This window comes from Salvelinus sp. IW2-2015, linkage group LG37 (genome assembly GCF_002910315.2).
Source record: "Salvelinus sp. IW2-2015 linkage group LG37, ASM291031v2, whole genome shotgun sequence".
Classification (NCBI taxonomy): domain Eukaryota; kingdom Metazoa; phylum Chordata; class Actinopteri; order Salmoniformes; family Salmonidae; genus Salvelinus; species Salvelinus sp. IW2-2015.
Genome location: NC_036876.1, coordinates 2,129,698 through 2,201,786, shown reverse-complemented (window position 1 = coordinate 2,201,786; position 72,089 = coordinate 2,129,698). Strand labels below are relative to the sequence as shown.

The 72,089-nt window shown below is 42.5% G+C and overlaps 3 protein-coding genes across 3 annotated transcripts; all 3 read right to left on the bottom strand.

Moving 5' to 3' along the window:
• Positions 1-21,985: 21,985 nt before the first annotated feature.
• On the bottom strand, positions 21,986-22,856 carry LOC111960047 (L-selectin-like). Its single transcript, XM_023981936.2, has 2 exons — positions 22,553-22,856; positions 21,986-22,397 (listed from the first exon to the last, which is right to left on the bottom strand). Exons 1-2 carry the CDS (start codon positions 22,723-22,725, stop codon positions 22,112-22,114), a joined length of 459 nt encoding a protein of 152 aa, XP_023837704.1. The 5' UTR covers positions 22,726-22,856; the 3' UTR covers positions 21,986-22,111.
• A 1,183-nt stretch (positions 22,857-24,039) lies between these two features.
• Positions 24,040-33,357, bottom strand: LOC111960139 (fucolectin-5-like). Its single transcript, XM_023982044.2, has 4 exons — positions 33,339-33,357; positions 32,885-32,923; positions 24,409-24,688; positions 24,040-24,216 (listed from the first exon to the last, which is right to left on the bottom strand). Exons 1-4 carry the CDS (start codon positions 33,340-33,342, stop codon positions 24,057-24,059), a joined length of 483 nt encoding a protein of 160 aa, XP_023837812.1. The 5' UTR covers positions 33,343-33,357; the 3' UTR covers positions 24,040-24,056.
• A 3,728-nt stretch (positions 33,358-37,085) lies between these two features.
• On the bottom strand, positions 37,086-42,983 carry LOC111960138 (protein mono-ADP-ribosyltransferase PARP14-like). The gene is made up of 6 exons (XM_070437799.1): positions 42,978-42,983; positions 40,113-42,014; positions 39,679-39,915; positions 39,317-39,541; positions 39,075-39,129; positions 37,086-38,979 (listed from the first exon to the last, which is right to left on the bottom strand). The coding sequence occupies exons 1-6, from the start codon at positions 42,981-42,983 to the stop codon at positions 37,832-37,834; spliced, it is 3,573 nt and encodes a 1,190-aa protein (XP_070293900.1). The 3' UTR covers positions 37,086-37,831.
• Positions 42,984-72,089: the final 29,106 nt, after the last annotated feature.

Below are 72,089 nucleotides of genomic sequence, written 5' to 3'. Positions count from 1 at the left end.
TTTGAGATTGCGTCATCAATGGAYCTGTTGGGGCAGTATGCACATTGTAGTGGGTCCAGGGAGGCTGGGATAGTGGATTTAATGTGTGCCATAACCAGCCTATCAAAGCACTTCATGATTACAGAAGTGAGTGCTACAGGGCGGTARTCATTGTGGCATGAAGCCTTAGAGTTCTTAGGAACAGGAATGATTGTGGTCATCTTAAAACGTGGGGAATACACCTGTCTCTTATACACATCTAGATGTGTATAAGAGACAGGAATGATTGTGGTCATCTTAAAACATGTGGGGATTACAGACTGGGACAAGGAGAGGTTGAAAATGACATTGAATATGCCGGCCAGCTGTTGTGCACATGCTCTGAGAATGCGCTCTGGAATACAGTTGGGGACCGTGGCCTTGCGAGTGTTGACCTGATTAAAGACATTTCTCACGTCGGCTTCGGAGAGCGAGATCACCCAATCCTCTGGGTCGGTGACGGCCCTCACACCCGGCACGATATGTGACCAAATACAACAATTCTGGCCAAATGTAATACACTATAAGTGAATCTGTACAAATACTTATGACACCTTCAAATGGGGGGACTAGAAGTGCATTCAAATGAAAACGGTAAAACAGATATTTATGAACATACGCTCTGATGAAAGGTGCACATTCTGTACTGTCGCCTCATAAAAAACATTTGATCTCAAATCCAAAATGCTGGAGTATAGAGTCAATTAAAAATGTCAGCTTCACTGTCAAAATGAATATGTAGGGGAGTATGTAGCCACAGAATAGCTACATAAGCATGATGAAGACCAATGTGTCCAAATACCTTGCCAAACACCTTGTTCAGACACATGTCCAGATGTCTATGTGTCACCTGGGGTTATTGATGCCATCGTTCTCCAGTGAGTTACCGATGAGGATCTSAATGCCATTAACCCTCTCAGGAAGGGAGTCTTTGTTGGTGATTTTGGCAGCTGKCACTCTKTACACATCCAGCAGGTCCACTCTCCACCAGGGGTTGCGCTCCTTTAGAGTGTGGATGCAGGATCCTTTCCAAAAGTCTGGGTCTCTGTTCCCATCAGTGGCATTATGCGCTGCACTGGGACCAAATATAGATAACTGAGTGGCCACTCCTTTCAACGCCACATTTACTAGAGGGACATAGAAAGGAATGTTTTAATACAGTAATGACAAATTATCATCTTAAAGTGTATGAATTTAACATGTTTAAATCAAGTTGTAGATATGACAACTTGGTCTTTTCCAAGAAGATTACATTTTTTAAGTAATATAAAAAAGGTAAATCTATTAAGTATCCGTCCCTTTTTTTCAATTTGCGCCTAAAATTACATACCCAAATCTAACTGCCTGTAGCTCAGGACCTGAAGCAAGGATATGCATATTCTTGATACCATTTGAAAGGAAACAATTTGAAGTTTGTGGAAATGTTAAATTAGTGTAGGAGAATGTAACACAATAGATCTGGTAAAAGGTCATACAAAGGAAATACTCTGGACCCTGATCTCTCTTTTGACAAACATATCAAGACTGTTTCAAGGACAGCTTTTTTCCATCTACGTAACATTGCAAAAATCAGAAACTTTCTGTCGAAAAATTATGCAGAAAAATTAATCCATGCTTTTGTTACTTCATGGTTAGACTACTGCAATGCTCTACTTTCCGACTACCCGGATAAAGCACAAAATAAACTTCAGTTAGTGCTAAATACGGCTGCTAGAATCCTGACTAGAACCCCAAAAATGTATCATATTACTCCAGTGCTAGCCACCCTACACTGGCTTCCTGTTAAGGCAAGGGCTGATTTCAAGGTTTTACTGCTAACCTACAAAGCATTACATGGGCTTGCTCCTACCTATCTTTCCGATTTGGTCCTGCTGTACATACCTACACGTAACTCTACAGTCACAAGACGCCGGCCTCCTAATTGTCCCTACAATTTCTAAGCAAACAGCTGGAGGCAGGGCTTTCTCCTATAGAGCTCCATTTTTATGGAATGGTCTGCCTACCCATGTGAGAGACGCAGACATCTCTTCAGTGGGTCATATGATTGAGTGTAGTCTGGCCCAGGAGTGTGAAGGTGAACGGAAAGGCTCGGGAGCAACGAACCGCCCTTGCTGTCTCTGCCTGGCCGGTTCCCACCTCTCCACTGGGATTCTCTGCCTCTAACCCTATTACAGGAGCTGAGTCACTGGCTTACTGGTGCTCTTTCATGCCGTCCCTAGGAGKGGTGCGTCACTTGAGTGGGTTGAGTCACTGACGTGATCTTCCTGTCTGGGTTGGCACCCCCCCCTTGGGTTGTGCCGTGGCGGAGATCTTTGTGGGCTATACTCGGCCTTGTCTCAGGATGGTAAGTTGGTGGTTGAAGATATCCCTCTAGTGGTGTGGGGGCTGTGCTTTGGCAAAGTGGGTGGGGTTATATCCTTCCTGTTTGGCCCTGTCCGGGGGTATCATCGGATGGGCCACAGTGTCTCCTGACCCCTCCTGTCTCAGCCTCCAGTATTTATGCGACAGTAGTTTATGTGTCGTGGGGCTAGGGTCAGTCTGTTATATCTGGAGTACTTCTCCTGTCTTATCCGGTGTCCTGTGTGAATTTAAGTATGCTCTCTCTAATTCTCTCTTTCTCTCTTTCTCTCTCTCTCTCGGAGGACCTGAGCCCTAGGCCCATGCCTCAGGACTACCTGGCATGATGACTCCTTGCTGTCCCCAGTCCACCTGGCCGTGCTGCTGCTCCAGTTTCAACTGTTCTGCCTGCGGCTATGGAACCCTGACCTGTTCACCGGACGTGCTACCTGTCCCAGACCTGCTGTTTTCAACTCTCTAGAGACAGCAGGAGCGGTAGAGATACTCTTCATGATCGGCTATGAAAAGCCAACTGACATTTACTCCTGAGGTGCTGACTTGCTGCACCCTCGACAACTACTGTGATTATTATTATTTGACCATGCTGGTCATTTATGAACATTTGAACATCTTGGCCATGTTCTGTTATAATCTCCACCCGGCACAGCCAGAAGAGGACTGGCCACCCCTCATAGCCTGGTTCCTCTCTAGGTTTCTTCCTAGATTTTGGCCTTTCTAGGGAGTTTTTCCTAGCCACCGTGATTCTACACCTGCATTGCTTGCTGTTTGGGGTTTTAGGCTGGGTTTCTGTACAGCACTTTGAGATATCAGCTGATGTAAGAAGGGCTATATAAATACATTTGATTTGATTTGATTTTGATTATCCCAGAATCTCCAATTTGCATAACGCACCAACAGATCCACAGATGACGCAGTCTCTATTGCACTCCACACTGCCCTCTCACACYTGGACAAAAGGAACACCTATGTGAGAATGCTATTCATTGACTACAGCTCAGAGTTCAACACCATAGTGCCCTCAAAGCTCATCACTAATTTAAGGACCCTGGGACTAAACACCTCCCTCTGCAACTGGATCCTGGACTTCCTGACGGGCCGCCCCCAGGTGGTAAGGGTAAGTAACAACACATCCTCCACGCTGATCCTCAGCACGAGGGCCCCTCAGGGGTGCGTGCACATCCCCCTCCTGTACTCCCTGTTCACTCATGACTGCAAGCACGACTCCAACACCATCATTAAGTTTGCTGATGACAAATCACCAACAATGATGAGACAGCCTATAGGGAGGAGGTCAGAGACCTGACCGTGTGGCTCAAGGACAACAACCTCTCGCTCAACTTGATCAAGACAAAGGAGAAGATTGTGGACTACAGGAAAAGGAAGACTGAGCACGCCCCCATTCTCATCGACGAGGCAGTAGTGAAGCAGGTTGAGAGCTTCAAGTTCCTTGGCGTCCACCTCACCAACAAACTAACATGGTCCAAGTACACCAAGACAGTCGTGAAGAGGGCATGACAAAACCTATTCCCCCTCAGGAGACTGAAAAGATTTGGTCCTCATCCTCAAAAGGTTTTACAGCTGCACCATCGAGAGTGTCCTGACGGGTCTATCACTGCCTTGTATGAGACCGCAAGGCACTACAGAGGGTAGTGTGTACGGCCCAGTACATCACAGTGGCCAAGCTTCCTGCCATCCAGGACCTCTATACCAGGCGGTGTAAGAGGACGGCTCTAAAAATTGTCAAAGACTCCAACCACCCTTGTCATAGACTTTTCTCTCTGCTACCGCAAGCCAAGCAGTACCGGAGCACCAAGTCTCGGTCCAAGAGGCTCCTAAATAGCTTCTACCACCAAGCCATAAGACTCCTGAACAGCTAATCAAATGGCTACCAATACTTTTCTTAAAAAAGCATTGTTGGTTAAGGGCTTGTAAGTAAGCATTTGACTGTAAGGTCTACTACACCTGTTGTATTTGGAGCATGTGACAAATAACAGTTGATTTGATTTGATAGTAGTGGAGACTAAACTCAGGAATATGCCCTTTAATCCACTTTTGCAGTGGGCATTGCCTATACTCACTTCTTAATCTCTTCTGTTGCATATCAAAGCAGTGTAGTGGAGGTATACAGCGTATTAATTATGTAGTACAATAGAGAAATAATGCACAAAGTAGCCTACACAATCGCAAAGCACTTGACATATATTCACATGCATGCAGCACACACAGCCTAGTTTCAGCGGAATATCTACAAGAGCGCACCGCTCTCAACTGGTTGTCAATGGAGCAGCTCACAGAAGAATGACATCGGTAGCCGGTAGGTAGGAAAGATGTTCCATCTTATGATATCTACCAGTAAATGCTAACTAAGGCAACAATGAGTATGCAAACCAGGTATTGCAACAGTTTGGTCCTTAGTCTTGGTTAGTAGGCTATTTGCATTCATCATGCGCTGTTAACATTGACATTTCTAAAGGCTTTCCCCCCAAAATGTCCCAATTAAGTATTGACTGTAATTTATGTCTACCTGACAGGATTATTGAATTAATTGAATTAAAGGCTAACTACACACTCCAAAAATTTATTTTTAGATTTTTCCCAGACCAAATAATTTGCATAATACAAAATAAAAATCTCTCATTAAATGCGTCTCAATCCATTGACATCACGAAAATTGGTCTTCTCACTAAATCGTCTGTAGTGTCCGAACGGTTTGAGACTCTCATGATGGTGTTCTCCATTTTTCTTTATGACCCCAACAAGCTCTTGGGATCTGCCCACTTCTGTCTGTAGCGTCCGGACAGTTTGGGCTACACACTTCCCTCTGTGGAARGGTGAGTCTCCCATGAACACGTACATGTTGGTTGTTTTGCTATAGGATGCCCACAAGCCTCACAAGACTCATAACAGTTTTTTAATAAGAATGGAAGTATATATGGAGATTGTTTGTGACAAAAATACTAGCTTAAACATTTCTAAAAGCATAATTCCACTATCACATTGTGGGGTATTCTGTGTAGGCCATTTACACACAATCTCAATTTAATCCATTTAAAATTCAGGCTGTAACACAAGAACATGTGGAAAAAGTCAAGGGGTGTGAATACTTTCTGAAGGCACTGTGTGTGTAGCCCATGTCTCTGATGCTGTCTGGACAAAAATAGTATGTCATGTTTTTTTGGCCAGTAAGAATCAGATACATGGGCAACATATAGTAAGACAGGGGGGGCGCTGTTTCGTTTGGATGCTTTCACTGGTGAGAGTTTTAGCCACTTGTGAATTGAAGGAMAGTTGGCGGGTACACAATGCAATGTTCAGATGCTGGTATGACCTTAAAAACACTCAAATGTTGGCTTAGTAGTGTATGTTTGTTATCTGATATTTATGTACTGTTTATATTGTTTACACTTTGTTTTCCCTTAATYATTTCAATAAAATCCTTCAAAATGTTCAACCATTGTTTCAATAGTACAGTTCTGATTATGCAATACGCTACAGGGACAATGAACCTTGTCCCATATCAAGTGGAATTAGGATCATAATGAATAAGACTACATGGACAGGGGGGGTCTGATCCTTGATCAGTACTGCTACTCTGAGACACTTTATGAATACGGGCCCTGAAGTGAAGTCTGTCCTGCAAAGTCCTACAGTCATCAGATTTTAAATAGCATTAATCAATTATACACTAAACAAGTTCCATTAAAGGGAATTACAGAGAAACTCTCCCTATGACAAACAAAAGTTTTGACCTATGACCTATAACTCGAGCCACAATTTTTTGTTTCTTTCCTTATACAGACTTTCTATATCTGTAGATCTCCCTGACTGAATGAGTATTGACCACTGTGTATCAGTCTCTGTTTGATTCTGTGGAAAGGGGAAGAGTAGAAGCCTATTTGAATAGGAGAGGAGTGTATTGTACACTCTCAAACACCATGTTAACAAGGACAACAAAAAAATAMACCATATTTGCATAGAGGAGGAAAAAACAGTTTTGATCACATTGCTACATACTTATGTTAACTATAACTATAACCTTTGACTGCCAGGTCAGCCCACCCCTGCAGACAGCTATATGTGGCCACGCTGCCGCCGTATTGGACAGGGAGACCAAGAGGGCTGCGACTGCCGCCAGTGCTGCCTCCCCTCTTTGTGGCTCAATCACCCCTCTACGGGCTGCTCAGTCAGGGCGCCCATGACTGCAGGTGTAGGTCGAGYGGGCCATACTATGTCAGCAATTGGGGGAGGTTAGTGGTACAGTCAGCTGCAGCCTCTAATAAAGGGCAAGCTTCGGTGACCAGCTGTTCTGTGAGGCATACGACTTCCACATCTCAATGGACCAATGGAAACAAGATGCACCTGAGCTCGATTTCAAGTCTCATAKCAAAGGGTCTGAATACTTATGTAAATGTGATATTTCAGTTGTTTATGTTTTAAACATTTGCAAAAATGTCTACAAACCTGTTTTTACTTGTGGAGAAAGTCAAGGGGTCCGAATAATTTCCAAATGCACTGTATGTAATTMCACGAAGCATGAACTATACTGAACAAAAATATAAACCCAACATGTAAAGTGTTTGTCCCATATTTCATGAGCTGAAATAAAATATAAAATAAATGTACCATATGCATAAATTTGTTTACATCCCTGTTCGTGAGCATTTCCCMTTTGCCAAGATAATCAATCCACCTGACAGGTATGGCATACCAAGAAGCTGAWTAAACAGCATGATCATTACACAGGTGCAACTTGTGCTGAAGACAATAAAAGGCCACTCTAAAATGTGCAGTTTTGTCACACAACACAATGCCACAGATTTCTCAAGTTTTGAGGGAGAAAAACTCCCAGGCACACCCATGGCTGAGCCTCTGCCCAGTCATGTGAAATCCGTGGATTAGGGCCTAATAMATTTATTTCAATTGACAGATTTACTTATATTAACAGTAACACAGTAAAACCGTTGAAATTGTAGCATAKTGTGTTTATATTTTTGTTCAGTGTACAATTAAGCTACACAAAATGTCGATCCTGCATTGTTGAGTAGCAAAAATATGCTGATGTGTGCACCCCTGCAATTATAAACTTGATGCACGTACGAAGGGTCGCCRTTTTGTATAAATAATTGCGTTCTTACATTGCATACGTGCAGAAGGTAAAATTAGGTGTAAAGGAGAAAGACCACAGGATGGGCTACCCACCTACCTTACCTACAATAGACTGGGCTTGCATGTTTTTCATCATTTAGCTGAGTATCTGTCCCATGTTTGATTCTGTGGCAAGAAGAAGAGTAGAAGTCTATTTGAATAGAGTGTGGGTGTCCATTACACTCTCACTCATCCTGTTAGCAAGGAAATATTCAGAACCAGTCAAAAGTTTGGACACACCTACTCAGTCAAGGGGTTTTCTTTATTTGTACTATTTTCTACATTGTACAACTATGAAATACCATTGGAATCATGTAGTAACCAAAAAAGTGTTAAATTATGAGCCTTGTTGGTAAACCACAGAAAAAGTCAGCAAACCTTCCCACTAGCCATGATTGGCTAAGATAATGAGTGGGCTGGACATGCCTAGAGAGGATTTCGGATTAGTCTGCCAAATGTCTATTTGAGCTCAGTCTGTGTTGGTAATTCTGTCAAACACGGCTTTTTTTWAAATGTAGCTGCACAAGTGTTGCTCTCCACTTTCTAGAGGACCGAATTTTGAAATCAGTGGAATTAGAGTATGAAAGCTAAAGAGAATCCAGAAACACCTCTTTCCGGATTATGTCTTCAAACTAAGGGCATTTGTGGCATAGATCCGTGACAGGGAGAAACATCCATCATGCATTATGATTTATACGGGTAAGATGGTCTACATCTTCAGTAGGAGTTGGCCCCCAGTACCCTGTTGGTTCTGGTTCTGCTCCTACCCCTGTGATTGTTCGACAGTGTCAGTGTGTTTTACCCTCCTACAAGTGTGATATGCCCCCAGGTAGCTCTTTCAGCTATTCTCACTGTGATTGCAGTCACAAGGAGTGCTTGGTATGGCCCCTCCCAATGGGGCTGCATTCCACCTATTCTCCTCAGGGACTGGATTGAGTGAATCCCCTTCTCCTTTAATTCACCTGTAATGAATAAAATCTTGGACATACAGGTTTGGTTAACATACAATTTCTCATTTATTCTATCTGATTATCTAGAATGTCCTCCATTATTATCCTATTCCATCCCCCTTTTGATACAGGGCCCCGCCCTTGTATCAATACTGGCGCAAATCTAACAATTCTCTGTCAAGTGTCTTATCTACTTTAAAATCATATGCTTTCTGTACTAATGAAATATCTCCTTCAGGAGCCCACTGTATTTTATCTAACAATAACATGAACCTCCATAAATTGACCAATGGCGTCCTCAAGTGACTTTTCATCCTCCACCAATATCCACAATATTAATTTTGTATCACCTCAGAAGCCATCAGCCATACCACCACTTCAAAGAAGTGTTATTTATTATATTATACAAAATAAAGAACCCTTTATCTAAAAAAAAGATTACGTATTTAGAAAAACTCTAATAGTTTTCATAAATAAAATCATTTATCAAAACTTCTAATATTCCATATGCGAGTGTGTCCCTTTAAGATATTTAAACATGGAAATCCCCTCTAACCCAAATGTTTACTACAACAAAACCTAGTAATTATAACTGTCCTTTAACATGAAATCAGCTCCACCGGCATGTTAATATACCTTAATTTTCGTTAAATTTCACTGGTGTTACCTAGACATTCGAACTAAAAATCAATAAAGAGCATCACATAAACTTTTACGATTCAACTATTCTGACTTTCCTATCTTATAGCCAAATACAGCCCAGTGAGCGCCAACAATCCGTGATGGCCACCTAGCAATTTTTGTTGCTAGTTTTTAGCATCTTTTTAGACTACCCTGACGATATTAGTTTTACATTTCCTTAATGGTTATATCTAAAACCCATTCATGGTGATTCCAAGAACACAGGATGAAATGTTACTATCCTTTGTGCAAGCACTTCCAAGAGTTCATGAACAGTGAGACTGGTGAAATTTGGGGAGCGCATCGTCAGTAGTGAACCTTTGGTTCCAGGGTGTTTCGGCCTTTCACACTATACACCCTCCCCAAAGGCGGCCAGCGACAGGGTGATCAATCTACGCTTGCGTCCCATTCCCAATAGTCATAGGAGTTGCCTTGTTGTTGATAGCCAACATCCCATGGGACTATGCATGGCAGGGGCGTCTTCCTCCCTGAGTCAACATGTGTGACCGCATACCTCCTGGCCCTCTCATTTCGGGGCCCAGCTGGGTCTTTCCTCTTCATCCAGAGCCATTGACTGCTGCCTTCTGCCGCCTCTGATACAGCTTTGATTGCCGAACGCTGGCTCTGGCCCTTAATTCCCAGGTCTCTAAGCAGTCTGGTTGTAGATGTTGCCACAAAACTCTGCAGCCCACCTCCTGGTCGGACTTCTGTGTTCCAGCCATGATGCCGTGCTTCGGCAGCTAGATCGGCATAGCGCAGATGTTTTCGCTCATAAGCCTCATCTACTGAGTCCTCCCAGGGTACTGTGAGCTCAATGATGAACCTTCTTGAGCGAATGGGACCAGAGCACCATGTCAGGTCTTAGGGTGGTGGTTGCGATCTCCGGAGGAAACACAAGTTGCCGGCCAATGTCAGCTAGCATTTTCCAGTTGCGGCCAAGCGCAGCTGGTCTCGCTCTAATGGTGTAGAGCCGCTCTTCGGTGGTTTAGCCCCTTCGCGGACAAAGGTCGTCCGTAAGGGGTGTGATGCTGCTGGGGGTGGTAGGGAGTTGGTGGCAGCTCGCTTGTCCTCCAGGGCGGACGCAAGGTTTTTAAGGACTTGGTTGTGACGCCAAGTGTAGCGTCCTTGGGTGAGGCTTGTTTTACACCCTGTGAGAATGTGCCTGAGGTTGGCTGGCATGGACAGCAGGGCACAGTCCGGATCTTCACCATACATTGGTGAAGATTAACTGGTGTTGGAAGGACGTCATATGTTGCTCTGATGGAAAAGCTCAACCGCCTCGCTTCCATGGCCCACAGATCCTTCCAGCTGATCTTCTCTTCTCCACACTGTCCCATCGAGTCCACTGTCCCTGTTTGGCAAGAGAGACTGCCTTGGCCCACCTTGCAGCCTCCTCCTGATGGCGTACTTCCTGCACTACCATCTTCCGCCGCTCTGGTGCAGTGGCCTTACCAAGCAGCACGGCTAGTTAGCCCAAGCCTCCTCTCCCTTGCTGAACTGACCCACAATGTCAGCATGTTGAGGGCTGCTGTGCCTCCTGGACTGCTTTTCCTGGCCTCCATTTGCGCCCAGTTGCCAAGGTCGGCGCGTTGTTGCTCACCACTGGGTCTCGAGATCATTCAGTGTCATCTGGAGCCTGGTTTTTGCACACTTGAATTCCTCTGTTAGACTGGTGAGGGGCAGCTTGAGGACACATCTCCATAGAGGCCTATGTGGTAAGGCATCGTGGAACTCCGTGCCACTTCTTTAAGTAGCTGTGACTCCTCTTTCCATCTTCTCCACTGTTGAGTTGGAACCTCATACACTGCTAGGGCCAACACACCCGGGGTAGAGAACAAACTGCAGACACCAGGCCTTTAACTTTCCAGGTAGCTGGGTGTTGTCGATGGACTGTAGTGCTACTACTGATGTCTTTGCGCAGCTGTTGCACCTGGTCTTTGTCCTTCAGGCTTGCATCATACCCCTTCCAAGGCTTTTTACCGGCTGCTCAGACACTGTTGGGATTTGGTCATCTCCGATGAAGAATTTCAGGTCAGAGAGTACTCCCTTCACAATCGAGATGCTGCGTGCTTGGATGTTAATCTTCATACGGGCCCAGCTGATGTTCTCCTCAAGTTTTCTGAGCAGTCTCCTGGTGCATGGACAGTGGTGGTCAATGTTGTAATGTCGTCCATGTAGGCTCTGAGTGGAGGGAGGCGGAAACCAGAGTCGATCCTCGGTCCACCAGCACCCATTTTGAGGATCTGATGATAACCTCCATTGCCATTATGAATGCCAATGGAGAAATGGTACACTCCCGCCATTAACCTACATTCAGGCACTGCCATGAGGTGGTGAACTCTGAGGTGGTGAAGCAGAACTGCAGATCCTGGAAGTACGACTTCACCAGCATTGTGATGGTGTCCGGTATGTGGAAAAATCTGAAGGCAGACCACAGGAGTTCATGGGGCACAGAGCCAAATGCATTGGCGAGGTCGAGGAAGGCTACATGGAGGTCTCTTTTTCCACCTTGGCCATTTGGATCTGGTGCCAGATCATGCTGGAGTGTTCCAAGCAGCCAGAGAACCTGATATTCCTGCTTCTGTACAGATGTATCGACGTACGCATTCCTTCCACCTCTTTCCATGTCGGAGGGCTGGTCTCAATATGATGTTCGCGGGTTAATGGGTGGATATCTGATGGGATGGCCAGATGTTCATGTCGCTTTGAGTCAAAGTTTGTTGTTACAGGTGCTCTCTAGGTCTTTCTTTGTTGTTTTTAGAGCTCCACTTTTTCTTTGTGAAGAGACTTTTAAGGAACTTGAAGGGATCTTTATAGAATCGAGTTCTAGTTTGTTCTTTCTTCCTTCTGCGTTTCCGTAGGTTCTCTGCTCTACGGAGGGATGCCAACCGGGTTTAATGTCAGCCTGAAGTGCCTCTATGCCCTCCTTTTCCACTTCCGAGGCCTTCTTCCACTGTTTCTAAGCTGTCTCCTTTCTTGAACGAGGCGCTTGATTCTTTGTTGCCTCCTGGAAACTGGTGGGTTGGAACCTTTCTCCGCCTTTTGCCTCTTGCACTCCAAAGCTTTCTGCCCCGTACTCATAGATGATGTCCCCATCTCTCCAACTTCTTTTCCACTGTGCCTCGAAGTTTCTCGAGGGTCAAGGTAAGGTCAGTATTCACTGCTTCCCACAACTTCTTGTCACTGGCGCCAGGCCACTTCACATACGGTCTGTGCCCTGGTAGTCTCCTCTCGACTGCAGTCTGGAGGCTGGTGAGTTCCACTCCTGTTGTTGGTTCCACCTCAGTTGTTACTTCGGCTTGAGTTACGTCCTCCATGACAGTGGTACTGATGCACTGCAAACTATGGTTTGCGTCCAGTTGCTGTGCTTCATTCGACTGATTTGATCGCTTTCGCAGAAAGTGATCAATGCGAGCCTCTGTCTCTTCTTACCCAAACAGCCCTTCTCCCCTGGTGGATCCTCAACCCATGTGTATGTAACTTCCTCCAACACAGACACATACCTGCATCTCTTTGTGCCCGCTGTTGCAGACGGAACTTGTGACAGTTGCTGTGTGTTTCTTGCTGTGCTCTCATTACTCGTATCGTTCCGGTCCAGTCGTTACCATGTTGTCAGCCAATGAGTCATCTTCCGCCCCCGCTCTCGCAGACTCTAGGGTATTCTCGTATATTGACTTTGTAGCTAAAAGCGGTGTCCAACATACTGCGAAGCATGGGAAACTACAGAATGGGAACCTACCATGACTGTCCCAGTGGGGTCTATTCCCTCCTGTCAGCCGTCTCTCCGTGCCGCCACAAGGACTTTCCACTGTTGTCAGCTGATCTTTCTCAGCAGTCACTGGACTAGTCCAGATATTCAGATATTCAGATTCTACTTTATGAAACACTTTTACGTTAGAACTCAATGATATCACAACGTTAGTTAGCAACAACCAAACCTTTAAGTCTATCGCAAGCTTTTAAAACACCATGTACCTCGCTAAATTTATATCGCATGTCAGTCAATCCATAACAATAATAACATTAGTCTTTAAATTGAACCTAAACAAGCTATTAAAACGTTCAGTTGATATCCTAAACAGACACTAACTAACCGTATCTTTCCCTCTTGTTTCCACTCGGAACTGGATTTATATTTTTTACTTTTTAGTGAGTCTAGTATTTTTCCGGGCTCCCCGTTGACTGGGAGCCCGCTATGTGAGGCAATGCTGCCCTCCTCAGTCCATTCTCTATATATATATAAAAAAAATTCTCCTCTCTTCCTCCATTAGTTTCTAATGTTGACTTCAATGTTTTCAACACTTTTTCAATATCTTGGTGATCCATAATAGAGACTTATTTAAATAACGGGATAATGGACAAAATAGTTCAAATCAGAATAAAATTGCGTCTCTAGTTTGCGTTCAAATAGGGATATATGTTCAGAAATTAGAGCATAAATTTGTTCGCCCTCTATTAATTACACTGTCACTTTTTCTATAATTTTATCTTAATACACCTTTCCCCCAGATATAATCACTCACTACTTGTATCAGAATAAATGTTTAACTGGAAGGGTATGAAAACTAACTGAAAAACAGGGTTATTTAGCAAATACACATTTAAGTTAGTCGCAGTCACACACAATGGGGTATGTATAAATTCAGGGCCAATCTCGATACAGTTATTCTCTACTTATACTGAACTACGGTTTGCAATCAACTCAGTCACAGTAACCTGCAATGGGGAAATGTATAACTAGTATACTTTTAGAACAAATCTTTAATACAATCAATATTTAATCTATACTTCCCCAATACTCAATGATTTAACTTCTGGCACAGAYATCTCATCTGTAGGTCCCTGACCTCATTCAAACTGATACCAGCTCCTACTGAAATATAAAAATCTTCATTCACACCAGTAAGCTTCAACTTACACCATACAAACTCAGCATCTCACCTTAATATACTTCATTCACTGTCATATAAGTATTCACCCACACTCACCTAGGCTTCTCACCTAAATCATACACACTTGGCTTCTCTCCTAACTATTCATTTTCAATTGTTTTTTATTTAATGGGATTAGGGTCTCAATTATAATGTGAATTCTAATGTAAAATCTATATCAGCGTTATTACCACCCTTAATAGTTAAATGTTATAACTTCAAAAATACCCGCAGGTCATTCAAACTTTGCAGTAGYGCTCTGACTTAATACCCAAWGAACTTTAATCAGTAAACCATTCTCAGTATAACACAGGTCCGCGCCTGTACCGTTATCYGCAGATCATTCAAACCAGTATTAGTACGCCGACTAATACCTAATGTACATCACTCATATGTTCTGACAACAGTAGTTCCAGGACTTCATTCACTCTTGTTAATAGTCCCTGACTTATTAACTACAATCAAACTTGATACCCAGTATCCAGTACATTACATTCGCTGTTACACCTACGCTTACACACACACACTTGTTAATAGTCCCCGACTTATTAACTACAATCAAACTTGATACCCAGTATCTAGTACAGTACATTCGCTGTTATACCTACGTTTACTTGGCCAATCAAAATTGCATTCACCACAACATACGCTTCTTACATTCAACAAGTTTACAATTTTACAAGTTTACAAGTTTACAATTGGCTCATTCATCCCCCTCCTCTCCCCTGTAACTATTCCCCAGGTCGTTGCTGCAAATGAGAACGTGTTCTCAGTCAAATTACCTGGTAAAATAACGGATAAATAAAAAAAACCAAAAAAAAAACAGCTATTGTTATTTATATTTCAAATTTTATCATATAAGTTGGTTACTTACGTCAAACAGGTGTCTCACAACACTACATTTGGATAATGCCAATGTGCAGAACTTTAGTTTTTCCACAATAGGTTTCTGCTTACCTTTTTAGTTGACCGGTCTGGAGTTGTGAGACACACCCATCTGACGACAGCAATGGTCAATTGGCTGGCACTCCAATGTCCAGCGAGGTCCTTCACCAGATCACGTCGGGGTCACCATATAAAGGATTTGCGTCAATTCAAATCTGGTATCAGGACAAAATGTGATTCAGAGTCACCGAATATACTTTAAGTATTTTTATTAAACTCAAGCGATAAATGGTAAATGCAATTTTCGTATATACGGGTTCTCTGTATCACCTCGCAGGGCAGAACAGAGAACTGACAGGATGCAAGTAAACAGCTGTTCTTATACTGTGACAGACTAGTTCCAACCCGTCTGTTGGCTTATCACAGTAGAGGCTGAGCGTGGTTWAAACTCTGCTCAGCCTATCGCCGGCGCTCAGGCTAGTCCCAGCCTCTTTGCGCTCTTTGGTGTCCCGGCGCTGTTGCTGTGTAGATTACGCTCCCTCACCCCAGAGACTGAGGTCAGACAGCTCTGCAACATTGTCTGAGCTATTTGCATCTGCATACAAAGCACACTGTTCTCGCTCAAGGCTAACCACAGCTTCCCAGCACACTTATCTGGGGCTAACTGTTACTTCCAGCACACACACACAGACACCCAGGCGCCCAGGCTAACAGTTGCTAATATTATATCACATGTGATATAGCATTGGGTTATAGTGCAATAAACACAAATCCTAACACTACATATCTTAAGCTAAAGTGTACTGTTAGCTAGCTAACGTTAGCTGGCTGGCTCCCTAGCTAACATTGCGTGTACGGCGTTATTATTCGTATCCCTAGCTTTGCTAGTTAGAGTCTAATGTTAGCTAGCTAACATTGAACCTGGTAGGTTAGCTCCCAGAAGATTCACGCAGGGGAGTAATGACATGATTTGTCACTGTTCATTGTTGTTTAACTAGCTAACGTTAGTTAGGTGGCTGTCTTGTTAGCTAACGTGACGTGAAGTGTGTGATCTTACATGTTGTTTACCTAGCTAGGTTCATTATTTACCTAGGTAGCTAGCTACATGTCTTAATAAGCTAAAGTGTACAACACCCATTGAATATGGCCAGTGTCAGTAAATGTCGGCAAATAAGCATAATTAAATTGTCGCCAGCATAGCTGGTTAGGCTGTTTTCATGTTTCATGAGTTAAACAAATCATCGTCCAGAGCGTCAAGTGTGCGCTGCGAGAGCGAAACTAGATGGGTGGGTGTGAACGATGCTGAATGGGTGTAGACAAAGAGCTCTCTCACTGAAACACTAAAGTGACATTTTCTCAAAAGTGAGTTTACAAGTTTACCAACTTTCAAAGCAGAATTACTTTCCCATTGTTCCTCAAATGCAGTGTATGATATACCATTTTGTAGCTCTGAGTCTCTACTTTTATCCAATGTAAAAAACAGAAATTCAAATCTTGCTACGTAAGACCGAATCCAGGTGGTGAGTCACATATGGACTTGGTCTTTTACCAAATAGGGCTATCTTCTGTATACCCAACCCTACCTTGTCACAACCCAACTGATTGGCTCAAATGCATTAAGGAAAGAAATTCCACAAATGAACTTTTTAAAAAGGCACACCTGTTAATTTAAATGCATTACAGGTGACTACCTCATGAAGCTGGTTGAGAGAATGCCAGAGCGTGGAAAACTGCCAAGGCAAAGGGTGGATATTTGAAGAATCTCAAATATAACATATACTTAAATTTGTTTAACATTTGTTTCGTTACTACATGATTCCATATGTGTTATTTCATAGTTTTGATGTCTTCCCTATTATTCTACAATGTAGAAAATAGAAAAAATAAAGAACAACCCGTGAAAACTTTTGACTGGTAGTGTAAGTATTCAGACCCTTTGCAATGAGACTTTGACCTCAGGTGCATCCTGTTTCCATTGATCATCCTTGAGTTGTTTCTACAAATTGATTGTAGTCCACCTGTGGTAAATTCAATTGATTGGACATGATTTGTCACACCCTGACCTTAGAGATCCTTATTATTCTCTATGTTTGGTTAGGTCAGGGTGTGACTCGGGTGGGGAAAATCTATGTTTTCTATTTCTTTGTGTTTTGGGCTGAGTACGGTTCCCAATCAGAGACAGCTGTCTATTGTTGTCTCTGATTGGGGACCATATATAAGTTGTCATTTTCCTTTTGGGTTTTGTGGGATCTTGTTTTCTGTTTCGTGTTTTCTGCCTGACAGAACTGTGCGCTTTCGTTTTCACGTTTGTTATTTTGTTWKWKTGTTTTGAAATAAAAGAATCATGAACACTTACCACGCTGCCCCTTGGTCCACTCTTCATACCACCAACGAGAGCCGTAACATGATTTGGAAAGGCACACACCTTTTTATATAAGGTCCCACAGATGACAGTGCATGTCCGAGTAAAAACCAAGCCATGAGGTCTTAGGAATTTTCTGTAGAGCTCCAAGACAGGATTGTGTTGAGGCACAAATCTGGGGAAAAGATTATCCAAACATTTATGCAGAATTGAAGGTCCTCAAGAACACAGTGGCCTTCGTCATTCTTAAAAGGAAGAAGTTTGGAACCACCAATACTATTCCTAGAGCTTGCCATCCGGCCAAACTGAGCAATCGGGGGAGAAGGTCCTTGGTTAGGGAGGTGACCAAGAACCCGATGGTCACTCTGACAGATCTCCAGAGATCCTCTGTGTAGATGGGAGAACCTTTCAGAAGGACAGCACTCCACCAATCAGGCCTTTATGGTAGAGTGGCCAGATGGAAGCCACTCCTCAGTAAAAGGTACATGACATCTTCTTGGAGTCTCTGACCATAAGAAACAAGATTCTCTGGTCTGATGAAATCCAGATTGAGCTCTTTGGCCTGAAGGCCATGTGTCACATCTGGTGGAAACCAGGCACCATCCCTACGGTGAACCATGGTGGTGGCAGCATCATGCTGTGGGGATGTTTTTTAGCGGCAGGGACTGGGAGACTAGTCAGGATCAAGGGAAAGATGAACGGAGCAAAGTACAGAGAGATCCTTGATGAAAACCTGCTCCAGAGCGCTCAGGACCTCATACTGTGGCGAAGGTTCACCTTCCAACAGGACAATAACCCTAACCACACAGCCATGACAACGCAGGAGTGGCTTCAGGAAAAGTCTCCGAATGTCTTTGAGTGGCCCAGCCAGAGCCCGGACTTGAACCCGATCGAACATCTCTGGAGAGACCTGAAAATAGCTGTGCAGCGACACTCCCCAACCAACTTGACAGAGCTTGAGAGGATCTGCAGAGAAGAATGGGAGAAACTCCCCAAATACAGGTGTGCCAAGCTTGTAGAGTCATACCCAAGAAGACTCGAGGCTGTAATCACTGCCAAAGGTACTTCAACAAAGTACTGAGTAAAGTGTCTGAATATTATGTAAATGTGATATTGAAGTTTTTTTTATATACATTTGCAAGTTTTTCGAAAAACCTGTTATTTATTTGTCATTATGGGGTATTGTGTGTAGATTGATGAGGAGAAAAAGAACAATTGAATACATTTTAGAATATGGCTTTAACGTAACAAAATGTGGAAAAAGTCAAGGGGTCTGAATACTTTTAGAATGCACTCTCTCTATATATATTTTTTTTCAAGTAATTTTTTTTCTTCTGAAGTCGGGTTACGGACCACGGTGTCCTCATATGTAGTTATGGCCATGTTTAAGATGCCGAATTCAGAACTCAGAAAGGTGTGCGCTGCACTGACATTCGCATGAATCATTCATTAAAGTCAATGGGAGAATTAAGTACAAATTTGAGCTAAACCACAGGGTTGGCTATCCTCCATACGAAGACATCCGATTGGACTTTTTTGGATAATTTTTCATCAGAGCTTATAGAATGATCAGTGTCATTTAGCAAAGTGTCTTTCTATATCTGTTGATCTCCTTTATTGAATAAGTATCGATGTCTGAGTATCAGTCCTTGTTTTCACCCTTTGAAAGGGGAAGAGTAGAAACCTATTTTAATGGGAGAGGTGTACAATTCACTTTCACACACTGTTCCGAAGAATAAGAAAAAATACATGCCTTCATGGTCGAATTGCTGCAAAGAAACCACAGGCGTCCTTCCTAACTCAGTTGCTGGAGAGAACGGAAACTGCTCAGGGATTTCACCATGAGGCCAATAGTAATTTTAAAACAGAGCTTAATGGTTGTGATAGGAGAAAACCGACGATGGACCAACAATGTTGTAGTTATTCCACAATGCTAACCTAAATGACAGAGTGAAAAGAAGGAAGCTTGTACAGAATAAAAATATTCTAAAAACTGCATCCTGTTTGCAACAAGGCAATAAAGTAATAGTGTAAAGAATGTGTTCATTTTAAAAACTTTTTGTCCTGAATACAAAGCATTATGTTTGGGGAAAATCCAACACATCACTGAGTACCACTCTTTATATTGCGAAGTTGCTGCATCATGTTATGGGTATGCTTGTCAGTGGCAAGGACTAGGGMGATTTTTTGGAAAACCAGGTTCAGTCTGCTTTCCAACAGACACTGGAAGACAAATACACTTTTCAGCAGGACAATAACCTAAAACATAAGGCCAAATCTACACTGGAGTTGCTTATCAAGATGACATTGAACGTTCCTGAGTGGCCTAGTTACAGTCTTGACTTAAATAGGCTTGAAAATCTATGGCAATGATAAACAACCAATTTGACAGTGCTTGAAGAATTATAAAAAGAATGATGTGCAAATGTTGTACAATCCAGGTGTCCAAAGCGCTTAGAGACCTACCGAAAAAGACTCACAAGCTGTAATTTCTGCCAAAGGTGTTTCTGACATGTATTGACTCACGGGGTTGAATACTTATCTAATCAAGATATATTACTGTTTTATTTTTCATGAATTTGTACAAAAAATTAGTTTTCTTCCACATTGACATTACTGAGTAGTTTGTGTAGATCGTTGATCAAACATGACAATTCAATTATTTTTAATCCCACTTTGTAATACAACAAAATGTGGAAAAAGTCAAGGAGGTTGAATACTTTCTGAAGGCACTGTACATTTAGAATAATTGATTAGTATCTCTATGATTGCATCGTTGGGACCACTTTTTCTTTGATGGTAACCAGATCTTACAGAGTGGCTTTAACATATTCTATAGTGTTCTCTAGCATCCTCTCGTGTTCTCTCGTATTCTCTAGTCCAGTGGATAAAGGCTGTATCTTAGACCGTGATGTGTAGATGTAATATTCTAATGTAATGTAACATAAAAGACAAATAAATGTTGGATGTCATTTTTTCTATTTCCTAATTCCACCTTAAAAATAAACAGTAAAGAAACCGTTTGTAAAAACATCCTACGTCACATACAAACTGCATTACAGACCTGCTCCACATCACCACTACTGATGGTAAAAAGAACATCAACGTCATATAAAATCCTCATTTACCATCATTTACTATGACCATTTATCATCATCATGTACTATAATTTACAATCATTTACTATCATAATTTACAATCATAATCTAACTTCATAATTTAACATCAATTCAAAAATCAAACATGAAAAGTGTATCATGTACAGTATATGTGATGATAACACCAATAAAGAGTTTGAAAACAATGTCAAATGGATGTAAATATGAAATTCAAAGATAAAAAAGTATTATATATATACACTGCTCAAAAAAATAAAGGGAACACTTAAACAACACAATGTAACTCCAAGTCAATCACACTTCTGTGAAATCAAACTGTCCACTTAGGAAGCAACACTGATTGACAATAAATTTCACATGCTGTTGTGCAAATGGAATAGACAAAAGGTGGAAATTATAGGCAATTAGCCAGACACCCCCAATAAAGGAGTGATTCTGCAGGTGGTGACCACAGACCACTTCTCAGTTCCTATGCTTCCTGGCTGATGTTTTGGTCACTTTTGAATGCTGGCGGTGCTTTCACTCTAGTGGTAGCATGAGACGGAGTCTACAACCCACACAAGTGGCTCAGGTAGTGCAGCTCATCCAGGATGGCACATCAATGCGAGCTGTGGCAAGAAGGTTTGCTGTGTCTGTCAGAGTAGTGTCCAGAACATGGAGGCGCTACCAGGAGACAGGCCAGTACATCAGGAGACGTGGAGGAGGCCGTAGGAGGGCAACAACCCAGCAGCAGGACCGCTACCTCCGCCTTTGTGCAAGGAGGAGCACTGCCAGAGCCCTGCAAAATGACCTCCAGCAGGCCACAAATGTGCATGTAAATATATCTCAGTGTTAAGAGGTGTGACGACCCTTCCACACTGTCTGCAAAATTATTTTTCTTTGCTCTTGTTTTCCTTAATAGGATGTCGGTGGGGGGAGCCGGGAGGGTCGTCACCGAAATGGGACACAACTGTGCTCGGGGGTGTCCCGGGGATAAATACACCTTTCCGCCATACGTTGAGGAGACTCTCTCCACGCAGACACACGTTATTTTTGGTTGTGCCATTTTGTGGCTTGTTTGTTTTGGCACCTCTCATCACCCCTCATTATCACAATTTATGCACGCAACCACTCATGTACATTACTGACTACACACACCGTTGTTAATTAAATTGCATGTAGTTTACTTTTTAAAATAAAAATATTTTTGTTATTCCTTATTTCCACGTTGTCTCCCTCTTTGTCACAGGCTACGAGCCGGTTCGTGACACAGGGGATTGATGTGTAGGTAAATCTTTAGCATAAACTTACAGGGAGCTATTCAATATTCAAAATTATTTCACGTGACGTGTGGGGCATTCAATCGACTCTTTAAAAACACACTTTGACAGCATTGTGATTGTATAAAGGAACAATGCTCTCATAATCTATAACATTATTATTAAATCACACACAATGTTATAAAATGTAAAACAAAATTAGGTAATTTTACAACAGTAAAATATAAAGGGGATTGGATGTCAGCCTCTGGAGCTCCACAGCGCCTCACTATGGCCGTCTGCTGCTGTAGAAATCCACTCTGTTGACCCCTGCTTCAGGACCTGAGGACAGAGAGAGACAAGAGAGAGGCAACATGGTCTCTAAACCACATAGGGAGCAGTCATTGACACAGATATTAGAAAACTAGGCAGAAACAATGCTGAAAGAAACTTTATAAAGACTGACATCTACTCCAATGAAAAATAGTCTTCCACCTATATTATGAGAACAGCAGGTACCTGAGTAACAGAGGAAGTTGTAATGGTCATCACAGAGCCGCTCCACCCAGAGGAAGTTCCCTTCGTTGGCCCCGTTGGTCAACGCTCCACAGGGGTTGGAGATGTCCTTCCTAGGGGGAACGCCGTTCACCCAGTGGGTGTAGTTTATACAGTCTCCGGTCATCCAGTACCATGTGTCTCCCAGGATGTACCTGCAGGCAGAGAAAAGCTGCCTCACTTTAAAATCAAGCTGCATGAACAGTGGAGCAAACTGAAGATGTGAAGATATTCAGCAACTGTTGGTACACAACATTGGATGGCTGCTATAAAATTAATATTTGACTGTTAAAACCATTAGGTAGTGTACCTGCGCAGGCTCAGCCACAGATGGGAGGTGAGGGGGGTGATGAGGTTACTCTCCTTCACCAGTTTCTCCAGGACCCTCTGCTCTGTCTCGTTGCGAACACTGACCAGGTCCCAGTAGTGCTCTCTGCAGTAGATCAGAGCATCGGACCAGCACAGCTTCTCCCTCACCACCATCACCTTCCTCCTCAAGAAGGTGACACTGGTGGAAGGAGGAGGTGGAGTGGAAGTGGAGGGGAGAAGGGTAGAAGCACTGGTGGAGGTGGGAGATTGAGAGGAGGAGGGGGATGTTGGGGAAGAGGGGAGAAAAGTAATGGTGAGAGATTGAGTAGGTGGGAGGGGTGAGGGGGGATTATTGGAGAAAAGGGGGAGAAAGAAGGGGGGAATAGTGGTGGTGCGAGGTAGAGGTGGAGGTGGGAGGGGTGAGGGGGGATGTTGGAGAAAAAGGGGGAGAAGAAGGGGGGATAGTGGTGGTGGGAGGTGGAGTGGAGGTGGGAGGGTGAGGGGGGATGTTGGAGAAAAAGGGGGAGAAGATGGGGGGATTGTGGTGGTGGAGGTGGAGTGAGGGGAGAGGGTTTGATGTTGGGGATGTTGAGGAAGAGGTGAGAGAGATGGGGGGATAGTGGTGGTGGGAGGTGGAGTGGAGGGGAGAGGGGTTGATGTTGAGGAAGAGGTGAGAGAGATGGGGGGATATGGTGTGGTAGGTGGAGTGAGGGGGAGGGTTGATGTTGGGGATGTTGAGGAAGAGGTGAGAGAAGATGGGGGGATAATGGTGGTGGGGAGGTGGAGTGAGGGGAGAGGGGTTGATGTTGGGGAAGAGGTGAGAGAAGATGGGGGATAGTGGTGGTGGGAGGAGGAGTGGAGGGGAGAGGGGTTGATGTTGGGGAAGAGGTGAGAGAAGATGGGGGGATAGTGGTGGTGGGAGGTGGAGTGGAGGGGAGAGGGGTTGATGTTGGGGATGTTGAGGAAGAGGTGAGAGAAGATGGGGGGATAGTGGTGGTGGGAGGAGGAGTGGAGGGGAGAGGGGTTGATGTTGGGGAGAGAGGTGAGAGAAGATGGGGGGATAATGGTGGTGGGAGGTGGATGTGGAGGGGAGAGGGGTTGATGTTGGGGAAGAGGTGAGAGAAGATGGGGGGATAGTGGTGGTGGGAGGTGGAGTGGAGGGGAGAGGGGTTGATGTTGAGGAAGAGGTGAGAGAAGATGGGGGGATAGTGGTGGTGGGAGGTGGAGTGGAGGGGAGAGGGGTGATTGGGTCTGAAACAGAAGTCAAGAGTTCACAGCTCTCATTTAAGGGGACACTGACATCATATTTCAACTTTAAATGCAGGAATTCTCACCACTATATAACAATATTGACTTTACTTTGTTAGATTTGGCAGAAACTTCAACCATTCATTACACCATTCTGTTTTCTCTTTTGATTTATGACATCAGCTTTTGATTCTCCTACAGATCTGTCATAGAATATTACTTTTATGATCAAAAATAAATGTGAACAGTGAAGACAGTTATAGATGATTACCTCTAGGAGTGCCATATACTTCCACCTCACACAGAGTGAGATATTCATTCCTGTCAGGGATCACCACAACAACGTAGCGACCCTCCATCTCATTACACTGGACAGTTTTGGTCTCTCCTGCTTGGATGAGGGATATGACAACACATCTGAAAGAGAGAGAGAGAGTGAATGAATGAGGACGCTCTAGAATGTGCAGTACCATGTAGAATACCATCATCAGTCTGTTAAATATAAAGCCACAGAGTAGCAACAGAAGTATGGATGAAAACCAATGTATCCTAATAGATTCCAGAGACAAGTACAAATCTATATGTTGTTTTTATTTATTTATATGTCACCTGGGGTTGTTGATGCCATTGCTCTCCAGTGAGTTACCGATGCGGATCTCAGCACCATTAAGCCTCTCATGACAGCAGTCTCCTCTGTTGGTGATAGTGACAGCTGTCACTCTGTACACATCCAGCAGGTCCACTCTCCACCAGGGGTTGGTGTCATATGCAGTGTGGGTGCAGGATCCTTTCTGACCGTCTGATTCTCTGTTCCCATCAATGGCATTTTGAGCTATGCAATACCATTCTGTTGATGACTGGGTGGCCACTCCTTTCAACGCTACATTTACTACAGGGACAGAGAAAATACTGTTTTAATACAGAAATGACAAATTATTGCCAATGAAGTTTCACGTTGAAATGTCTTTCTTGCAAGCTCTAAACCCAACAATGCAGTAATGTAATACTAAAAATATCAGAAGTTAGAACAAAAACACACAATAAATAAAAATAAGAAATGAGAGGAACAGGAGAAAGTAATGAATATAATGGGTCAGTCAGTTCCAGTAGCATATTTACAATGTGCAGGGATACTGGAGTGATAGAGGGAGAAATGTATAGWGGTAAGGTGACTACGCATCAGGATWTATGATAAACAGAGTAMCAGCAGTRTAWATGATGAWTGTATGYGAGTTGGTGTGCGTGTGTGTAGAGTGCATATTATGTGTGTGAGAGCAAATTATGGATTGTGTGTGTGTGTGTTGGAGTATCGGTGTGTGTGAGTGTTTAGGGCCCTGTGAATAAGAATAAAGCAATTAAGMATAATCAGGGTTGGGGAGTAACGGATTACATGTAATCTGTTACATGTACGGGATTACAAAAAAAACGGTAACTGTAATCCGTTACCAGCAGAAATATTGTAATCAGATTACAGATACTTTTGAAGAACTAGATGATTACTTTGAGGATTACTTTTACATTTAGAAAGGATGTTTGAAAAAAAATATTTGACACTTCTCTGTTTTCTCAATGACATTCAAATCAGCATTGAAAAATGACGCAAGTGTATGTTTATTCCACCTGAGCAAGTCTGACACAAATCAGAGAATACAACAGGTGTAGACCTACCCGTGAAATGCTTACTTACAAGCCCTTAACCCAACAATGCAGATCAAGAAATAAAGTTGATCAAATATTTCCTAAATAAAGTAAAGTTTGAAAAAATCTAATCAATCAAAAAGGTGTTGTCGTGCCATCTTCACAACTGTCTTGGTGTGTTTGGACCATGATAAGTTTGATGGTGATGTAGACTCCAAGGAACTTGAAACTCTCGACCCGCTCCACTTCAGTCCCGCTGATGTTAAAACTTCTTATGGATCGGTGTCCCGTCTATGGGACAGTTGTTGCCCAATATGCATAATGTGACTAGAACGTTGTTGTAAAGTACAACCAATTTCCCCGTACATATAAGTGTCTTATATTGGTAGAATGCTTAAATTCTTGTTAATCTAACTGCATTGTCCAGTAGCTATTACAGTGAAAAAATACCATGCTATTGCTTGAGGAGAGTGCACAACAACAAAACACTTTTATCACGCGACAGGTTTGATAGATTCACATCCGAAGGAAAATAATTTCCTTACATTCTGAAATCTTGCTCTGATTTGTCATCCTAAGGGTCCCAGAGATAACATGTAGTGTCATTTTCTTTTATAAAAACCTTTTTTATATCCTAAAAAGATTGATATAGTATGCACGATCGATTTTGTATTTCCACTCGTTCAACTTGCAAAGAAAGAAATCTGTGAAAATCGAATGCTAAACATTGTTTAACCCAGTCAAATAAGGTTCGTATTTATTCCTCAGGCACTCTAAAAAGTAACCAGCCTTTGCTATATCATTCTGCATTCAGTATATCCTTTGGAAAGCCAATTTTAGCCAGGGAGACATGACATCATTGCACGTCGATGAGACGGGCGGGGGTTCACTTGATTGACTGTATCTTTGTCCCATGGCTACCTATCGTTTTGAAACCTAGCTAGCTAGAAAGCCAATGAGCTGTGCTTTACGTGAGTATGTGGAAACCCTTTGTGTGAAGAAAAACCTTTGTGCTAATCTCGCGCTTATGAGAGTCGAGTGGCCATTGGAAATCCATGCAAGAACACGTCGCAGCGCGTTAGGCATATCTGTTATGACTATGTATGAACTTTCCAATTTGTAAGTCGCTCTGGATAAGAGCGTCTGCTAAATGACTTAAATGTAAATGTCAATGTAAATATCATGGCTACTAATACTGGAAAAGCTAAATCAATGTCCAGGTATACAGCTTTTGGACAATATTCTAGCAGAAATCTTCCGGGAAAGTGTCACAGAATCAGTTAGTGAATATAGTTTAGACAACAGCTAAAGGAAAGGATGCGACCTTAGACTGGTAAGTGAAATACATTTAGACCTTAGACTGGTAAGTGAAATACATTTTTTTAAATATATATTCTCATGCTAATGCAGTTGTTTGAATGGTTGCATAGTTTTCATTTGATTTTTTGAAATATTTTATTTGATTGCTATATATACATATATATATATATATATATATATATATATATATATATGATTGCTATATATATATATATATATATATATATATATATATAGCAATCAAATAAAATATTTATATATATATATATAAAATCCCTGAAGAAATATATGTATGACTAGCAAACAAGATACTTGAAAGTCACAACATGTCAAAGTCAACATACAATACACATTGGGCTCCTGAGTGGCGCAGTGGTCTAACACACTGCAGTACCTGGTTCGAATCCAGGCTGCATCACAGGCTGCATCATACACCTGTGATTGGGAGTCTCATAGAGCGGCGCACCATTGGCCCAGCATCGTCCGGGTTTGACCGGGGTAGGCGTCATTGTAATTAAGAATTTGTACTGACTTGCCTAGTTAATAAAATAAAATGTGAAAAAAAATTGGTACACACATTTCAACAGTGTTCTCCCTACTCTATATAATATATGTTTGTAGATGTGTTGTTAATTTGATGTATTGCTAAAATAAAGGTTCAATAAAATGAGTAATAAACTTCAGATCTTACTGATAAAAAAAAAAAATCTTCAATAGTGGTAAAGACTGACTTCAAAGAGACCACATTCAAGTCCTCCATCCCCCACTTAGTCTGACTGCTGCTCTCTCTGGCTCCACAACAAACCCCCGCCCGGCCATCTAGAGGTGTGAAAACCCAGCCAGCCTACAAGTAGAGGATGGTATGTGCTTGACAGCAGAAAGAGACTTGGAACTTGTGCCCAGCAGCACAATATTGTGTAGAGGGTGTTCTAAATACTGTAATTGTAAATAGTGTGTACATTTTAATGTAATTTAAAAAAAACTTTGTGTGTGGTTTGTGGTGTGTTCACTTATGACATTAGATCAGTGTTGGCTGCTAACTTGGCCTTTATCTTAAATATTTCACTTCTGTGTTTGGAGACATTGGATCAGCATTCTTGTCGTGTCTCCTGTTAGTACATTTCATGTAGGAAGTTAATGACATTCCTGGGAGTGTGTAAACTTGTATTTTTTATTAGCATAGCATTTTTGTATATTTTCTATAGTTATGTTCTTGAAAATGTATCAATTTACCAATTCTGCCACTTGGGTACATTTAGGCAAATTGTGAGGGACACCTGGGTGACTTCATACTAAACGTAGCTTGCTCATTCTTAAAGTTATCAGTCTGAAACTTCACACATACACTGTTGCCCTTTTGTGGACACTATCTACATTCCCTACAGCTTCCTAGCTGAATGTGTGGCTTTTCTTTTTCATGTCAAAGATGATGCAACAAAAATGGAAATGTTTTCTTTTTTTCTTTGTATTATCTTTTACTAGATCTTTTGTGTTTTGTTCTCCTACATTCATTTCACAGTTACACAAACTTCAAAGTGTTTCCTTTCAAATGGTATCAAGAATATGCATATCCTTGCTTCAGGTCCTGAGCTACAGGCAGTCAGATTTGGGTATGTCATTTTAGGCGAAAATTGAAAAGAAGGGCCTTATCCTTAAGAGGTTTTAATGGGGGCCTGTACAATCTACCTGCAGTGAAGCCGCTCAACATTTACATTACATTCAGTCATCTAACAGACTCCCATCCAGAGTGACCAACAGGAGCAACCAGGGTCAAGAGCCCTGTCCAAGAGCACAAGGACAGATGCCCCACCCAGGCGAATAAGGGGACCCAAACCAGCCACCTCTCGGCCACCGGCCCAAGCTCCCAACCGCCAGGCGACCAACCATCCAAGATCCCCCCACAGTTCCCCTCGGGAGCTGCCCCTCAACCATCCAAGACCCCCCCCCCCCCACACACACAAATCCTTCCAAAAAACTCCCCCTCCACTCCACTCCCCACCCCAAACCCTCCCATTTCCACCCCTCCCCCAATCCACCGTCCCCCCCAACCCAACTAAAACTACCACCCACCCGATGCGCCAACAACCAACACAACAAAAACAAAAGACAAAAACAAAAGACATCAAGGCCAACTGTTTGTGTGCATATGTGCACTACTTACATGTGTGTATGTCCGTTTTGTACACGTGTGAATTTGAATGAAAGTGTGTGTATGCAAGTGTACGCGCGTACAAACGCTTGCATGGCATCAGTCTCAGGACAAAAGGCATTGGATCTAATAATGTTTGTTGACTTTGAAAAAGCTTTTCATAAAGTACGAATGGAGTTTATATATAAATGCCTAGAATATTTCAATTTTGGAGAAATCTCTTATAAAATGGGTTAAAACTTCTTGAGGGCAGGCGCAGCTTTTTTCACTTTCCGGAAAAATAGCATCCAAAATTCAACTACTTGCTACTCATCCCCAGAATATAAGATATGCATATTATTAGTAGATTTGGATGGAAAACACTCTGAAGTTTCTAAAACTGTTTGAATCATGTCTGTGAGAATAACAGAACTTATGTAGCAGGCAAAACCCTGAGGACAAACCATTCAGAATTTGTATTTTTTTGATGTCACTGTCTTTTCAATTAGGTTTTTTAGAGATACCAGATTTCTAATGGACTTGCTTGCAGTTCCTACCGCTTCCACTGGATGTCACCAGTCCCTGGAAATCGGTTGAGGTTATTCCTTTGTGTACTGAAGAAGTAGGGCTATCGTAAATGAGGGCCACATGAAGTACATTTTTGGAGAGAGTCACGTTATGAAAAAAGTTGCGTCAGTTTGGTTTCTTTTTGTATTGAACACAGATCATCCCGTCTTCAAATTGATCGATTATTAACGTTTAATAATACCTAACGTTGTATGACAAAAGTAGTTTGAAATGTTTTGGTAAATTTACATGTAACTTTTGATATATTTTGTAGTGACTTGGCGAAAGTTGGAAGCTGTGTTTTTCTGGATGAAACGGTCCAAATAAATTGACATTTTGGATATATATCGACGGAATTAATCGAACAAAAGGACCATTTGTGATGTTTATTGGACATATTGGAGTGCCAACAGAAGAATTTCGTCAAAGGTAAGGCATGATTTATATTTTATTTCTGCGTTTTGTGTCGTGCTTGCAGTGTTGAAATATGTTACTCTGTTTGTTTACTGATGTGCTATCATCAGATAATAGCATCTTATGCTTTCGCCGAAAAGCTTTTTTGAAATCTGACATGTTGGCTGGATTCACAACGAGTGTAGCTTTAATTTGGTATCTTACATGTGTGATTTAATGAAAGTTHGATTTTTATATCATGTTATTTGAATATGGCGCACTGTATTTTCCCTGGCTATTGGCCGGTGGGACGTTTGCGTCCCACCTGCCCCAGAGAAGTTAAAGTTAGGTATAGTAACCCTAGGTGTAAAATAGTAAATAATGGCTACATCTCAGAAAGTTTTAAACTATCTAGAGGAGTAAAACAAGGTTGTCCACTATCGGCATATCTATTTATTATTGCCATCGAAATGTTAGCTGTTAAGATTAGATCAAACAAAAATATTAAGGGATTAGAAATCCGTGGCTTAAAAACTAAGGTGTCATTGTACGCTGATGATTCATGTTTTCTTTTAAAACCACAATTAGAGTCTCTCCACGGCCTCATAGAGGATCTAGATACTTTTGCCATCCTCTCTGGATTAAAACCAAATTATGATAAGTGTACTATATTATGTATTGGATCACTAAAAAATGCAAATGTTACATTACCATGTAGTTTACCAATTAAATGGTCTGACGGAGATGTGGACATACTCGGTATACAAATCCCAAAAGAAAGAAATGATCTCACTCCAATAAATTTTTATAGAAAGTTAGCAAAAATAGATCTTCCTACCATGGAAAGGAAAAAAGCTGTCTATTTGTGGGAAAATCACCCTGATTAACTCTTTAGTCATATCACAGTTGACCTATTTGCTTATGGTTTTGCCTACACCTAGTGACCTGCTTTTTAAATTATATGAACAAAAAATATTCCATTTTATTTGCAACGGCAAACCAGATAACATTAAAAGGGCCTATTTATATAACGAATATGAATTCGGAGGGCAGAAATGATTAAATATTAAAGCGTTAGACCTCTCACTAAAGGCATCAGTCATACAAAAGTTATACTTAAATCCAATCTAGTAAATTGGTACGAATGTCTCATCCTATGTTCAAGAAGGGCCTTTTTCCCTTTATTCAGATTACACCTGCTCACTTTCGGTTGTTTGACAAGGAAATAATCTCCAAAATATCTTTATTTTTTAAACAAGCCTTAGAAAGTTGGTTGCAATTTCAGTTTAATCCACCTGAAAAGACAGAACAAATAATACAACAAATATTGTGGTTAAATTCAAATATACTAATTGATTAAAAAAAACGGTATTTTTCGAAGAAATTTAAAAATTAAAATTTAAAAAAAAAAAGGTATAATTTTAGTGAATGATATCATAAATAGGACTGGATGAGTTATGTCACCCAAAAATTACAACCAATTAATTGCAGCATTACCACAAAAATGGAAGAGGCAAGTAGAAGGGGAAAAAACGTGTATGTCGGCCCTGTATTAAAGAACATAAATAGTTAAAGAAAAGTGTGATAAATAAAAACATATACCAATTTCATTTAAGGTCCAAAAAACTGACAGCTGTGCCATATAAATTGCAAAATAGTTGGGAAGAGATTTTCGATGTACCCATTCCATGGCACATGGTTTATGAATTGATACGCAAAACAACGCCGGATTCAAAACGTCAATTTTTTCAATTTAAATTACTATACAAAATTCTTGCAACCAATAGAATGTTATATACAGTATATGGGGGATACAATCTTCCCAGCTCTGCAGATTCTGCTGTGAGGAGGCAGAGTCATTAGATCATTTATTTTGGTATTGTCCATATGTAGCTAGTTTTTGGTCACAGGTCCAGGAATGGCTGAAGAATTGCAACATTTGCCTAGAACTAATGCTGCAGATAGCAATACTGGCGTGATTTGAAAAGCCACAGTCAATCAATCAATAATATTATTATTATTTTAGCAAAAAAATATATTTTTAATTTATAATCTGTAGAAGCTATGAGAATAGAAAGGTTCAATTATTTTGTGAAGCATCACAGCACATCACAGCACAAATATATGGCAAATAGAAATCCGAAATGGATGATGTTGAGAGATAGATGGGAGGGGTTGAATGGAGCTGAAGGGTGGGACTAATAACAAGATAAACAATGTAAAACATATGGGATCTGTAAAATGTATATAGGTTCGGAACTTTTGTGAAATAGCACAGTTACAAATAGAAATAAAACTGGATGGACATCAGAAATAGAGGAAGGACTAAGAACAAACAAGAGAGAACTATTGTAAAGTAGACTGTGTCTGTAAAATGTGTATAAGATGTATAAATTGAAGGTAAAAGCCGAAGTGTTTATTAGTTTACTCCAATTGGGGGATCGGTGGTAGGGTTGCGGGGAATAATAATAAAGGTATATTCTTTTAAAAAGTATGTATGTCTATATAGGTATGTGTATGTATATATGTGTATATGTATGCATGAGTGTATGGATATATATATTTACCCCAAAAATATATGGGGGATTGGAAATGATGCAGACAATTACATTGATGGAAGCAACATTCTTTCTACAATATTAAGCTGATCCACCCCTTAGAATTATTTATTTTTTAATTGAAAAAAAGGTAAAAAATAAAATAATAATGTTTGTTTATTTTGACAGAATTTTTTTATTTTATCTTTGACCGTCATTCAACCCCCTGCCCAGCAACTGGATGATGGAGTTAATGATTACTGATGTGAGTGCTATAGGGTGGTAGTCATTGTGGCATGATGCCTTAGAGTTCTTGGGAACAGGGATCTTACAATTCCTCATGTTAAGATCAAGTTGTAGATATGACAACTTTGTATTTTCCAATAATCTATGTGTAAAGTAATATAAAAAAGATAAGTCAATCTATTAGGATTTAGAATATTTATTTAAAATGGTAATGTTGTATAAAACATTATGACAGTCAAAAWGTCTGTGGTCTCACCTGTTGCAGCATTGACCATCTGGGCTAGCAACACAACTCCTGTAAATAAATCAGAATTTGCATACATTAAAATCATCTTCCTTGTTTATCCATTCTGTACTTCATTTTGCCCTGTCTGTATGAGTAGTTGTAGAGGCACTACAGTGAAGCAGAGGTATGATTACCAACTATTGCTGCAGAAGTAGTGATGAAAGGTAGGAGGTAGAGAAATGTGATAAAGAAGTAAAAGGAAGCAACACTGWTTGCTGTTGTTGTGAAWAAACAACACACAAAACAACAACAACAGGAGGCATARACGTCTGCTGTCWCGCCCTGATCTGTTCCACATGTGCTTGTCACCACCCCCCTCCAGGTGTCGCCCATCTTTCCTATTAYCCAATGTTAYTTCACACAGTCTGCACTTGGTCTTACCTTGATTCCTGATAGTCTGCATACGTATGCATTAGAAACTCACCCATTAAAGGGCAGAGAGAGAGACTCCACAGCATGTTTAGTGGTTGAGGCTTCATTCAACCACCTGTCTCCTGCCTGTAATGACAAAACAAAAAAACTGGGGTTAGGTTCCCTGGGGCCCCAAATGCGTTAGTCCAGCCCTATTCAGCAAAGRTTTAAATCCAACCCACTGCCCTTCTAACTTGCACTCCCTCCTACTTTTCCCAYCTCCTCTTCCCTGTTCTATCTCAGTACAATATATTTAAATAGTAATAATATGAATAATAATAACATGAATAACACTAATAATAWGAATAATATTACTAWTRAWATKAATAATAAAACAAATTGGTGACTATGCATATTTCATTACAATTTGAATTTGCGTCACATACCGCATACTGTTGGTGATGTTATGCTTGGCTATTGTTTACGGTAAACTAAACAAGACACTCTAATAGATGGAATATCCAAATGGTAAATTCACTACAGGAGGTACACAATACACAGTAAACAAACGTGACCAATAAAATCCTTCAGGTTGTAAAATAAAAAAAATCAAGTGAACAACATTGAATGTTCTGTCATTTAACAGGCTTTTACAATTATAAAAATACAAGTTTTATAAATCAAATCATTACTAATTTTAGACATTGTACATGAAATAACTACCTACCCGCTGTTTGAAGAAGTTGAAATTTTGAAGAGTGGAAATATCTTTCTGTGTCTTTTACCCCCGTCTGCTCATCTGTCACCTTGTGTGTCCTTCTATCATTCTTTGTACACTATGGAAATCTTTGATAATATATTCATATTGTGGGCTGTGTAGCCTTCTGTACTGTACCTCAGCACACAGAGCATCCCAGTGCTCATATTGACACCATTCATCTGCTTTTAACACTTTGTTGTCCCACATTGTTTCTCCACGTTACTCCATGGAAATAATGTTTATTTTTAATATTTTTGGTAACACAATGCATGACTGTGTATTGTACACTGCTCTCCTATTAAAAATAGGCTTCTACTCATTCCAAGGGTTCAAACAAGGACTGATACACAGAGGTAGATACTCATTCAATCAGGTAGATCTACATATATTGAAATACACTTTGCTAACAGAAAGACACAATTTCATGACAAAGATCAGTGTATAAGCTCTGATAAAAAAGATTGAAGTCCAGTCTGATGTCTTGTAGGGAGCCTAGGAGGGTAGTCCACCCTGTGCCCTTCCTCCTCTCAACCTAATTTTACCTTACATACATACGCGACGCAAGAACGCAATTAGCTATGCAAAATGTCGATCCTGAGTAGTTGAGTGGAGTTTATAATTGTGGGGATGCACACGTCTGAGTATTATTGCTACATAACAACGTAGGATCAACATTTTGCGTAGCCTCGAGATTTTTTCTATCACGTTTGTTTTATGAAAGTGGTAGATTTTCTAAACTCTAAGTACAAACTCTAAACTGATAACACTTGTAAAGCCCCTGATATTATGTTCAGAACCTTTGATTATGCATTCATTGGGGTTTCACACATCTTTCACCCCTGAGTCATTCAATACATCAGATAATGAGAGGCTCACCATGTAGTCATTTTAACTACCGTGTATTCCAATAGTAAAGAATACAAGATACACATTTAAAACTGTTATTTTTKAAGKGTTGAATAGAAAGAATAGTAGATGGTAAATATAATTGTCCATACAGTATTCAACTATAACTTGACATRCACAATTGTTGTATAATTTGTATCCAATGGCAGGTTGTGAGCATGTTGAGAAATATGTGAGTCTTACAGTTTCATTATCCTGATACATTACATAAGTAGGACAAATCATCAGAAATAGAGGTATTGTAAAGGGGTTGGCTACTGTAAAAACGTAGCACGGGGCCATTTCTACCTCATGCAATATTGTACAAGATAACCATTTCAAGGTGCCCTGTCAGATGACCTGTCACCTGATACAGTATCACCTTTCTCTCTGCTTGAAATTCATCAGCTTACAGTGTATCATAAAAATGCAGATAATGACTGGAATATATTGTTATAACCCAGGTATTTCAGCAGTCCGTTGTACAAATGATGCTATAGTTCCAAATGGTACCACATAGAATGACTCTTTCCACTTTGTCCTATTGAAGCACACTGGCTGATGGAGAATGATGATGATGATAGACACATCCATATATGATTTGGTTTTACCTTCCAACATAGATTGATGTCAAATTGATATTATTGCATTACGTTCTCACGTAAGGTATACATTTGTGTAGTTTTGCATTGCGTACTGCATACAGTATAAATTAGTGTAGTTTGTGCATTGTGTACTTCCATAAGGTATACATGAGTGGTTATTGCGTTGCATGCTGCTTAAGGTAAAAATGAGTGTAGGTCTTGCGTACTGCATATGGTATAAATTAGTGTAGTTCTTACGTTGCGTACCTATGTGAGGTATAAATAGTCATATAATTATTAATACAGTTTATACAGGTTTTATACAATTGTTTTGTATAAATAGTCTCTAAAATATATGCAAACAAACCATAAATGTCTACATTTTTGTTTTCTTGGAAAGGTGTGAGTGTTAAATTATACAATATCAGTACTTTTTGCATTTACAACTTGTCTGTATAATTGTATAATTGTATAATCTGTATAATTGCTATTTTTGGGACTGGTGCTCTTCACAAAATAGATGGCATCATGAGGTAGGAAAATTATGTGGACATATTGAAGCAACTTCTCAAGACATCAGGCAGGAAGTTAAAGCTTGGTAGCAAATGGGTCTTCCAAATGGACAATGACCCCAAGCATACTTCCAAAGTTATGGCAAAATGGCTTAAGGAAAACAAAGTCATGGTATTGGAGTGGCCATCACAAAGCCCTGAACTCAGTCCTATAGAAAATGTGTTTGCAGAACATAATAAGCTTGTGCGAGCAAGGAGGCCTACAAACCTGACTCAGTTACACCAGCTCTGTCAGGAGGAAAGGGCCAAAATTCACCCAACTTATTGTGGGAAGCTTGTGGAAGGCTACCCGAAACGTTTGACCCAAGTTAAACTATTTAAAGGCAATGCTATCAAATACTAATTGAGTGTATGTAAACTTCTGACCCACTGGGAATGTGATGAAAGAAATAAAAGCTGAAATAAATCATTATTCTGACATTTCACATTCTTAAAATAAAGTGGTGATCCTAACTGACCTAAGACAGGACATTTTTACTACGATTAAATGTCAGGAATTGTGAAAAACGGAGTTTAAATGTATTTGGCTAGGGTGTATGTAAACTTCCGACTTCAACTGTATATGTTCGAGTAAATATTATTCAAATCAAATGAAATGTTATTTGTCACATGCACCGGACACAACAGGTGTAGTCCTTACAGTGAAATGCTTACTTACAAGTCCTTAATCAACAATGCAGTTTGAAGAAAAATTCCAACAAAAAATAAGAAATATAGGTAACAAATACTTAAAGAGCAGCAGTAAAATTACAATAGGGAGGTTGACATACAGGGGGTGATTACCACAAATGTTATGAACATTTAAAGAAAATCAGTATTTTTAATGTGTTTTATTTCCAAATGATTTCTTGTAATATTTCTACAAATGTGATAAGAGAATTAAGTTCTCCTGTTCATTAACCAATCCAATTTGTTTAATTACTCAGTCTGCGCTATCAGGATTTGTATGATACTGATAGAAATGAAACAGACAGAGGCCCAGTCTACCATAGTTAAACGTTTATTCACAGAACGTTCTAACGTGCACATTACAAAGACCTTCAATTTATAGTGACACACATACTTCCACACAAACCATCAAAACCCGCCAATGGAGTCCGTGAGAATAGCGTCTTCCTGTCCTCCCCTAATATAGGGAGAGACCTGGGACTGGGAAGTTCTCAGTGTCCCAGCCAAGGTAGGCCCCGAATCTGGCTCAGACAGACAGTCTGTTATCAAACTTCTAGACACATTGTCCCCAAAACATTGATTCAGACTTGGAACTACACTCCAGGATATATTATTATTCCCCTGACTAAAATCATCACACGTATTATAATAATCGAATTATTCTAACACTTACATAAATGCTTAATAATAGTCTAATGATTCAAATCAATTTCATACAATCATATGGCTAATGATGTTAAGAACATTTACTCTCTATGTTCAATGTGTGGGTCATATTTTATGGCTTTGCTGTTATAATCATTTCAATGAAGTCAAATATTAAAGAACACGTGTCCCTGCTCAACTTGTGTGAACCATAAGCCTATGGATGGTCATGGTCCAGAAAAATACGATGCAGTTTAATCATAGTAATTTGCCACAAAATCCCTTGATTTTCACTAAACTATAACAAAAATAAAATATATACTAAAGAAAAAATATATATATATGTTGGACAAGCAGCTATTCTACAGTGGTATAGAACTGACTGGTGTCCACATAGTTATTAGTCAGAAACACACGTTGCCATCACTCAATGGTTTCAGGTATATCTCATCTACTTAAAGTTACTATAACATTTCCAAAGGTGTCCTGCTTGGTCATAAAGACCCTTAGCTTCATGGTAGACAGCACTGGCTGCTTTCTCTGCTGCCTCCTGTACTGTCTCTGCCTCCTCTGCTGCAGTAGCTCCTACTATCCCTCCTCTTAATGTCCCAGCAACAACTCCTGCAGCTATGCCTACTACCCCTGCACCTATGCCTATCTCTGATCCAATGAGATCCACTGTCTCTCCTGCAATGACTGGTCCTTCAGCATTCGCCATGACTGTTGGCACTGTTTTCATTGAAGCTGCCATCTGACGTTTGACTAAATGAATCTGTGGTTTTGTAGCGAGTGTGAGTGGGATCCCTGTCACCAGTGCCACCCCAAGAAAAGCTCCTACCACAACACCTGTTGTAATCCCTGAGAGTTTGATCAGGCTTTTCTTCCACACTATTTCTTTAGCCTGTTTTCTCATCTCTTCCTGTTTCATCTTTCCCGTTGACTCCTTCCTAAGACTCTCTATCTCAGCTTGTATTAATCTCTCTGCCTCTTGGAGCATCTCACTGGTGTAGAACCCTCCTCCGTTATCTCTCACCATCTTCTCTATTGTGTTGAGTAACTCTGCTACTTGGTACTGGTTGCTGTACCGACCCTGCTGATTGGTGTTCCAGTATTTGTTGTCGATCACGTGACAGCGGCCTCCACATTTCTCCACAAGCTTGTTCAGTTCAGCATTCTGTTGGACAAACTTCTCAATGGTCAAACCATTGAGCTGGTCACCATGAGTGAAGAGGACTGTGGCATATTTGAAGGCCTCTGGTGAAAAATWWGTCTCGATTTTYRCYACGGCTTCGTTCTCGTRGACTGTGTACCGTTCCACTTTCAGTACGATGAGAAAGGCATGYGGYCCTGGAGCACACTCTGTTATACATTTRACTATTTTAGGTTTCAGCTCCTCTTCAGGGATGTCAGTGTCAAAGAATCCAGGTGTGTCAATCAGGGTGATGTTTCTCCCTTTGATGTTCTTGGTATGAGCTTCACATATCTGTGTTGCGGAGATGGAGGAACTGTCTGAGAGGAACACATCATCTTGTCTGAAGATGGTGTTTCCAGCACTGCTTTTACCTCCTCCGGTTTTCCCCAGCAACACAATCCTGATGTCTATAGGGAGGGTTCAGAATTATAACTTGAAATGGATCAATCATAAAGTAATACTGTATTGGATTTAAAGGTGGGAGTGAAGTGTTGTAACTCACCATGTGCTGGACGATTGCCCATTCTGGGCAAAGCATTCTGGGCAGTCTGAAAAGCCTGTAGATTAGAATAAACAATACAACTGTAATGAACGACTGTAATTGTAATTATTACACCAAATTTGGAATTTTGAATTTATGACACAATTTTATAAAACGGCTTCAGAGACGTGATTGGCTGAAATATATTTATGTTAATGGACATTTTGTGAAATGCTTTAAGACCTTTAAAAGTCTCTGCTCACCTTCGTAGAATCTCTGTCATTGGGATGGACAACAATGCGGACAAGGAAAGGGGTTCTGCTCGCTCGGTTCTGTTCATACCTACAGACCTCTTCTAGCAGAACCTGCGTTGCCACGTTGTGAGGGAACTGCAGAACCACACCAGTTCCAACTACAGGGAACGCAATGGAACAGAAGCCCCGGATCTCACAAGAGGTCAGGATTTTCCTCACACCYTGCCTCAGAGCCTGAGAGAGGACCAGAAGTAAAGGGTTAATGGAGGTTCAAAGGTCATAACACACACACACACACACACACACACACACACACACACACACACACACACACACACACACACACACACACACAGAACAAGGGGACACACCTGTACTGCTGGTCCTTGGGGGTTGTTGTCCCAATGTGCACAACTGAGGAAGAAGACAAAGCCAGACCTGAGACCAGAGAGTCCCTCCACCAGGACATTGTGACCGGGTGCAGTCTGTCCCCCTGATTCCCTCACAAACGCTGTCATCAGCGCCGGTCCAGCTAATGCCGATAAGACATGACCAACACGGGAGGAGAGAGGGTCACTACCAACCATGGGGGACACAAGGGCATCCACCTTCAGAGAGATAGAGAGAGACAGACAGAAAGAGAGACAGACAGGAAAATATATAAAGAAATAAAGTAAAAGGGTAAGAGAAAAAGAAAGAGAAAGTGTAAAAGAGAAAGTGAACATTGAGTCAGTATAAAGTCAACATAATTCACAGATTGTTGTTGAATAAAGGCTGTGGCCATGTCAGTGTGTCTCTCTCTCACCTGCTGTTTCTCTATGGTTCCCTGGATGATCTCCACCTGGACACAGACCTCTGGAGCGGCTGTTCCCCTGGCGGAGGCAGCAGTGGTGTCTCTCTGAGGAGCATGTGTAGTGGTAGTGGTGGTGCTGGACTCTACCTCCCACCCAGGAAACTCCCTCTTCCCCTGTAACAGCCTATCACAGGCCTCCTGCATGGCTCTCACTGCCTCTCCACTCACATCAATCAGAGTGACCTTGGTAAGGATGTGCTGTTTCCTCCCAAAGTCCCTCACAGCAGAGACTATGGCCTCAGAGCACACCTTCAAAGGAACGCCGAATAACCCCGAGCTGATGCAGGGCATGGCCAGGGTCTGGAGCTCCAGCGTCTCTGCCAGATCCAGGGCTGCCTTTACTGTCTTCTCCAACAGAGGGCGCTCATTCCCACCTACGTTGCCACCTACTGGTCCCACTGCATGCAGCAGCATCTTACAAGGCAGCTTCCCTCCTGTGGTCTCTACCACTGTACCTGTGGGTACTCTCCCTATCTGCCTAACCAGATCCCTGCTGGCCCGCTGTACCTCAGGCCCCCCCGCTCGGCTCAGAGCTGCAGCCACGCCTCCAGCGTGATCCAGATTCTCATTGGCTGCGTTCACGAGCACGTCCGCCTGTTCCTGGGTGATGTCACCTTGACGCACCACTACCTGCAGCCCCAGCTGGAGGCAATAGCTGGTGGCTGAGACCGTCTCGTCCAATCTTGATCCGGTGCACGCTTCGTTGACTACGGCATCCTGATGTCGTTGAGGGTGTCTCACAACTCTCACACTGGACTGGTCTATCAGAAAGGCCCCAATCTCCTCCCTCAGCTCCTTAACCTGCTTCACGTGGCCCAGCAATAGCACACTACAGCCAGGACCGCACCTGGCTGCCACCCTGCGTCTGCTCTGGTTCATCTCCTTCAATTTCTTCTCAAGCTTGGACCTCAGATCACCTGGGAGGGCAGCGCAGTTAGGCAAGTCGATCTTCTCCTCCCCAAACTCTGCCAACAGATCCTTCTCAGCCTGGTCCAGTTTCCAGGTGGAGAGGGAGAACAGACGGAGCTCTGTATCCCCCAGCTCTACCTCCACATGGTGTCCCAACCCCAGCAGACTGCTCAGGTTCCCAGGACTCCCATACTCCTCCCTCAGGAAGGACAGGAGGTGGGACGACACCCCAGGCACAACCCGCTCCAGTACCAGAGAGATCTTATCTGTAACCAACTGTCTGGCTTTCCGGACTTCATTTGCGATCCCCTCCAGCTTCAGCTGAGCTGAATTAATGTGAGTCACCCTCACCCCTGGAACAACCTTACCTAGATGCTTTTCTATCACTTCCCCTAAAAGACGGAGCTTGGCCTGCCCTGGACGACAGGTGATGCTGATCTTCTCCTGCTTCCCGGAGCTCAGACCCTGATCTTGGAAGGTCTCCAACTCCTTCAGCTTGGCCTTGACCTCAGCCCCCTGCCCAACCACCACCGCAAACCCTTCCCCTAACTCGCAATAGACCCTCACATCCTCCGAACCCAGGGTACTGCTCTGCAGCAGAGTCTGGAGCTTACCTGGGTCTACCTCATAATGGCATTTGTACCGCTCATGGAGCTGTTTGAACAGTCTCTCTACCTGTACCTTCCAGGGTCCCACCCCAAACCCGATCCCATCTCCACATAACCCAGCTTGGCCTGAATCTTTGACCACTGCCCTCCCATCCTCTGGATGTAGGTGGACAGAGCAGCCTAGGGAGGACAGCTGCTGCTGCAGGTCTCTTCCAGCCCCAGGGCTCTCCTTCAGGTATCTCAGGAGGTAGGAGTCTAGATGGAGTTCATGCTCTAGGAAACCAGGTGGCGATGTCTGGACAGGGAGGGAGGGATGGAATGGGAGGGACTGGTGACTCTAGAGTCAGAGAAAAAAGGTGTAAGTCCTGGGGAATTCCACTCTTAATGATTATTATGTCTGTCTTTATCTACACTTATTATTAATTTATTATTGTAGGTTGACCGTACAGCTGCGTCTGGATTATCTGATAAATCTAGCAACTGGTTTGTTATTTGTCCATTTAGTTTAGTACAGATTTTTGTTTAGCTAAAATGTACAGTACTAGTCAAAAGTTTGGACACACCTACTCATTCCAGGGATTTTCTTTATTTTGACTATTTTCTACATTGTATAATAATAGTGAAGATATTCTTCAAAGTAGCCACCCTTTGCCTTGATGAAAGCTTTGCACACGCTTGGCATTCTCTCTACCAGCTTCATGAGGTAGTCACCTGGAATGCATTTCAATTAACAGGTGTGCCTTGTTAAAAGTTAATTTGTGGAATTTATTTCCCTTCTTAATGCATTTGTGCCAATCAGTTGTGTTGCGACAAGGTAGGGGTGCTATACAGACCAAGTCCATATTATGGCAAGAACAGCTCAAATAAGCAAAGAGAAACAAAAGTTCATCATTACTTTAAGACATGAAGGTAAGTCAATACGTACATTGCTTCAAGTGCAGTCGCAAAAACCATTAAGCGCTATGATGAAACTGGATCTCATGAGGACCGCCACAGGAAAGGAAGAATCAGAGTTACCTCTGCTGCAGAGGATAAACACATTAGAGTTACCAGCCTCAGATTGCAGCCCAAATAAATACTTAATAGAGTTCATGTAACAAACACATCTCAACATCAACTGTTCAGAAGAGACTGGATGACTCAGGTCTTCATGGTCAAATTGCTGCAAAGAGACAATTACTAAAGGACACCAATAAAAATAAGACTTGCTTAGGCCAAGGAACACGAGCAATGGACAATAGACTGGTGGAACTCTGTCCTTTGGTCTGATGAGTCCAAATTTTAGATTTTTGTCTCCAACCTCCATGTCTTTGTGAGACGCAGAGTAGGTGAACAGATCATCTCCACATGTGTGGTTCCCAACGTGAAGCATGGAGGAGGAGGTGTGATGGTGTGGAAGTGCTTTGCTGGTGACACTGTCTGTGATTTATTTAGAATTCAAGACACACCAGCATGGCTACCACAGCATTCTGCAGCAATACGCCATCACATCTGGTTTGCGCTTAGTGGGACAATTATTTGTTTTTCAACAGGACAATGACCCAACACACCTCCAGGCTGCGTAAGGGATATTTGACCAAGAAGGAGAGTGATGGAGCGCTGCATCAGATGACCTGGCCTCCACAATCACCCGACCTCAACCCAATTGAAATGGTTTGGGATTAGTTTGACCACAGAATGAAGGAAAAGCAGTCAATAAATTCTCAGCATATGTGGGAACTCCTTCAAGACTGTTGGAAAAGCATTCCTCATGAAGTTGGTTGAGAGAATGCCAAGTGTGTGCAACACTGTCATCAAGGGAAAGGGTGGCTACTTTGAAGAATCTCAAATATAAAATATATTTTCATTTGTTTAACACTTTTTTGGCTAGTCCATGATTCCATATGTGTAATTTCATACTTTGGATGTCTTCACTCTTATTCTACAATGTATAAAATAGTCAAAATAAAGAAAAACCCTTGAATGAGTAGGTGTGTCCTAACTTTTGACTGGTACTGTATGTTCTTATCATTCCTCATTTTGTAAATTATTATGTTACTTATTATATTATCACATAAACCAAACATGCAATGTAATCAGACTATTTTGACGTCATTTGAAGGGATAATAAAGTTATTACCTGACAGACAGATCCATGATATATGACTAAACTTTATGTTTACTGGGATGTAAATACAACAACAGTGCATTGATGTCTGTGTGTTTTGACCTCATATTATGGAACATAAATGTCTTATCTAACAGGTTATGTGACTCAGCCTGTAATCTATACTGTAGTTGTGTCTGTGTAGTCTGGGCTCACCACCTGACTGCTTACTGGAGAGCTTGTCTCCAGGCTGTCTCTCAGAGTGAGGGAGAGAGATCCTCCAGGCATCTCCAACACATGATTAGGTTTCTGAAGTACCCTCTCCTGGACTGGAAGAGTTACAGCATCATAATGAGTTGTTGTTGTTTTTGTTGTTAATGTAATGTAGTAGTAGTAGTAAGAAAAATAACAGCAATTATAATAATAATAATATATGTTAACTGTATTTATTAAGCCTTTTGTATTTCATCCAGGACTTGAAGAGTTTAAGGCTACATAGGCTGGAGGAGTTGTGCTATAATCTCTAAAGTAATATACTGTATGTAAATTTTTAAAGTTAATAATTCATCTTAAAAGTTATTAAAGCAACATGTTTCTTCCTTTAAGATTGATGAAGTAGAGTTAGAGCTAATCAAAGTGTAGAGTTAATCAATATAATGAAAAGCCAAAGGAATGCATTTGTGCATGCCTGTCTGCATACACTAAACCTGGATATGTGAAAGTGAAATTCAAGCCTATGCCAGATTAATTTGTGTGCCCAACCCTAACCTTAAATCAATACCAAAGCAGGGCTCCGGGCAGCCGAGAACAGGGCTCCGGGCAGCCGAGCGGAAATGGAGGAAAACTCGCCTCCCTGCGGACCTGGCATCCTTTCACTCCCTCCTCTCTACATTTTCCTCTTCTGTCTCTGCTGCTAAAGCCACTTTCTACCACTCTAAATTCCAAGCATCTGCCTCTAACCCTAGGAAGCTCTTTGCCACCTTCTCCTCCCTCCTGAATCCTCCTCCCCCTCCCCCCCCCTCCTCCCTCTCTGCAGATGACTTCGTCAACCATTTTGAAAAGAAGGTCGACGACATCCGATCCTCGTTGCTAAGTCAAACGACACGCTGGTTCTGCTCACACTGCCCTACCCTGTGCTCTGACTCTTTCCCCCTCTCTCTCCAGATGGAAATCTTGCGTCTTGTTGACGGCCGGCCGCCCCAACAACCTGCCCGCTGACCCTATCCCCTCCTCTCTTCTCCAGACCATTTCCGGAGACCTTTCTCCCTTACCTCACCTCGCTCATCAACTCATCCCTGACCGCTGGCTACGTCCCTCGTCTTCAGAGAGCGAGAGTTGCACCCCTTCTGAAAAAACCTACACTCGATCCTCCGATGTCAACAACTACACCAGTACCCTTCTTTCTTTTCTCTCCAAACTCTTGAACGTGCCGTCCTTGGCCAGCTCTCCCGCTATCTGTCTCAGAATGACCTTCTTGATCCCAAATCAGTCAGGTTTTCAAGACTAGTCATTCAACTGAGACTGCTCTTCTTCTGTATCACGGAGGCGCTCCGCACTGCTAAGCTAACTCTCTCTCCTCTGCTCTCATCCTTTCGTGACCTATCGGCTGCCTTCGAACTGTGAACCATCAGATCCTCCTCTCCACTCTCTCCGAGTGTGGCAGTCCGGCGCGGCCCACGCTTGGATTGGCTCCTACTGACAGGTCGCTCCTACCAGGTGGCGTGGCGAGAATCTGTCTCCTCACCACGTGCTCTCACCACTGGTGTCCCCAGGGCTCTGTTCTAGCCCTCTCCTATTCTCGCTATACACCAAGTCACTTGGCTCTGTTCATAACCTCACATGGTCTCTCTCCTATCATTGCTATGCAGACGACACACAATTAATCTTCTCCTTTTCCCCTTCTTGATGACCAGGTGGCGAATCGCGATCTCTGCATGTCTGGCAGACATATCAGTGTGGATGACGGTCACCACCTCAAGCTGAACCTCGGCAAGACGGAGCTGCTCTTCCTCCCGGGGAAGGACTGCCCGTTCCATGATCCGCCATCACGGTTGACAACTCCATTGTGTCCCCTCCCAGAGCGCTAAGAACCTTGCGTGATCCTGGACAACACCCTGTCGTTCTCAACAACATCAAGGCTGGGCCCGTTCCTGTAGGTTCATGCTCTACAACATCCGCAGAGTACGACCCTGCCTCACACAGGAAGCGGCGCAGGTCCATATCCAGGCACTTGTCATCTCCGTCTGGATTACTGCAACTCGCTGTTGGCTGGCTCCCTGCCTGTGCCATTAAACCCCTACAACTCATCCAGAACGCCGCAGCCCGGCTGGTGTTCAACCTTCCCAAGTTCTCTCACGTCACCCGCTCCTCCGCTCTCTCCACTGGCTTCAAGTTGAAGCTCGCACCCGCTACAAGACCATGTGGTGCTTGCCTACGGAGCTGTGAGGGGACGGCACCTCAGTACCTCCAGGCTCTGATCAGGCCCTACACCCAAACAGGGCACTGCGTTCATCCCACCTCTGGCTGCTCGCCTCCCTACACTGAGGAAGTACAGTTCCCGCTCAGCCCAGTCAAAACTGTTCGCTGCGCTGGCCCCAATGGTGGAACAAACTCCCTCACGACGCCAGGACAGCGGGAGTCAATCACCACCTTCCGGAGACACCTGAAACCCCACCTCTTTAAGGAATACCTAGGATAGGATAAAGTAATCCTTCTCACCCCCCCCCTCCCTTAAAAGGATTTAGATGCACTATTGTAAAGTGGCTGTTCCACTGGATGTCATAAGGTGAATGCACCAATTTGTAAGTCGCTCTGGATAAGAGCGTCTGCTAAATGACTTAAATGTAAATGTAAATGTACCAAAAATAAAATGTTTGTTTTCATGAATTTTTATGATAGCCAATTTTGACTTTGTGGCTGTGGTAATTAAAGCAAAACGTATGTCTGACAAACATTCTGATTCAACAAATCCTCCTAGAAAGTTTAAATATTGTATATAACACATAGTAATCAAATAGGCCATAGAATAAAACATATATTGAAAAAACTAACTTTAACTTATGAACCGACATTGGCTATATGGTAAAAAAAAAAGGTACTCAATATCCTATCAATTCGCTTTAACATTGTCATACCTGTCCGGTCAATAAAGGCAACCCTGTAATCTTTGTCACCAACTGATTCTACTGGTCCACAATCTCCGCCACCGGATTTACGTTGAATTTCAAAGTACTTTTTTATCTTATTTTTCTGTGATGTGTCCAGAGTCTGGCACTCGAAGAAAACAGGGTATTTGTAAACGTCCATATTATAAAGTAGCTTAGCTATTAGTCAGTCGATCGAGGAGAATAACTACACTGCAGCCACCACACCCATGCACGAAGGCAAACATACATATTATATTTACATAACTTGATGAATAATAGAGATCGCCCAGTCGTCTATTATTGGTTCAGATTTTGTCCGTCCTAACCTACCGGTAAATCAACTTCTGTGTACGCACCGTGCTCGTTGAGGGGATTCAATTAATCTGGCCAGGTCGCCCAGTTATACGTCTTTTGCACCGGGTGAAAGTTAATTGCATTCGTTTTGGAACAGGGCTGCCTCCTGGCCCGGTTCAAAGCCTAAGTAACGGAGATTACTATTCGATTTGAACAACTCTTGCCGGTTCAAACCGGCTCAACATAATCGAATCTGCCCAATGGTAAAGGGAAGGGATACATGCCGTGAGTTGCTCCACTCCCACTGTTGGGCTGACGTGCGAACCATAAAAGGCTTTTTTTGCCATATACTGTAGGGTGTATGTTTAGGCTAAGTGATTAGCTATTGGGTGACATTTTTACCATAGCATATAGTGTTTTCGTGTATGTAGGCTACATACACATAATTATTGCTGAATTCAGGTGCTATTCGGGAATCAGCCATGTCTTTCTTGCTAGCTGATTGAAAGCATCGCGTCTATAAATACAATCTTAGAAATAAAGGTGCATGGAAGAACCCTTTGGGTTTCCACGCCTGCGGAACCTTTCCAGTTCAAAAAGGTTTATTGAGGAACCCCTGTGTACAGGTTCAAACTGGAACCTTTTTGTGATGGGAGGGGTTCATTGTTGAACCTTTTTTAATAATACATTTTCGAGGTGGCAGCCTATCAGATCGGAGGCATGTCTTTCAGACAGTTATTTTTGGTTACCTGTCAGCGTAAATGTCATTCATCTTCAAGTTAAGTTTGTACACTGCACTAAATGTTTAGGAATGGCCTTTTCCCCTTTATTCAGATTACAACCTCTCACTTTCGGGTATTTGAAAATGAAATAATATCCAAAATATGGCTATTTTTAAAACAAGCCGTAGAAAATGTGTTGCAATTTCAAGTTTAATCCACCAGAAAAGACAAAACAAATAATACAACAAATATTATGGTCAAACTCAAATATACTAATTGACAAAAAAACATGATTTTGGGAATAAAAAAATGTAAAAAGGTATAAACTTTGTAAATTATATAATAAATGGGACTGGTGTTGTCACACATGCAGCCAACAAAAATATATGAAAATGTCTGCTCTACCCAAAACTACAACCAACTAATTACAGCATTTCCACAATAGTGGAAGAGGCAAGTCGGATGGTTCCGACCTAGAATATGTGGACATCTATAAGTACCTAGGTGTCTGGCTAGACTGTAAACTCTCCTTCCAGACTCATATCAAACATCTCCAATCCAAAATCAAATCAAGAGTCGGCTTTCTATTTCGCAACAAAGCCTCCTTCACTCACGCCGCCAAACTTACCCTAGTAAAACTGACTATCCTACCGATCCTCGACTTCGGCGATGTCATCTACAAAATAGCTTCCAATACTCTACTCAGCAAACTGGATGCAGTTTATCACAGTGCCATCCGTTTTGTTACTAAGCACCTTATACCGACCTGTATGCTCTAGTCGGCTGGCCCTCGCTGCATGTTCGTCGTCAGACCCACTGGCTCCAGGTCATCTACAAGGCTATGCTAGGTAAAGCGCCGCCTTATCTCAGTTCACTGGTCACGATGGCAACACCCACCCGTAGCACGCGCTCCAGCAGGTGTATCTCACTGATCATCCCTAAAGCCAAAACCTCATTTGGCCGCCTTTCCTTCCAGTTCTCTGCTGCCTGCGACTGGAACGAATTGCAAAAATCTCTGAAGTTGGAGACTTTTATCTCCCTCAACAACTTTAAACATCTGCTATCTGAGCAGCTAACCGATCGCTGCAGCTGTACATAGTCCATCGGTATATAGCCCACCAATTTTACCTACCTCATCCCCATACTGTTTTTATTTATTTACTTTTCTGCTCTTTTGCACACCAGTATCTTTATTTGCACATGATCATCTGATGATTTATCACCCCAGTGTTAATCTGCTAAATTGTAATTATTCGCTCCTATGGCCTATTTATTGCCTACCTCCTCATGCCTTTTGCACACATTGTATATAGATTCTCTTTTTTTTCTTTTTTTTCTACTATGTTATTGACTTGTTTATTGTTTACTCCATGTGTAACTCTGTGTTGTTGTCTGTTCACACTGCTATGCTTTATCTTGGCCAGGTCGCAGTTGCAAATGAGAACTTGTTCTCAACTAGCCTACCTGGTTAAATAAAGGTGAAATAAAATAAAATAAAAATAAAGTGGAAGGGGGGGGTAAGGAACTTGTCTGTCTGCCCTGCATTAAAGACCAAAATTGGTTAAAGAAAATTGTGCTAAATAAAAAACTATACCAGTTTAATTTAAAAGGACCGAAACATTGCCAGGTTTGCAAGATAGATTGCAAAATAGTTGGGAATAGATTTCCTACGTACTGATTCCGTGGCACGTCATTTATGAACTGATACACAAAACAACTCCATAGTCAATCGATCAATAATATAATAATACTTTTAGCAAAAATGTTTTTCTTTGATTTACAATCTGTAGAAACTATGAGAAGAGAAAGGTTCAGAACTTTTGTGAAGCATCACAGCACTGTAAAAAATACATGGCAAATAGAAATCCAAACTTAATGGTCTTCAGAGATGGAGGGGAGGGGTTAAGGGTAGTTGAAGGATGGGATTAAAAACAAAACAAAAGATAACTATTGTAAAATACATTGTCAGTCAAATGTATATAGTATGTATAAGCTGTAGAAGTCTAAGTGTTGTTGTCCTCCGATTAGGGGAGGGGTGGTAGGGTTAGGGGAAAATAATGAAGGAAAATATATTTTCCAAAAACATTAATGGGGGATTGGAAATGATGCAGACAATTACATTGATTGAAGCCATAATCTATCTGCAATATTAAAGCTGATCTACACCCCCTCCCAAAATAAAGTTGGTTAAAATGCACATTTTTATTTTCTTGAATTTTAATGTATATGTAACGGTCGTCTTTTGGTGAGAGAGTGGACCAAGGCGCAGCGGGTGATGAATACATGATGAATTTAATTGATAAGACGAACACTGACACGAAAATACACTTGATAATTACAAAACAACAAACGATGTTAAACAGACCTGAACATGAGAACTACATAAAACGAAGAACGCACGAACAGGAAAGAACGAAATGAACGAGACGAGACAGTACCGTGTGGTGTAACAAACACAGACACAGCAACAAGAACAATCACCCACAAACAAACAGTGAGAACAGCCTACCTTAATATGGTTCTCAGTCAGAGGAAACGTCAAACACCTGCCCCTAATTGAGAACCATATCAGGCAACACATTTAACCCAACATAGAAACACATAACATAGACTACCCACCCAGCTCACGTCCTGACCAACTAAACAAAGTTAAACAAAGGAAAATAAGGTCAGGAACGTGACAGTATATTACATACTGTAACGTTCTTCGTCGGGCGAAAGAGAGGAGGACCAAAATGCAGCGTGATGATTATCCATTTTAATAGAATAATTTAACAACGAACAAAAACAATAAACCGACAAAATGAACGAAGACGAAACAGTCCCGTAATGTGAACAGGAACACAGTAAGAGGAACAATCACCCACAACCCACAATACAAAACAGGCTACCTAAATATGGTACCCAATCAGAGACAACGACTAACACCTGCCTCTGATTGAGAACCATATCAGGCCAAACACATAGAAACAGACAAACTAGACATACAAAATAGAATGCCCACCCACATCACACCCTGACCAAACAAAACATAGAAACATACAAAGCAAACTATGGTCAGGGCGTGACACATACAGTATTCTAAAATAATATCAATAATATTCACATTGTGGATTATATACATTAATAAAGTGATAGCTACTCCAACTTCATGATTTACTTAGGCTTTTGAGGAGCTCATACTCAATGCAGCTACAAAACTGTTTGTGTTCAAACTTAACATGCTTTGAAAATACAACAGAACAGATTAACAGGAAATGTATTTCTGAGAGGTGTTGACATGTTGACAGCACCGAGCTATCTATTTGAACTACTGGTGCACAGCTCGGACACCCATGCATACCCCACAAGACATGCCACAAGAGGTCTCTTCACAGTCCCCAAGTCCAAAACAGACTATGGGAGGCACACAGTACTACATAGAGCCATGACTACATGGAACTCTATTCCACATCAAGTAACTGATGCCAGCAGTAAAATTTGATTTAAAAAACTGAGAAAAACACACCTTATGGAACATCAGGGACTGTGAAGCAACACACACATAGGCCCAGACACATGCATACACACACATGATAACATACGCACTATACACACGTACACATGGATTTAGTACTGTAGGTATGTGGTCGTGGTGGAGTAGGGGCCTGAGGGCACACAGTGTATTGTGAAATCTGTGAATGTATTGTAATGTTTTTAAAATTGTATAAACTGCCCTTCATTTTCCTGGACCAAGCTAACAGCTAATGGGGATCCATAATAAATACAAATACAAATGAGATGTTCTCTATCAGATGGCCCCCCCAAGAAACATATCTTAAAGCCATGCCCCTACTAAGCTACGCCTCCTCCAGGAACCAGTTGCTACATTGAACCATTAAAGCAGGGGTGTCGAACTCATTCTATGGAGGCCCTAGTGTCTGTAGGTTTTAGTTTTACAATTAAGCCCTAGACAACCAGGTGTGGGGAATTCAAATCAAATCAAATGATATTTCTCACATGCGCCGAATACAACAGGTGTAGACCTTACAGTGAAATGCTTACTTAACCAACAACGCAGTTTTAAGAAAATAAGTGTCACGTTCTGACCATAATTTCCTTTGTTTTGTCTTTATTTAGTATGGTCGGCGTGAGTTGGGGTGGGCAGTCTATGTTTGTATTTCTATGTTTTGCTATTTCTGTGTTTGGCCTGATATGGTTCTCAATCAGAGGCAGCTGTCAATCGTTGTCCCTGATTGGGAACCATATTTAGGTAGCCTGTTTTGTGTTGGGTTGTCTTCAGTCTTCGTGTGTCTGCACCAGACAGAACTGTTTTGGTTTTTCACATTTGTTGTTTTTGTATTTTGAGTGTTCACTTTTATTAAACAAGATGAACAATTACCACGCTGCATATTGGTCCTCCGATCCTTCTAACTTCTCCTCCTCGGACGAGGAGGAAGACGAAAACCGTTACAATAAGAGTTAAGAAAATATTGACAAATAAACTAAAGTAAAAAAATGACACAATAAAATAACAATAATGAGGCTATATACAGGGGTTACCGGTACAGGATCAATGTGCAGGGGTAGAGGTTAGTCGAGGAAAGTACTCATAGATCTAAAACAGCGAGTAGCAGAAGTGTAAAAAAAGGTGGGGGTCAATGTAAATAGTCCGGGTAGCCATTTGATTAATTGTTCAGCATTCTTATGGCTTGGGGGTAGAGGCTGTTATTAAAGAGCCTTTTGGACCTATACTTGGCGCTCCGGTTCCTTGTCTTCCACAATTATTTGGGATTCTTACTAATTAGTGACCTTAATTCATCAATCAAGTATAAGGGAGCATTGAAAACCCGCAACACTCCGCCCTCCGTAGAATGAGTTTTACACCTGTGCTTCCAAGAACGCCTCAACTAACCGAAATATGAACCATTTAATAGCAGTGGTTCCTTAAGGAACTCCAGAAGGAGAAGATTGAAAAGTACTGTAAAGTCAGCCTTAAATCAGGAGAAGAATGCCTGTAGAAAAGTCAGTGACAACATTTACAAGATCGCATTTATTGACCAGGCAGGTATGGACATGTTGAAATTATTATTTAATACAGTACTTGGGTAAAACAAAAACAAGTAGCCTATATGTTCAAATGTTTTCCTGTCATCTGAAGCTGCACGTTTCACTTTCACATAATTTACATGCATGCATTCAACACACGCACACGCACGCAAGCACGCACGACGCAGCCACTCACGCACCTCGCACACACACAACACACCACACAACACACACAAAACACACACACACACACACACACACACACACACACCACACCCACACACACACACGCCTCAGGTAGCCTAACAGTTCAGAGTGTTGGGCCAGTAACCTAAAGGTTGCTGGTTTGAACCCCTGGCCTGGCAAAGTGGAAAGATATGCCGTTCTACCCTTGAGCAAGGCAGTTAACCCCAAACAACAACTGCGCCGATAACATCGATTAAGGCAGGACCTCTTGGGTTGGGTTAAATGCGGAATATATATTTTGGTTGAATGCATTCAGTTATGCAATAGACTAGGTATGCCCTTTGCCTTCTCTCTCTCAGAGCATGGATATAAATGGCCAATTGATTGTACGTATTCACAAGAGTTATCACTTTTATTTTTTCTTCTTCTTTTTTTTTTTTACAACTGGAAATAAATCCTGGGATGTGTTGTCAAAACAACCACATAGCCTGCAGTCGGGAAGCCCGCAATTTGGGAACCAGGAGACAATATATCAAATGGAGTGGCTGCAGTTCCGAATGATCTGGAAGCCTCTTCCAGATAAACAAATATCTGAAACTTTTGCTGATGTGTGAGATTCTCAACTTTCTGCACAGGCCAAAATCTGGCTAGCTTACATTTGACGTAAACTGCATAACGTGTACAAATCATACTAATCAAGCACAATATTTAGAACATACAGTTTAGTAAAAACTAATGCAGTAGGCTAAACATATCAGCATACAGTAGTAGGCTCATCCTACTGAGAATGCACCATCTAATTGCGTAATTACCTTGATTCCTGCCATTTGTTCATTTTGGTACAGTGCATCCCCTCACGTCTCAGCGAATTAAAGATGAAAGCTGAAATGAGTATGACATCCTGACATTGAAAGCATAGTAAAGGTTCGAAATTTCACATATAAAATGTAAAAAAATATCATACTAAAAATGCCTACTATTTAGAAATCAATTTGGACACGACCACAATCTCTGACCACAATGTCTGCTCTATTGTTTCTTCTGCCCACTGAACAGGCTACTCTGGCGAATTTCAGTGAAGAATAGAGAATGGTGCTTGTTTAATAAAGTTCATTCCAATCTTTAAGAATAACACCTAGCCAATCTCAAATAGAGTCATTGGCCTAACTGATTATTGAGTTGCAACTGTCAATGGAAGCAACCAAAATAGTCCTACTGTAGGCCCATGGCAATATTTCAAAATATAATCGCAGTTAAAACAGGAGAGAAAAGGAGACAAAGAAAAAAACTCTTATACAGATGAAGTTGGAAGTTTACATATACTTAGGTTGGAGTAATTAAAACTTGTTTTTCAACCACTCCACACATTTCTTGTTAAAACAAACTATCGTTTTGGCAAGTCAGGATGGACATCTACTTTGTCTATGACACAAGTAATCTGTCCAACAATTGTTTACAGACAGATTATTTCACTTATAATTCACTGTATCACAATTCCAGTGGGTCAGAAGTTTACATACACTAAGATGACTGTGCCTTTAAACTGCTTGGAAAATTCCCCAAAATGAAGTCATGGCTTTAGAAGCTTCTGATTGTCTAATTGACATCATTTGAGTCAATTGGAGGTGTACCTGTGGATGTATTTCATGGCCTAACTTCAAACTCAGTGCCTCTTTCCTTGACATCATGAGAAAATCAAAATAAATCAGCCAAGACCTCAGAAAAGAAATTGTAGACCTCACAAGTCTGGTTCATCCTTGGGAGCAATTTCCCAAACACCTGAAGGTACCACGTTCATCTGTACAAACAATAGTATGCAAGTATAAACACCATGGGACCACGCAGCCGTCATACCGCTCAGGAAGGAGACACGTTCTGTCTCCTAGAGATGAACCTACTTTGGTGCGAAAAGCGCAAATCAGTCCCAGAACAACAGCAAAGGACTTTGTGAAGATGCTGGAGGAAACAGGTACAAAATTATCTATATCCACAGTAAAACGAGTCCTATATCGACATAACCTGAAAGGCCGCTCAGCAAGGAAGAAGCCACTGCTCCAAAACCACCATAAAAAAGACAGACTACGGTTTGCAACTACACATGGGGACAAAGATCGTACTTTTTGGAGAAATATTCTCTGGTCTGATGAAACAAAAATAGAACTGTTTGACCATATTGACCATCGTTATGTTTGGAGGAAAAAGGGGGAGGCTTGCAAGCCGAAGAACACCATCCCAACCATGAAGCACGGGGTTGCAGCATCATGTTGTGGGGGTGCTTTGCTGCAGGAGGGTCTGGTGCACTTCACAAAAAAGATGGCATCATGAGGTAGGAAAATTATGTGGATATATTGAAGCAACATCTCAAGACATCAGTCAGGAAGTTAAAGCTTGGTCTCAAATGGGTCTTCCAAATGGACAATGACGCCAAGCATACTTCCAAAGTTGTGGCAAAATGGCTTAATAAGGGCAACAAAGTCAAGGTATTGGAGTGGCCATCATAAAGCCCTGATCTCAATCCTATAGAAAATTTGGGCAGAACTGAAAAAGCGTGTGCGAGCAAGGAGGCCTACAAACCTGACTCAGTTACACCAGCTCTGTCAGGAGGAATGGGCCAAAATGCACCCAACTTATTGTGGGAAGCTTGTGGAAGGCTACCCGAAATGTTTGACCCAAGTTAAATAATTTAAAGGCAATGCTACCAAATACGAATTGAGTGTAGGTAAACTTCTGACCCACTGGGAATGTGATGAAAGAAATAAAAGCTGAAATAAATAATTCTCTCTACTATTATTCTGACATTTCACATTCTTAAAATAAAGTAATGACTGACCTAAGACAGGGAATTTTTACTAGGATTAAATGCCAACTCCCCGTGCTTACTGTGGGGAGCGTGTGACCGGTCAGGCACCGTGTTATGCGGTGATGCGCACGGTGTCTCCAGTGCGCATTCACAGCCCGGTGCGCTCTGTTCCAGCTTCCCGCAGTTGCCGTGCTAGAGTGGGCATTCAGCCAGGACGCGTTGTGCCAGCTCTACGCTCCAGACCTCCAGTGCGCATCCACAGCCCAGTATATCCTGCACCGGCTCTACGCACTATGCCTCCAGTGCGCCTTCATAGCCCAGTGCATCCTGTTCCAGCTCTCCACACTCACCGAGCTAAAGTGGGTATCCAGCCAGGACGCATTGTGGCAGCTCCACGTACCAGTCTTCCAGTACATCTCCTCAGTCCAGTGAGACCTGTTCCGGCTCCACGTACGAAGCCTCCAGTGATGATCCATGGCACGAAGCCTCCAGTGACGATCCATGGCCAGAAGCCTCCAGCGACGATCTATGGCACGAAGCCTCCAGCGACGATCCATGGCACGAAGCCTCCAGCGACAATCCATGGCACGGAGCCTCCAGCGACGATCCAGGGCACGGAGCCTCCATTGACGATCCATGGCACGGAGCCTGCAGCGACGATCCGCGGTCCGGAGCCTCCGGCGACGGTCCCCTGTCCGGAGCCTCCGGCGACGGTCCCCTGTCCGGAGCCTCCGGCGACGGTCCCCAGTCCGGAGCCTCCGGCGACGGTCCCCAGTCCGGAGCCTCCGGCGGCGGTCCCCAGTCCGGAGCCTCCGGCGACGGTCCCCAGTCCGGAGCCTCCGGCGACGGTCCCCAGTTCGGAGCCTCCGGCGGCGGTCCCCAGTCCGGAGCCTCCGGCGGCGGTCCCCAGTCCGTAGCCTGCAGCGACGGTCCCCAGTCCGGAGCCTGCAGCGACGGTCCCCAGTCCGGAGCCTGCAGCGACTGTCCCCAGTCCGGTGCCTGCAGCGACGGTTCCCAGTCCGGAGCCTCCGGCGATGATCGGTGGTCTGGTTCCTCCAGCGATGATCTGCGGCCCCGTTCCTCCAGTGAAGGTCCATGCACCAGGGCCACCACCAAAGCGGAGGGATCTGCGGGCGGAGGGGGGGTCTACGTCCCGTACCGGAAGCCGGTGAATGGATGCCCACTGGACCCTGCCCTTTAGAGGCAGGTTTTGCGGCGCGAGTCCGCACCTTTGGGGGGGGGGGGGTACTGTCACGCCCTGGCCATAGAGAGGTTTTTATTCTCTATGTGTGGGTAGGTCAGGGTGTGACTAGGGTGGGCATTCTAGTTTCTTATTTCTATGTTAGTGTGGTTCCCAATCAGAGGCAGCTGTCTATCGTTGTCTCTGATTGGGGATCATATATAAGTTGTCATTTTCCGTTTGGGTTTTGTGGGATGTTGTTTTCTGTTTAGTGTTTTTCCTGACAGAACTGTGGCTTTCGTTTTCACCTTTTGTCATTTTGTTTGAGTGTTTTTTTTAAAACATTAAATCGTGACACTTTCCACGCTGTGCTTAGGTCTCATTCAGACGATAGGCGTTACAGTCAGGAACTGTGAAAACTGAGTTTAAATGTATTTGGCTAAGATGTATGTAAACTTACGACTTCAACTGTATGTCTTAGTTATGAAAATTCTCACCTCCCAAATATTGAGAGAACAGTAGGCTTGTCTTTATCATTAGGTGAGTCAGTGCCCTGGATAAAAATAAATCCTCTTCCAGGCCAGATGGAAGTCATAAAATCTCACTTCTGAAAGTTCATATTCTGATAACTCATAGCCAAATAATGTTGTTGACTCATCCTATATTCATGTGGCATGCGTCACCTAGATGCGATTGCCCCCAGGTGCGTCTCATTGTAAAATGACAATGTTCCGTGTGCCAGCAGATATATTATAGACGTGTACAGGTTGGTGTACCTGGGGAGGATGAGACCGGTAAATGTGTCTTCAGTCCAAATTCCAGTGTAGCAACCTGGTTGCCTAATCAATCAATCAATCAATTTTATTTTATATAGCCCTTCGTACATCAGCTAATATCTCGAAGTGCTGTACAGACACCCAGCCTAAACCCCAAAACAGCTAGTAATGCAGTGTGTTAGAAGCACGGTGGCTAGGAAAATCCCTAGAAAGGCCAAAACCTAGGAAGAAACCTAGAGAGGAACCAGGCTATGAGGGGTGGCCAGTCCTCTTCTGGCTGTGCCGGGTGAGATTATAACAGAACTATGCCAAGATGTTCAAAATGTTCATAAGTGACAAGCATGGTCAAATAATAATCATGAATAATTTCAGTTGGCTTTTCATAGCCGATCATCAAGAGTTGAAAAACAACAGGTCTGGGACAGGTGCGGTTCCAATAACCGCAGGCAGAACAGCTGAAACTGGAATAGCAGCAAGGCCAGGCGGACTGGGACAGGCAAGGAGTCACCCACGGGCGCAGTCGAGCGACGGCATGGTCCTAGGGCCCAGGTCCTCCGAAGAAAAGAAAGAGAGAAGGAGAAAATTAAGAGAGAGCCAAGATTTTCAAAAATTTCCATAAATGACAAGCAATGGTCAAATAATAATCAAGGAATAAATCTCAGTTGGCTTTTCATAGCCGATCATTAAGAAGAGTTGAAAACCAGCAGTCTGGGACAGGTAGGGGTTCCATAACCGCAGGCAGAACAGTTGAAACTGGAAATAGCAGCAAGGCCAGGCGGACTGGGGACAGCAAGGAGTCACCACGGCCGGTAGTCCCGACGTATGGTCCTAGGGCTCAGGTCCTGCCGAGAGAAAGAAAGAGAGAAGGAGAAAATTAGAGAGAGACAAGATTTTCAAAATGTTCATAAATGACAAGCATGGTCAAATAATAATCAGGAATAAATCTCAGTTGGCTTTTCATAGCCGATCATTAAGAGTTGAAAACAGCAGGTCTGGGACAGGTAGGGGTTCCGTAACCACAGGCAGTAACAGTTGAAACTGGAATAGCAGCAAGGCCAGGCGGACTGGGAGACAGCAAGGTGTCATCATGCCCGGTAGTCCTGACGTATGGTCCTAGGGCTCAGGTTCTCAGAGAGAAAAGAGAACGAGAGAATTAGAGAGAGCATACTTAAATTCACACAGGACACTGGATAAGACAGGAGAAGTACTCCAGGTAACCAGCTGACCCTAGCCCCCGACACAAACTACTGCAGCATAAATACTGGAGGCTGAGACAGGAGCGGTCAGGAGACACTGTGGCCCAATCCGAAGAAACCCCCGGACAGGGCCAAATAAGGAAGGATATAACCCCACCCACTTTGCCAAAGCACAGCCCCCGCACCACTAGAGGAGAAATCCTCAACCACCAACCTTACAATCCTGAGACCAAGGCCGAGTATAGCCAGTAGCCGCACAAAGGTCTCCACCACAGCACAAAAACCAGGGGGGGCGCCAACCCAGACAGGAAGATCACGTCAGTAACTCACCCACTCAAGTGACGCACCCTCTCTAGGGACGGCATGAAAGAGCACCAGCAGCCAGTGACTCAGCCCCTGTAACAGGTTAGAGGCAGATAATCCCAGTGAGAGAGGGGAACCGGCCTGGCAGAGACCAGCAAGGGCGGTTCGTTGCTCAGAGCCTTTCCGTTCACCTTCACACTCGCTGGCCGGCTACACTCAATCATATGACCTACTGAAGAGATAATCTTCAGTAAAGACTTAAAGGTTGAGACCGAGTCTGCGTCTCTCACATGGGTAGGCAGACTGTTCCATAAAAATGGAGATCTATAGGAGAAAGCCCTGCTCCGCTGTTTGCTTAGAAATTCTAGGGACAATTAGGAGGCCTGCGTCTTGTGAACCGTAGCGTACGTATTGGTATGTACGGCAGGACCAACTCGGAAGAATAGGTAGGAGCAAGCCCATGTAACGCTTTATAGGTTAACAGTAAAACCTTGAAATCAGCCCTTGCCTATAACAGGAAGCCAGTGTAGGGAAGCTAGCACTGGAGTAATATGATCAAATTTCTTGGTTCTAGTCAGGATTCTAGCAGCCGTATTTAGCACTAACTGAACGTTTATTAAGTGCTTTATCCGGGTAGCCGGAAAGTAGAGCATTGCAGTAGTCTAACCTAGAAGTAACAAATGCATGGATTATTTTTTCTGCATCATTTTTGGACAGAAAATTTCTGATTTTGCAATGTTACGTAGATGGAAAAAGCTGTCCTTGAAACAGTCTTGATATGTTCGTCAAAAGAGAGATAGGGTCAAGAGTAACGCCGAGGTCCTTCACAGTTTTATTTGAGACGACTTTACAACCATCAAGATGAATGTCAGATTTAACAGAAGATCTCTTTGTTTTCTTGGGACCTAGAACAAGCATCTCTGTTTTGTCCGAGTTTAAAAGTAGAATTTTTCAGCCATCCACTTCCTTATGTCTGAAACACAGGCTTCTAGCGAGGGCAATTTTGGGGCTTCACCATGTTTCATTGAAATGTACAGCTGTGTGTCATCCGCATAGCAGTGAAAGTTAACATATGTTTTCGAATAACATCCCCAAGAGGAAAATATATAGTGAAACAATAGTGGTCCTAAAACGGAACCTTGAGGAACACCGAAATGTACAGTTGATTTGTCAGAGGACAGACCATTCACAGGAACAAACTGATATCTTTCCGACAGGTAAGATCTAAACCAGGCCAGAACTTGTCCGTGTAGACCAATTTGGGTTTCCAGTCTCTCAAAAGAATGTGGTGATCGATGGTGTCAAAGGCAGCACTAAGGTCTAGTAGCACGAGACAGATGCAGAGCCTCGGTCTGAGCCATTAAAAGGTCATTTACCACCTTCACAAGTGCAGTCTCAGTGCTATGATGGGGTCTAAAACCAGACTGAAGCATTTCGTATACATTATTTGTTCTTCAGAAAGGCAGTGAGTTGCTGCGCAACAGCTTTTTCTAAAATCTTTGAGAGGAATGGAAGATTCGATATAGGCCGATAGTTTTTTATATTTTCCGGGTCAAGGTTTGGCTTTTTCAAGAGAGGCTTTATCACTGCCACTTTTAGTGAGTTTGGTACACATCCGGTGGATAGAGAGCTGTTTATTATGTTCAAACATAGGAGGGCCAAGCACAGGAAGCAGCTCCTTCAGCAGTTTAGTAGGAATAGGATCCAGTATGCAGTTGAAGGTTTAGAGGCCATGATTATTTTCATCATTGTTGTCAAGAGATATAGTACTAAAACACTTTAATGTCTCTCCCGATCCCAAGGCCCTCGCAGAGCTGTGCAGATCCAGGACAGCTAAGCCCTGGAGGAAATACGCAGATTCAAAGAGGAGTCCGTAATTTGCTTTCTAATGGTCATGATCTTTTCCTCAAAAGAAGTTCATGAATTTATTACTGCTGAAAGTGAAAGCATCCTCTCTTGGGGAATGCTGCTTTTTAGTTAGTTTCGCAACAGTATCAAAAATAAATTTGGATTGTTCTTATTTTCCTCGATTAAGTTGGAAAGTAGGATGAGCGAGCAGCAGTGAGGCTCTTCGGTACTGCCACGGTACTGTCTTTCCAAGCTAGTCGGAAGACTTCCCAGTTTGGTGTGGCGCATTTCCGTTCCAATTTCCTGGAAGCTTGCTTCAAAAGCTCGGGTATTTTCTGTTATACCAGGGAGCTAGTTTCTTATGACAAAATGTTTTTCGTTTTTAGGGTGCAACTGCATCTAGGGTATTGCGCAAGGTTAAATTGAGTTCTCAGTTAGGTGGTTAACTGATTTTTGTCCTCTGACGTCCTTGGGTAGGCAGAAGGAGTCTGGAAGGGATCAAGGAATTTTTTTGTGTTGTCTGAGAATTTATAGCACGACTTTTGATGCTCCTTGGTTGGGGTCTGAGCAGATTATTTGTTGCGATTGCAAACGTAATAAAATGGTGGTCCGATAGTCCACGGATTATGTGGAAAAACATTAAAGATCTACAACATTTATTCCATGGGACAAAACTAGGTCCAGAGTATGACTGTGCAGTGAGTAGGTCCAGAGACATGTTGGACAAAACCCACTGAGTCGATAATGCTCCGAAAGACTTTTGGAGTGGGTCTGTGGACTTCTCCATGTGAATATTAAAATCACCAAAAATTAGAATATGATCTGCTATGACTACAAGGTCTGATAGGAATTCAGGAAACTCAGAGAGGAACGCTGTATATGGCCCAGGAGGCCTGTAAACAGTAGCTATAAAAAGTGATTGAGTAGGCTGCATAGATTTCATGACTAGAAGCTCAAAAGACGAAAACGCCATTTTTTTTTTTGTAAATTGAAAATTTGCTATCGTAAATGTTAGCAACACCTCCGCCTTTGCGGGATGCACGGGGGATATGGTTACTTAGTGTAACCAGGAGGTGAGGCCTCATTTAACACAGTAAATTCATCAGGCTTAAGCCATGTTTCAGTCAGGCCAATCACATCAAGATTATGATCAGTGATTAGTTCATTGACTATGACTGCCTTTGAAGTGAGGGATTCTAACATTAAGTAACCCTATTTTGAGATGTGAGGTATCACGATCTCTTTCAATGATGGCAGGAATGGAGGAGGTCTTTATCTAATAAGATTGCTAAGGCGAACACCCGCATGTTTAGTTTTTGCCCAACCTAGGTCGAGGCACAGACACAGTCTCAATGGGTATGGCTGAGCTGACTACACTGACTGTGCTATTGGCAGACTCCACTAAGCTGGCAGGTTGGCTAACAGCCTGCTGCCTGGCCTGCACCCTATTTCATTGTGGGGCTAGAGGAGTTAGAGCCCTGTCTATGTTGGTAGATAAGATGAGAGCACCCCTCCAGCTAGGATGGAGTCCGTCACTCCTCAGCAGGTCAGGCTTGGTCCTGTTTGTGGGTGAGTCCCAGAAAGAGGGCCAATTATCTACAAATTCTATCTTTTGGGAGGGGCAGAAAACAGTTAATCTTAAGTATGTGTTGTTCAGCTGTTTGGCTCTCCTTCTACCTGCAGCACACCTCCCGCAACAATGCACTTTGTTCGTATGCTCTTGTTATTTAAAGCTAATTATTGTGCTAGAATGACTGTGAGTGACAGCACCAAAGATTGTGTTATATTTATATGCAGACCATACAATTCTATTGAATCTACGAACTGAAACTATGCTTCTGCAGTTAAAAAGGGTGTCGATTTACAACTTTCTTCTCTATTTCGTATTTCCATGATCCACCCCTGTTGGTAAAGAACCTTTGTTATGACAAATTGTTCATGTAGTGTTTGGTAATTATCAGAGGACCTAACCTCTAGAAAAAAAAGTTGTCTTAGATCGACTACTTACTCAGTGCTACACTTGCATTTTGTGGCCATGTCACCCCACTCCTCTGCACATCCACTGTCTTCCAGTTGAAGCTCGCATCATCTTCAAGACACTGGTGCTTGCCTACGGAGCAGCAAGGGGAACTGCACCTCCTTACCTTCAAGCTATGCTCAAAAAGGAAGTTCTGTGTGTAGGCTACATTTATAACAGTTCAAAACTTTGAAGTCTGAAATCATTCAAGCAAGTTATGTTATTAAGAATATCTTAATGGCTGTAAATAAGTTATGAATGATCCGTTTTGCTAAATACATTTATGTTCTGAGATGGTGAGCAATAGAACAATGGAAGTATGACATAGCTGCGTGTATCTCTACCTAATAACAGGAAAATTATATTAATAAAAAATGGTATCTTATAGTGGAGTGTTGGTGGTGGATGTTAACTTATCTCTCTAGTAGTTACAGGTTATGAAGTGATTCTACAAAGGACTACAATAATCCCACTCAATAGGCTACCATACAATTTCATCCTATTATTTAGGCTACAATTGCTATGTAATTTGAAATGTATTGAAGACACACAACACAAGTGGAGATATACTGTATGTGCGTAATTGCCCAATTGTATTTGTTCCACAGTAAAGAGACAATGATGCAGCGAGCTCTCACCCAGGAAAGTGATCTATGAACCAGAGGAGAAAGACGAAGCAGTGGGGAACTACAGATCTAAACAGTGAACCCACTCCTTGCTTTCAGAACTAAACGTTGGATCAGAACCCCCCTAAGAGGCTATTCTGATGTTGGTGGTGTTTCAAAGAAGTGTGCCACTTCAGCTACATAAGAAGTATAGTTCCTACAGCCAATAATGTTCATGTTGTCTCTGTAAAAGAACAAAACCAGGACAAACATGAAACCTATTTGAGATCCAGACCTGCTACAACCTACAAAGTAAAACGGGGGTACGGAGTAGTATTGCATTTATGTACATGCCTACCTTCAAAGATACATTCTCCGATTAATATTACATGTCAAATGAACTGTCAAATTAACTGTATACACTGAAAATATACTTCAAGTATTGCCACCTTAAACAATACGTATATATACAGTTCTATGATAATCATTACTGTATTGTACTAATACTGTATAAAACATTCCCATCTGTTCATGGTTATAATCAACTAAAGCTTGTGTACATTTTATATTACTGGTGCTTGAGTAAATAACATACATTTTATGTATGTACTGTATGTAGCTAAATATATTGGTCCTACTTTACAGCATAATAAGTATTCAGAAATCGATGTATTTACATGGTAGCTACACAAGCAGGTACAGTGTAATTACACAGTGTAGGTACACATCCTGAAATGCAGTCTGTTTGTGACAACTTTACACTCTTTGCCACTCCTTGCCATCTCAAACATGAAAGAAAATTGTTGGCATGACAAGGAGTGAAAAGAAATGGAATGCTAGCACAGGACAGACTGAACACGTTGTGTACAGGTAACTGCCAACATAATGGAAACATAGGTGTGGTTCCTGAGTTAATTATGCAATTAACATCCCATCGTGCTTAGGGTCATGTTTAAAAATACTTGTCAGGCCATTATGTTGGCTACATAACTATGCCCCCATAGGATGACAATGTCCCCAACCATAGGGCACGAGTGGGCACTGAATGGTTTGATGAGCATGAAAACGATGTAAACCATATGCCATGGCCGTCTCAGTCATCAGATCTCAACCAAATTGAACACTTATGGGAGAGTCTGGAGCGGCAACGGAGACAGCGTTTTCCACCATCAACAAAACACCAAAGTATGGAATTTTCCTTAGAGAATGGTGTTGGAATTGCATCCAGACACTTGTAGAATCTATGCGAATTTGTATTGAATCTGTTCTGGCTTGCGGCCCAACGCCCTATTAAGACACTTTATGTTGGTGTTTCCTTTATTTTGGCAGTTACCTGTAGTTCTCGTTATACCTGTATATCTAGAAGGTGTTGAACTATAATGCCTCTTCAGTCACACATGTGGCCCAATACAGTACACACACACACACACACATACACACACACACACAATATCTATTCTAATCCATCACCATCAATTCAAATTGGATCAAAGACCTAGAGATGAAAGCTTGCGTGTTTACAAATACCCTGTTTTGTTCGAGGTCTAGAATCTGAACCATCACAGAAACAGAATATGAAAAAGTACTTTGAAATTCGCCATAAATCCGGCGGAGATTGCGGATCAGTAGAAACAGTTGGTGACAACTTTCAGGAGCAATTAGGGTTAAGTGCCTTGCTCAAGGGCACATTGACAGATTGATCACCTATTCATCTCAGGGATTTGAACCAGCAACATTTCAGTTACTGGCCCAACTCTCTTAACTGCTAGGCTACCTGCTGCCTATAAAGTACAGTACATACAGTACATGCTGCCATGACAACAACAACAACTCATTATGCCTCTGAAACTCTTTCAGTCTAGAAGAGGGTACTTCAGAAACCTAATCATGTGTTGGAGATGCCTGGAGGACCTCTCTCCCTCACTCTGAGAGACAGCCTGGAGACTCCACCCACAACAACCTCCCCAGTCAGCAGTCAGGAGGTGAGGCCAGACTAAACAAACACACCTTTACAGTACATGCAAAGTCACATAACCTGTTAGATACAACATTTATTTTCCATAATATGAGGTCAAAACACACAGACGTCAATGCACTGTTGTTGTATTTACATCCCAGTAAACATAAAGTTTAGTCATATATCATGGATCTGTCAGGTAATAACTTTATTATGCCTTCAAATGAGGTCAAAATAATCTGATTTTATTACATGTTTGGTTTATGTGATATTGTAATATGTGGTCAGAGATTCAGGCGGTGTCATGTGGAGATGGAGATGCAATCAGGTTGGGGTGGGACCATGGAAGGTACAGGTAGAGAGACTGTTCAAACAGCTCTAGGAGCGGTACAAATGCCACTATGAGATAGACCCATGTAAGCTCCAGACTCTGCTGCAGAGCAGTACCCTGGGTTTGGAGGATGTGAGGGTGTACTGCGAGGCAGGGGAAGGGTTTGCGGTGGTGGTTAGAGATGGGGCCGAGGTCCAGGCCAAGCTGAAGGAGCTGGGTCAGGGTCTATCAGGGAAGCAGGGGAAGATCAGCACCAACTGTCGTCTGGGCCAGTCCAAGCTCCTTCTTCTAGGGGAAGTGATAGTAAAGGATCTAGGTGAAGTTGTTGTTCCAGGAGTGAGGGTGACGTGTGGTGATTCAGATTAGCTAGCACTGGAGGGTTCAACAAGTAAATTCCGGAAAGCCAGACAGTTGGTTACAGATAAAATCTCTCCGGTGCTGAAGCGGGTGGTGTCCATCTAATATGGGAGGCCTGGGGGCCTGGGCAGCCTTCTGGGTCAGGTAAAGGTGGAGCTAGGGGACACAGAGCTCCATCTGTTCTCCCTCTCCTCCTGGAAACTGGACCAGGCTGAGAAGGATTTGCTAGAGGGAGTTTGGGGAAGAGAAGATCAACTTGCCCAACTGTGCCACCCTGCCATCTGAACTGAAGACGAAGCTTGAGAAGAAGGTTAAATCAAATCAAATGTATTTATAAAGCCCTTCTTACATCAGCTGATCTCTCAAAGTGCTGTATAGAAACCCAGCCTAAAACCCCAAACAGAAAGCAATGCATGTGTAGAAGCACAGTGGCTAGGAAAAACTTCCTAGAAAGGCCAGAACCTAGGAAGAAACCTAGAGAGGAACCAGGCTATGAGGGGTGGCCAGTCCTCTTCTGGCTGTGCCAGGTGGAGATTATAACAGAACATGGCCAAGATGTTCAAATGTTCATAGGTGACCAGCAGGGTCAAGTAATAATATTCACAGTGGATGTCGAGGGTGCAACAGGTCAGCACCTCAGGAGTAAATGTCAGTTGGCTTTTCATAGCCGATCATTCAGAGTATCTCTACCGCTCCTACTGTCTCTAGAGAGTTGAAAACAGCAGGTTTGGGACAGATAGCACGTCCGGTGAACAGGTCAGAATTCCATAGCCGCAGGCAGAACAGTTGAAACTGGAGCAGCAGCACGGCCAGGTGGACTGGAGACAGCAAGGAGTCATCAGGCCAGATAGTCCTGAGGCATGGTCTTAGGGCTCAGGTCCTCCGAGAGAGAGAAAGAAAGAAAGAAAGAAAGAAAGAGAGAGAGAAAGAGAGAGAGTTAGAGAGAGCATACTTCAATTCCCACAGGACACCGGATAAGACAAGAGAAATACTCCAGATATAACAGATTGGCCCTAGTCCCCCAACACAAACTACTGCAGCATAAATACTGGAGGCTGAGACGGGAGTGGTCGGGAGACACTGTGCCCCCATCCAATCATACCCCCGGACAGGGCCAAACAGGCAGGATATAACCCCACCTACCTTCCCAAAGCACAGCTCCCACACCACTAGAGGGATACCTTCAACCACCAACTTACCATCCTTAGAGAAGGCAGAGTATAGCCCACAAAGATCTCTGCCACGGCACAACCCAAGGGGGTGGCACCAACCCAGACAAGAAGATCACATCATTGACTCAACCCACTCAAGTGACGCACTCAAGTGACGCACCCCTCCCATGGACGGCATGGAAGAGCACCAGTAAGCCAGTGTCTCAGCCCCTGCAACAGGGTTAGAGGCAGAGAATCCCAGTGGAGAGAGGGGAACCGGCCAGGCAGAGACAGCAAGGGCGGTTCGTTGCTCCAGTGCCTTTCCGTTCACCTTCGCACTCCTGGGCCAGACTACACTCAATCATAGGACCTACTGAAGAGATTAGTCTTCAATAAAGACTTAAAGGTTGAGACCGAGTCTGCGTCTCTCACATGGGTAGGCAGACCATTCCATAAAAATGGAGCTCTATAGGAGAAAGCCCTGCCTCCAGCTGTTTGTTTAGAAATTGGAGATGAACTAGAGCAGTTGCCAGGTAGTGGCCATGTTCTGCTGCTGAGCCACGTGAAGCAGGTTCTGGAACTTAACGCAGCCAATGAGGACCTGGATCACGTTGCAGCTCTGAGCCTGGCGGGGGGCCTGAGGTACAGCAGGCCAGCAGGGATCTGGTTAGGCAGATAGGGAGAGTACCCACAGGTACAGTGGTAGAGACCACAGGAGGGAATCTGCCTTGTAAGATGCTGGTGCATTAGGTGGGACCAGTAGAGGGCAGCATAGGTGACAATGAGCGCCTTCTACTGGAGAAAACAGTAAAGGTAGCCCTGTATCTGACAGAGACCATGGTGAGTGTGTCATTGCAAACACACACACACACACCACACCACACACACACACACACACACACACACACACACACACACACACACACACCATTAAGCCTTTTCCCTTTCTCTCCCCCTTCCTGTCTGGCAGTAGACATACCTTCTGATGCTGTTCAGACTGACCAGAACAGGGCAGTGTTCCAGAACAAACTGGGAAAGAAAACCATAGACGTCAACTGGATATTTGACGACTGAGGTGAGAGACATCTATGGTACTCCATTTTATCACAGCCTCTAATGCTGTGACTTCACACGTTATGGTTAGAGCCAGGAGTGGGCCTGACCACATGACTAAAGTCATGACTCCAACACTCATACATAATTTACATTTACAAACAAAGCATTTTCAGTTTAGTGAGTCCCCCAGATCAGAGGCAGTAGGAATGACCAGGGATGTTCTCTTGATAAGTGTGTGAATATGACCATTTTCCAGTCCTGCTAAGCATTCAAAATGTAACGAGTACTTTTAGGTGTCAAAGAAAATGTATGGAGTAAAAAGTACATTATTTTCTTTAAGAAGATCGTGAAGTAAAAGTAGTCAAAAATATAAATAGTAAAGTACAGATACCCCCAACACTACTTAAGTAGTAGTTTTACTTAAGTACTTCACACCACTGCAATTATCTCAGAATCATACTTTTGCAGATAGAAACTTAAAGTCCCAAGCTCTCGTACTGCTTATGTAAAAACGGCTTCATAAATTAAATTTTAGAAATGTTTTATACACTCAGTGTGTATGTATTTGTACTGCTGGTGCCCCAGTCAGACTGCCCTAGTGCACTCTACGAATAGCCTGACCTGTGGTCTTCAATGTCCTCATATGAGGCAACCAGCAGAATGTTCTCACCTTCTACTGCCAGTAACTAACCATCCACTGAGGCAGCCTTTCTCAACCCTCTCCTTGGAGACCACCATATATTCCATGTAGAGTTAGAGCACCTGATTCCACTTGTCAACTAATCATCAAGCCTTTGGCTACGAATGTATGATCTTAATTTGAGCCAGTTTGCTACAGCACGAAAGGAAATGTGAATTATGTATATTATAATTAATGCCCATAACAGTCTAAACCCTGTCTAAGTCGGGGGAGGGGGTTCTATTAAGCTATATGGCATTGTTTTAAGAAGGATTATTTAGCTATTTTGAGTTTTTAGACCCTTTTGAAGTATAAAAAAAAAGATAATACAATTATTTGCTGAACAATTTAATTTTGCCTTACTGCTATTAGCCCAAACGTAAGTTATATGGGCCGAGAATGTGGTGTTTGGAGGATATATTGGCACGGGTGTTGTTAGGCCCGAGACGAAGTCAAGAAAACCTTCCCTTTCTCATCATCCAGGCATACCACCCTCCCAAATCGTTGCTCCCGTACTTGGGACATAGACGTGGACAACCGCCAGGCTCTGGAGAGGGAACCCGCGCCTGCGCCCTGTCCTCCGGAGCGCCTCTTACGTTCCCACGGAGGTAAGGGATCGACTATTGACCTGGGCGCACACATCCCTTGCAGCTGGACACCCAGGTATCAGCCACGCCACTCAATCCATCTCCGTTAAGTACTGGTGGCCCATATTGGAGCAGGATGCTATTTCAACTCCTGCTCCGTATGTACCCAGACCAAATCTCCCGGCACGCTCTAGCAGGGAAACTCCTTCCACTCCACATGCCTCAGCGGCCTTGGTCCCATCTGTCCATAGACAGACCTTTCCACCCAGCATCCTAATTCATCGAGTACAAAGCAAGATGCATTTACACACACACAAAAATGATACTTTACTGTTATCATGTAGTTACATTTATTATAACTTTAAGACATACCGGGGAATAACGTGCAGAATAACTTGCATAACATGCAGGTCCATGGAAATAAATTGATAAGAGAAATTGGATAAGAATTGTACATGTGCAGTCTAGCATCTCCATACATGAAAAACCTTACATTGTGTCAATGAGTGAGATCACTGCCCAAAGCAGTCCAAACATTAGTTTACATTATTCATTTGTCAATACAAATAGACAGAACAAGACAACAATAAAGACATTCTTAAAATATATTAAAATAAAAATAAAAATGTCTTATAATTTACAAAGTATACTTTAAAAAGTGATACTGCCACTTTAAAAGCCTGGTAGAAAACCTTTACAAGTATTTTAAGTTATTACGGTAAAACACATCACTCACTTCTCAGTAGTAGGCTATCTCTGTCAGTCTTGTTTCAGTAAAGTGTCTTCCTCTCTACAAAGGTCTGTCAGTATGTGATTCTTCAGTCTCTTCATCACTGTACTTTAAGGATGAAGCCAACTTGTCACTTAAGCTTATGTTGCCTTAGCAACATGTAAATCATAGGAGAGCTCTGGTCAAAAGTAGCACACTACATAGGGAATAGGGTGCCATTTTGGAGGCACTTCCTAGTCTGCCATTATATTGCATTATGCCACGTCAGCCTCTATTGTCAATTAAACACAACAGAGACATTTCACTATTCAAAGTACAATATAATGACTTAGTTATCCACTAACTTATCTGGTGCCATACTCATGGTCTACGCCCCAAATGGCTCCCTATTCCCTATTTAGTGACTACTTTTGACCAGGGCCCATAGGGCTATGGTCAAAAGTAGTGCACTATAGAGGGAATACGGTGCAATTTCAGAAGGAGCCATAGTGATCGCATTGCTAAAGGAAAAGAGTCCTTCTGAAATAAGGCACTTTTATTCATTCTGATAGAAAATCTTCATATAATGTGTTCAATCTTACATTTTATTAGTGTAAATACATAATCATGATTGTGAAAAGACGTGCAAAATGTACAATGTATTTTAACATAAAATGTAAGAAATAAATACATTGGCATAGACATTTTATTTTACACACTCACAAACTAATTTTCTATGTGAAAATATAAATCGTTCAATAAGGATTGTTTGAAAGGTTTGATTGTTGATTGTCCAGTAAATAAAATACATTCACCCTATTTAAAAATGCATGTATTATCATATCAAGTGCTTTTTCCAAATGAAAAGGTTCAATGGTTTAGAGGTAACACAATAAATGATTCTGATACGGTCCTGATTGAAGGCAGTGATATCTTGGATCAACATAACAGCCATGACTATTCAAATAGCCATGTCCATTATGATACTAACTCTGTGAAGCACCACATTGTCTGCAAAACTCTGAATAAAGTGTATATGGCTGGGATTCAATCAAAGGTGTATGAGCTACAACCACACTGCACTGTCGTCAATGCAGCTTTAAACACAATTTCCCTGACATTCATGGAGATCACATCCATGCTAAACCCTGTGATGTCAGCCTAAGCATCAATTACCTTGAAGGTCAAGTTCAGTGCGCTTCTCAACAATGAGACATTCACTGTCGTCTTGGTAAGCAACTCCAGTGTAGATTTGGCCTTGTGTTTTAGGTTATTGTCCTGCTGAAAGGTTCATTCATCGCCCAGCGTCTGGTGGAAAGCAGACTGAACCAGGTTTTCCTCTAGGATTTTGCCTGTGCTTAGCTCCATTCTTTTATTTCTTTGTTATCCTGAAAAACT

What these genes read in the sequence shown, in the direction of transcription:
- LOC111960047 (XM_023981936.2), bottom strand. Translation starts at nt 22,725, where the DNA reads ATGGTGGTGAGGGAGAAGCTGTGCTGGTCCGATGCTCTGATCTACTGC. An exon ending in CTGTGGCTGAGCCTGCGCAG is followed by an intron (nt 22,398 to 22,552) that starts GTACACTACCTA and finishes CTCTGCCTGCAG; the next exon opens with GTACATCCTGGGAGACACAT.
- LOC111960139 (XM_023982044.2), bottom strand. An exon ending in GATGGTCAATGCTGCAACAG is followed by an intron (nt 24,689 to 32,884) that starts GTGAGACCACAG and finishes CTGTCCCTGTAG; the next exon opens with TAAATGTAGCGTTGAAAGGA. An exon ending in AATGGCATCAACAACCCCAG is followed by an intron (nt 24,217 to 24,408) that starts GTGACATATAAA and finishes TCTCTCTTTCAG; the next exon opens with ATGTGTTGTCATATCCCTCA.